The 69,195-nt window shown below is 51.8% G+C and overlaps 5 protein-coding genes across 5 annotated transcripts in view; 4 read left to right on the top strand and 1 right to left on the bottom strand.

The window, feature by feature from the left end:
* Positions 1-12,240, top strand: part of pitpnb (phosphatidylinositol transfer protein, beta) — a 26,349-nt gene extending 14,109 nt beyond the window's left edge. The window contains exons 6-12 of the mRNA XM_080521963.1: positions 1,139-1,213; positions 1,504-1,587; positions 5,220-5,297; positions 5,379-5,483; positions 9,577-9,699; positions 9,775-9,861; positions 11,747-12,240. Of these exons, the coding sequence (XP_080378089.1) occupies positions 1,139-1,213; positions 1,504-1,587; positions 5,220-5,297; positions 5,379-5,483; positions 9,577-9,699; positions 9,775-9,822 (513 nt within the window). The 3' untranslated portion in view covers positions 9,823-9,861; positions 11,747-12,240. The remainder of the gene's footprint in view (positions 1-1,138; positions 1,214-1,503; positions 1,588-5,219; positions 5,298-5,378; positions 5,484-9,576; positions 9,700-9,774; positions 9,862-11,746) is intronic.
* A 4,157-nt stretch (positions 12,241-16,397) lies between these two features.
* On the top strand, positions 16,398-38,062 carry naa25 (N-alpha-acetyltransferase 25, NatB auxiliary subunit). Its single transcript, XM_080521961.1, is given in 27 exon segments — positions 16,398-16,501; positions 19,301-19,386; positions 20,527-20,556; positions 20,558-20,666; positions 21,570-21,688; positions 21,799-21,873; positions 21,940-22,047; positions 22,704-22,782; positions 23,275-23,386; positions 24,639-24,728; positions 25,079-25,251; positions 25,333-25,445; positions 25,543-25,750; positions 26,675-26,764; positions 27,011-27,191; positions 27,810-27,909; positions 28,657-28,776; positions 28,778-28,809; positions 28,917-29,042; positions 32,123-32,354; positions 33,903-34,026; positions 34,129-34,194; positions 34,272-34,369; positions 34,453-34,563; positions 36,860-37,000; positions 37,233-37,331; positions 37,333-38,062. Coding segments are annotated over 27 exon segments (2,904 nt in total). The 5' UTR covers positions 16,398-16,443; the 3' UTR covers positions 37,357-38,062.
* A 1,817-nt stretch (positions 38,063-39,879) lies between these two features.
* Positions 39,880-48,082, top strand: brap (BRCA1 associated protein). Its single transcript, XM_080521962.1, is given in 14 exon segments — positions 39,880-40,255; positions 41,047-41,208; positions 41,345-41,552; positions 41,866-42,055; positions 42,740-42,853; positions 42,935-43,083; positions 43,595-43,670; positions 43,789-43,927; positions 44,143-44,252; positions 44,807-44,896; positions 46,331-46,434; positions 47,367-47,506; positions 47,709-47,877; positions 47,879-48,082. Coding segments are annotated over 14 exon segments (1,779 nt in total). The 5' UTR covers positions 39,880-40,176; the 3' UTR covers positions 47,928-48,082.
* A 589-nt stretch (positions 48,083-48,671) lies between these two features.
* Positions 48,672-58,815, top strand: LOC308148499 (non-selective voltage-gated ion channel VDAC2). Its single transcript, XM_080521964.1, is given in 10 exon segments — positions 48,672-48,831; positions 49,741-49,808; positions 50,110-50,159; positions 51,490-51,642; positions 51,745-51,797; positions 56,374-56,595; positions 56,676-56,799; positions 56,801-56,827; positions 56,916-56,973; positions 57,198-58,815. Coding segments are annotated over 9 exon segments (846 nt in total). The 5' UTR covers positions 48,672-48,831; position 49,741; the 3' UTR covers positions 57,290-58,815.
* A 705-nt stretch (positions 58,816-59,520) lies between these two features.
* tor4aa (torsin family 4, member Aa) lies at positions 59,521-66,833 on the bottom strand. Its single transcript, XM_080521957.1, is given in 4 exon segments — positions 59,521-60,892; positions 60,895-60,988; positions 62,973-63,416; positions 66,708-66,833. Coding segments are annotated over 3 exon segments (1,290 nt in total). The 5' UTR covers positions 66,708-66,833; the 3' UTR covers positions 59,521-60,140.
* Positions 66,834-69,195: the final 2,362 nt, after the last annotated feature.

The following is a 69,195-nucleotide window of genomic DNA, read 5'->3' as shown; positions in this document are numbered from 1 at the left end:
GCACCGCTGCCACGGCCCCGCTCTCCACTGAGCACCGCTGCCACGGCCCCGCTCTCCACTGAGCACCGCTGCCACGGCCCCGCTCTCCACTGAGCACCGCTGCCACGGCCCCGCTCTCCACTGAGCACCGCTGCCACGGCCCCGCTCTCCACTGAGCACCGCTGCCACGGCCCCGCTCTCCACTGAGCACCGCTGCCACGGCCCCGCTCTCCACTGAGCACCGCTGCCACGGCCCCGCTCTCCACTGAGCACCGCTGCCACGGCCCCGCTCTCCACTGAGCACCGCTGCCACGGCCCCGCTCTCCACTGAGCACCGCTGCCACGGCCCCGCTCTCCACTGAGCACCGCTGCCACGGCCCCGCTCTCCACTGAGCACCGCTGCCACGGCCCCGCTCTCCACTGAGCACCGCTGCCACGGCCCCTCTCTCCACTGAGCACCGCTGCCACGGCCCCTCTCTCTACTGAGCACCGCTGCCACGGCCCCTCTCTCTACTGAGCACCGCTGCCACGGCCCCGCTCTCCACTGAGCACCGCTGCCACGGCCCCGCTCTCCACTGAGCACCGCTGCCACGGCCCCGCTCTCCACTGAGCACCGCTGCCACGGCCCCGCTCTCCACTGAGCACCGCTGCCACGGCCCCGCTCTCCACTGAGCACCGCTGCCACGGCCCCTCTCTCCACTGAGCACCGCTGCCACGGCCCCTCTCTCTACTGAGCACCGCTGCCACGGCCCCTCTCTCTACTGAGCACCGCTGCCACGGCCCCGCTCTCCACTGAGCACCGCTGCCACGGCCCCGCTCTCCACTGAGCACCGCTGCCACGGCCCCGCTCTCCACTGAGCACCGCTGCCACGGCCCCGCTCTCCACTGAGCACCGCTGCCACGGCCCCGCTCTCCACTGAGCACCGCCTCCACCACTACCTGGCGGCCAGCGACGGTCCGCAGGGTTAAAAATAGACGTGAGCCGAGCGCCATGTTTTACCTGGAGGTCTGATTGTTTAATTGGATTTAGCTGCAGGCTTGGAGCTCGTCGCTCACAACTCACTCATTCATGGTGTGTGTGTGTGTGTTCTCTCTCTCTCTCTCTCTCTCTCTCTCCCCCTCTCTCTCTCTGTCTCTGTCTCTGTCTCTCTCTCTGCAGAACGAGTACATGAAGGATGACTTTGTAATAAAGATCGAGACGTGGCACAAACCTGACATGGGAACAGTAGAAAACGTGAGTCTGCCTCCTGGAACACGACGTTACCCATCATGCACCACGACGTCACCCATCATGCACCACGACGTTACCCATCATGCACCACGACGTTACCCATCATGCAACACTACGTCACCCATCATGCACCACGACGTCACCCATCATGCACCACGACGTTACCCATCATGCAACACTACGTCACCCATCATGCAACACGACGTTACCCATCATGCACCACGACATCACCCATCATGGAACGTGTGTGTGTGTGTGTGTGTGTGTGTGTGTGTGTGTGTGTGTGTGTGCAGGTCCACGACCTGGACGAGCAGACGTGGAGGACGGTGGAGGTCGTCCCCATCGACATCTCCAGCAGAGACGAAGTGGCCCAAGGAGTGAGTTTCCTTCTGTGTTCGGGGACTCTCTAGGCCCCGTTGTCATGGCAACCAGGGCCGTTGTGGGTCTCCAGGGACACGTGGCTGCTCAGAGCGCGTCCTTTAGAGGACCACGGGTCCAGGTTCGTCCCCTCAGAGAGGACAGGGGACGCCGCTGCAGCCTGCCGGCCCCTACGTGGGCCAGGTCGGCATTAAGTCAGTGGAGCGGCAGCGGCGAGGTGGAGATCAGGTCTGGGACCCACAGCGACACGTCTCCAGCCCGAGGACGAGCTGGGGACGCTTGGTCGCTATGGAGACTGTTGGTTGTCCACCTCCGTCTTTTCTGAGACCAAGAGTCGGTCTTCTTCTTCTTCTCATCCAGAGTCCCACTGAAGGTGGACTTCCACCCTGCTGCACCAGCTTTCTCTTCTCTGTCTCCACTGCAGCCGCTCCGCTCTGCTCTGTCCTGGTGTCCCAGTCCTTGGTTTATATCACAGCTTCTGTCTCGGTCTCTGTCCCCACTGCCACCTCTCAGCTCTGTTCTCAGATGTTTCCACTGCCACCTCTCTGCTCTGTCGTCATCAGATGTTTCCACTGCCACCTCTCTGCTCTGTCGTCATCAGATGTTTCCACTGCCACCTCTCCGCTCTGTTGTTATCAGATGTTTCCACTGCAACCGCTCCGCTCTGTCGTCATCAGCTGTTTCCACTGCCACCTCTCAGCTCTGTTGTCATCAGATGTTTCCACTGCCACCTCTCCGCTCTGTTATCAGATGTTTCCACTGCAACCTCTCCGCTCTGTCGTCATCAGCTGTTTCCACTGCCACCTCTCAGCTCTGTTCTCAGATGTTTCCACTGCCACCTCTCTGTTCTGTCGTCATCAGATGTTTCCACTGCCACCTCTCTGCTCTGTCGTCATCAGATGTTTCCACTGCCACCTCTCTGCTCTGTCGTCATCAGATGTTTCCACTGCCACCTCTCCGCTCTGTTGTTATCAGATGTTTCCACTGCAACCTCTCTGCTCTGTTGTCATCAGCTGTTTCCACTGCCACCTCTCAGCTCTGTTGTCATCAGCTGTTTCCACTGCCACCTCTCTGCTCTGTCGTCATCAGATGTTTCCACTGCCACCTCTCAGCTCTGTTCTCAGATGTTTCCACTGCCACCTCTCTGCTCTGTCGTCATCAGATGTTTCCACTGCCACCTCTCTGCTCTGTCGTCATCAGATGTTTCCACTGCCACCTCTCCGCTCTGTTGTTATCAGATGTTTCCACTGCAACCGCTCCGCTCTGTCGTCATCAGCTGTTTCCACTGCCACCTCTCAGCTCTGTTGTCATCAGATGTTTCCACTGCCACCTCTCCGCTCTGTTATCAGATGTTTCCACTGCAACCTCTCCGCTCTGTCGTCATCAGCTGTTTCCACTGCCACCTCTCAGCTCTGTTCTCAGATGTTTCCACTGCCACCTCTCTGTTCTGTCGTCATCAGATGTTTCCACTGCCACCTCTCTGCTCTGTCGTCATCAGATGTTTCCACTGCCACCTCTCTGCTCTGTCGTCATCAGATGTTTCCACTGCCACCTCTCCGCTCTGTTGTTATCAGATGTTTCCACTGCAACCTCTCTGCTCTGTTGTCATCAGCTGTTTCCACTGCCACCTCTCAGCTCTGTTGTCATCAGCTGTTTCCACTGCCACCTCTCTGCTCTGTCGTCATCAGATGTTTCCACTGCCACCTCTCAGCTCTGTTCTCAGATGTTTCCACTGCCACCTCTCTGCTCTGTCGTCATCAGATGTTTCCACTGCCACCTCTCTGCTCTGTCGTCATCAGATGTTTCCACTGCCACCTCTCCGCTCTGTTGTTATCAGATGTTTCCACTGCAACCGCTCCGCTCTGTCGTCATCAGCTGTTTCCACTGCCACCTCTCAGCTCTGTTGTCATCAGATGTTTCCACTGCCACCTCTCCGCTCTGTTATCAGATGTTTCCACTGCAACCTCTCCGCTCTGTCGTCATCAGCTGTTTCCACTGCCACCTCTCAGCTCTGTTCTCAGATGTTTCCACTGCCACCTCTCTGTTCTGTCGTCATCAGATGTTTCCACTGCCACCTCTCTGCTCTGTCGTCATCAGATGTTTCCACTGCCACCTCTCTGCTCTGTCGTCATCAGATGTTTCCACTGCCACCTCTCTGCTCTGTCGTCATCAGATGTTTCCACTGCCACCTCTCCGCTCTGTTGTTATCAGATGTTTCCACTGCAACCTCTCTGCTCTGTTGTCATCAGCTGTTTCCACTGCCACCTCTCAGCTCTGTTGTCATCAGCTGTTTCCACTGCCACCTCTCTGCTCTGTCGTCATCAGATGTTTCCACTGCCACCTCTCCGCTCTGTCGTCATCAGATGTTTCCACTGCAACCTCTCCGCTCTGTCGTCATCCAACATTTTTTCCCACTGCTACCTCTCTGCTCTGTCATCCTACGTTTCCACTGCGACCTCTCTGCTCTCTCCAGATGTTCAAACTGCTCCCTGTTGGTGTCGTGGCATCACCCCAGCACGCTGCAACGTGTCAGCTCTGTGAGACCCAGACCTCACGCCTCCACAGCCACCTTTCTGCTCTGCTTCAAGATGCAGTGATCGTCTCAGTGTCCCAGTAAAGGACCTCCACCTCCTCCACAACCTCCGCTCTGGAAGATGCAGACGTTGCATCTCCACTGCAGCCTCTCGGCTCTCCAGCGAGGCTCCTTTGCCTCTTATTGACCTGGAGTCTCCACTGCGGCCTCTGCTGGGCCGCACACTGACCTGGAGTCTCCACTGCGGCAGCTCTGCTCTGCTTCCAGCTGAAAGGAGAGAAGAGCCTCAGGCTGTGACGTTTCTCAGGAGCCGTGACATGAAGTGGCGGCGTGAGAGCGGCAGCGGCTGATTGGTCGCCTGCGTCGCTCACCGAGCTAATCCACCATGTTGCTTTACAAGCTAACAGGAGGCCTTAAGCCTGCAGGAGGGACACCGTCCTCCCGGGAGGGACACCGTCCTCCCGGGAGGGACACCGTCCTCCAGGGCCTCCGCCCAACAATAAGGACTTAAGTGGATCAGCGTTGAGGCCCCGACTTAATCTGAGTGTCCATCTGCTGCAGGCCTGAGGCACGCTGGATTAAAACCAGCTCAGCTCGGCCCGGCCCGGCTTGGCCCGGCTCAGCTCGGCTCGGCCCGGCCCGGCTCAGCTCGGCTCGGCCCGGCTCGGCCCGGCCTGTGTAGTAGAACTACCATGTGACCACTCGTGTCCCCTCCGGTGACGGAGCAGCGAGGTGCTCATCCTTAAGTCCCCGTTCTGACTCCCTCCAAACATCAAGCGTCCGTTTCCATGACAACGGTTCCCAGTGAAGCAGCAACAGCTGTTTGTTGCCCAAAGACACTGAAAACAACCTTTTGGGAATGTTCAGGCTCCGTTTCCGTGGAAACGTGGGGGGGACACTTTGTGAGTGTCTCCTGGTGGACGGAGGGACGCCGGGGTCTGCTGCTTCTGCACATGCTCAGTAGAGACCTTCACAATAAATCTTCCTCTGCGGGGTCATGACCCCCAGTCTTTCTCCTGGACTAGGTGCTTTTATTTTGACAGGGCTCATTGTCTCGCGGTGGGTCTGCTTGTCTCATTGTCTCATGTCCACTTCCAGGACTACAAACCAGAAGAAGACCCGGCTCTGTTCCAGTCTGCGAAGACCGGCAGAGGACCCCTGGGCCCCGAGTGGAAGGTAGAGCACTCCTGTCCCTCGTCCTCCTCCTGTCCTCCTCTACCTCCTCACGTCTCCTCTCTGTCCCCTCACCGTCCACAGAACGAGCTGAAGACAGACTGTCCCTACATGTGTGCATATAAACTGGTCACGGTCCGGTTCCGGTGGTGGGGTCTGCAGACCAAGGTGGAGAACTTCATCCACCGGGTGAGGGACGGCTCAACCTGTCTGTCTCAGTGTCTCTGCCTCAGTGTCTCAGTCTCAGTGTCTCTGTCTCAGTGTCTCTGTCTCAGTCTCAATGTGTCTCTGTCTCAGTGTCTCTGTCTCAGTGTCTCAGTCTCAGTGTCTCTGTCTCAGTCTCAATGCGTCTCTGTCTCAGTGCGTCTCTGTCTCAGTGTCTCTGTCTCAGTGTCTCAGTCTCAGTGTCTCTCAGTCTCAGTGTCTCAGCGTGTCTCAGTAAAAGGACTTTTATTTTGTAGTTCTTTCTGCGTCCCAGCTCTTTATTCATTGGGTGTAATTCCAGTTCTGCCCAGCAGGGGGAGGCAGGTTCTTTTAACTGAACCTAAAATCCTGCAGTTTGGAGACGAAAGTGTGAAAAGCAGTTTCCTAAATGCAGTAAAACTTTAACAGGTTGAAAAGTTGAATACTTTAACTTCCTGCTCAGCTGTTTGGTGGAAAAACTCCAAGATTCAAGTTAAAAAACTTCAAACAGAAACAGTAAATAGTTTTTTGAACATGTATTTTCTTAAAGTTTTGATTTAAACTGAAAATAGTCTCAATTTTATTGCTTTTTATGTCTTATTGCAAATATCAAAATATTTAGTTGCATGAAAAATCCCAAAGGATCGTTTTATATGTGAAATATTGTTTTATTAAATAAAACGCAAAAAGACATGAAGTCTTTTAAATGAAAAGTACATTGATTGATGAAAAAAGCTTGATTATCCGTCTGAAGAATGTAAGTTTACATGATGTGGGACAGTTTTCTTTCTCTTTTCTAACCTCACTTCAGCTTTTCTTTCTCTTTTCTAACCTCACTTCAGCTTTTCTTTCTCTTTTCTAACCTCACTTCAGCTTTTCTTTCTCTTTTCTAACCTCACTTCAGCTTTTCTTTCTCTTTTCTAACCTCACTTCAGCTTTCCTTCCTCTTTTGTCACCTCACTTCAGCTTTTCTCTTTCTTTTCTAACCTCACTTCAGCTCTTCTTTCTCTTTTCTAACCTCACTTCAGCTTTTCTTTCTCTTTTCTAACCTCACTTCAGCTCTTCTTTCTCTTTTCTAACCTCACTTCAGCTCTTCTTTCTCTTTTCTAACCTCACTTCAGCTCTTCTTTCTCTTTTCTAACCTCACTTCAGCTCTTCCTTCTCTTTTCTAACCTCACTTCAGCTCTTCTTTTTGATTTTCTAACCTCACTTCAGCGTTTCTTTCTCTTTTCTAACCTCACTTCAGCTTTTCTTTCTCTTTTCTAACCTCACTTCAGCTTTTCTTTCTCTTTTCTAACCTCACTTCAGCTTTTCTTTCTCTTTTCTAACCTCACTTCAGCGTTTCTTTCTCTTTTCTAACCTCACTTCAGCTTTTCTTTCTCTTTTCTAACCTCACTTCAGCTTTTCTTTCTCTTTTCTAACCTCACTTCAGCTTTTCTTTCTCTTTTCTAACCTCACTTCAGCTTTCCTTCCTCTTTTCTCACCTCACTTCAGCTTTTCTCTTTCTTTTCTAACCTCACTTCAGCTCTTCTTTCTCTTTTCTAACCTCACTTCAGCTTTTCTTTCTCTTTTCTAACCTCACTTCAGCTCTTCTTTCTCTTTTCTAACCTCACTTCAGCTCTTCCTTCTCTTTTCTAACCTCACTTCAGCTCTTCTTTTTGATTTTCTAACCTCACTTCAGCGTTTCTTTCTCTTTTCTCACCTCACTTCAACTTTTCTTCCTCTTTTCTAACCTCACTTCAGCTTTTCTTTCTCTTTTCTAACCTCACTTCAGCTCTTCTTTCTCTTTTCTCACCTCACTTCAGCTTTTCTTCCTCTTTTCTAACCTCACTTCAGCTTTTCTCTTTCTTTTCTAACCTCACTTCAGCTTTTCTTTCTCTTTTCTCACCTCACTTCAGCTTTTCTTCCTCTTTTCTAACCTCACTTCAGCTTTTCTTCCTCTTTTCTCACCTCACTTCAACTTTTCTTCCTCTTTTCTAACCTCACTTCAACTTTTCTTCCTCTTTTCTAACCTCACTTCAGCTCTTCTTTCTCTTTTCTAACCTCACTTCAGCTTTTCTTTCTCTTTTCTAACCTCACTTCAGCTTTTCTTCCTCTTTTCTCACCTCACTTCAGCTTTTCTTTCTCTTTTCTAACCTCACTTCAGCTTTTCTTTCTCTTTTCTCACCTCACTTCAGCTTTTCTTCCTCTTTTCTAACCTCACTTCAGCTTTTCTTTCTCTTTTCTAACCTCACTTCAACTTTTCTTTCTCTTTTCTAACCTCACTTCAACTTTTCTTTCTCTTTTCTCACCTCACTTCAGCTCTTCTTTCTCTTTTCTAACCTCACTTCAGCTCTTCTTTCTCTTTTCTAACCTCACTTCAGCTCTTCTTTCTCTTTTCTCACCTCACTTCAACTTTTCTTTCTCTTTTCTCACCTCACTTCAGCTTTTCTTTCTCTTTTCTCACCTCACTTCAGCTCCTCTTTCTCTTTTCTAACCTCACTTCAGCTCTTCTTTCTCTTTTCTAACCTCACTTCAGCTCTTCTTTCTCTTTTCTAACCTCACTTCAGCTCTTCTTTTTGCTTTTCTAACCTCACTTCAGCTCTTCTTTTTGCTTTTCTAACCTCACTTCAGCATTTCTTTCTCTTTTCTAACCTCACTTCAGCTTTTCTTTCTCTTTTCTAACCTCACTTCAGCTTTTCTTTCTCTTTTCTCACCTCACTTCAGCTCTTCTTTCTCTTTTCTAACCTCACTTCAGCTCTTCTTTCTCTTTTCTAACCTCACTTCAGCTCTTCTTTCTCTTTTCTAACCTCACTTCAGCTCTTCTTTTTGCTTTTCTAACCTCACTTCAGCTCTTCTTTTTGCTTTTCTAACCTCACTTCAGCATTTCTTTCTCTTTTCTAACCTCACTTCAGCTTTTCTTTCTCTTTTCTCACCTCACTTCAGCTTTTCTTTCTCTTTTCTCACCTCACTTCAGCTCTTCTTTATCTTTTCTCACCTCACTTCAGCTCTTCTTTTTGCTTTTCTCACCTCACTTCAGCGTTTCTTTCTCTTTTCTAACCTCACTTCAGCTTTTCTTTCTCTTTTCTAACCTCACTTCAGCTCTTCTTTCTCTTTTCTAACCTCAATTCAGCTTTTCTTTCTCTTTTCTAACCTCACTTCAGCTCTTCTTTTTGCTTTTCTAACCTCACTTCAGCTCTTCTTTTTGCTTTTCTAACCTCACTTCAGCATTTCTTTCTCTTTTCTAACCTCACTTCAGCTTTTCTTTCTCTTTTCTAACCTCACTTCAGCTTTTCTTTCTCTTTTCTCACCTCACTTCAGCTCTTCTTTCTCTTTTCTAACCTCACTTCAGCTCTTCTTTCTCTTTTCTAACCTCACTTCAGCTCTTCTTTCTCTTTTCTAACCTCACTTCAGCTCTTCTTTTTGCTTTTCTAACCTCACTTCAGCTCTTCTTTTTGCTTTTCTAACCTCACTTCAGCATTTCTTTCTCTTTTCTAACCTCACTTCAGCTTTTCTTTCTCTTTTCTCACCTCACTTCAGCTTTTCTTTCTCTTTTCTCACCTCACTTCAGCTCTTCTTTATCTTTTCTCACCTCACTTCAGCTCTTCTTTTTGCTTTTCTCACCTCACTTCAGCGTTTCTTTCTCTTTTCTAACCTCACTTCAGCTTTTCTTTCTCTTTTCTAACCTCACTTCAGCTCTTCTTTCTCTTTTCTAACCTCAATTCAGCTTTTCTTTCTCTTTTCTAACCTCACTTCAGCTCTTCTTTCTCTTTTCTAACCTCACTTCAGCGTTTCTTTTTCTTTTCTAACCTCACTTCAGCTTTTCTTTCTCTTTTCTCACCTCACTTCAGCGTTTCTTTCTCTTTTCTAACCTCACTTCAGCTTTTCTTTCTCTTTTCTAACCTCACTTCAGCGTTTCTTTCTCTTTTCTAACCTCACTTCAGCTTTTCTTTCTCTTTTCTAACCTCACTTCAGCTTTTCTTTCTCTTTTCTAACCTCACTTCAGCTTTTCTTTCTCTTTTCTAACCTCACTTCAGCTTTTCTTTCTCTTTTCTAACCTCACTTCAACTTTTCTTTCTCTTTTCTAACCTCACTTCAACTTTTCTTTCTCTTTTTGCAGCAAGAAAAGCGAATTTTCACCAACTTCCACCGCCAGCTGTTCTGCTGGATCGATAAGTGGGTGGGTTTGACCATGGAGGACATCAGGCGGATGGAGGAGGAGACGCAGAAGGAGCTGGAGGAGGTAACTGACCCCGGGGGGGTGGAGCTGGGGGGGGGGGGGGGTCCTCGGCTCTCTAACCTTGTCTCTTCACATCAGATGCGTCAGAAAGGAGACGTTCGAGGAACCTCGGCGATAGACGAGTAGAAGCCCGTCGCTGTAGTTCAGACTCTAGAGGCAGGAGGAGTAAGTTTCCCTTCAGGAGGAGGAGCAGGAGGAGGAGGAGGAGGAGGAGCAGGAGGAGCTACTGCATCTCACCTTTTAACCCTCTAACATCCAAACTTTCCGTTTCCTGCACGAGTCGTGGTCTCCAGTGTGTCTCGTCCTGGTTCTGCTCGTCCACATGGCGTCTGGACGCTTCACTCTTTAGCTCCATTATATTAGATTATCTTTATATGAAATCCCTGTTCATTATTCATTATTTAATTTAATTCAGCTTTTATTTTGTTTATATATATTTATTTATTTATAATTATATATTATTTATTTATAATTATATATAATTATTTTTATTTATAATTATATATAATTATTTTTATTTATAATTATATATAATTATTTTTATTTATAATTATATATCATTTTATTTTTCATTATTAAATAAATTTACTCTATAATTATTTTATTATGTTTATTTTATATATTAGTTTTGTTCTTTTTTATATATATATATTTTTAAAATCCTGGAGGTTCTTGTTCTTTTAGTCATTATATTTATTCATTATTGAATTTAATTCAACTTTTATTTTGTTTATATATTTATTTATTTATAATTATATAGAATTTTATTTATTTATAATTATATATAATTTTATTTTTCATTATTAAAATTTTTTACTCTATAATTATTTTTTATTTTTATTTGATATATTTATTATTTTTAAAATATATATGTTTCATATATTGTACAGTTCTATTTTTGTTATATACATTTGTTGTAATTGAATAATGTTTTCAGCCAAACAGGAGATTTAGTCTCTTCACACACATTAAACAACAACAATAATAATAATAATTGGTCCAACGTCCCACCAGGATGCAGATTGATTCAATTAAGGAGCAACACAAAGGAAAAGATCAAAGGGGGTTCCTATGATCCATGTGTGACGACCAGGATTCATCGTTTGTTTGTTTTTAATTTCTCCTCATTCACTCACATTTCCAGCTTTTCTTCCAGCCGCTGCATGTTCCCTCTCTTTTCTCCGTCACCTCGTCCACCTGGACGTCTGCAGGTCACCACTTAACCTCCTACTGATAAACTCTACGTCTGAACCTCCTACTGATAGACTCTACGTCTGAACCTCCTACTGATAAACTCTACGTCTGAACCTTCTATTGATAAACTCTACGTCCTGAACCTTCTACTGATAAACTCTACGTCTGAACCTCCTACTGATAAACTCTACGTCTGAACCTCCTACTGATAGACTCTACGTCTGAACCTTCTACTGATAAACTCTACGTCTGAACCTCCTACTGATAAACTCTACGTCTGAACCTTCTACTGATAAACTCTACGTCTGAACCTTCTACTGATAAACTCTACGTCTGAACCTTCTACTGATAAACTCTACGTCTGAACCTCCTACTGATAAACTCTACGTCTGAACCTCCTACTGATAAACTCTACATCTGAACCTTCTACTGATAAACTCTATGTCTGAACCTCCTACTGATAAACTCTACGTCTGAACCTTCTACTGATAAACTCTACGTCTGAACCTCCTACTGATAAACTCTACGTCTGAACCTTCTACTGATAAACTCTACGTCCTGAACCTTCTACTGATAAACTCTACGTCTGAACCTCCTACTGATAAACTCTACGTCTGAACCTTCTACTGATAAACTCTACGTCTGAACCTCCTACTGATAAACTCTACGTCTGAACCTTCTACTGATAAACTCTACGTCTGAACCTTCTACTGATAAACTCTACGTCGCCCGTCAGTCGACTCACTAAGGGTTAAAAAGAGGTGAACCTGCAGACGTCCAGACGCTTTGATCATGTCTAATGTCTCTCTCTCTCTCTCTCACCCCCCCCCCCCCCCCCTCCCCCCCCCCCCTGCAGCTACGTCAGACCGGTCCTCTCCGAGGCACCAGTGCTGCCCATGAGCAATGAGGCAAACCAACCAAACCCCCATGATGATGTCATCCCGGACTCCACCTCCGCCCCTCCTCCACCCTCACATGGCTCCTGGTGGGGGGGTGGGGGGGGGGGTCAATGACCTCCTGGTACTGTACAGCTCCTCCCCAGTCACTCGCCTCCTGTTCACCACAACAACAACAACAACAACAACAACAACAAACGCTTAAAAAACAAAAACAAACAAAGCTGGTTTTGCATTTGTATAAAAGAGAAACAAGAAAAGGTCTTTGCACACGACTTGCCTGACGTGTCACTGTTAGTTTGGTCCCCCCCCCCCCCCCACCGCCCCTCCTGCCCCCCCCCCCGATGCATGCTGGGTAACTGATGATGCTCCAGCTGCAGCTGGGAGCTCTTCTGTCCTGTGACCAGTGAAACAACAACCTGGACCCAGAGAAACACTTGAGACCTGCAGACCAGGTGTCAGTCTGCAGACTGACACCTGGTCTGTAGACTGACACCTGGTCTTGGTCTGTAGACTGACACCTGGTCTTGGTCTGCAGACTGACACCTGGTCTGTAGACTGACACCTGGTCTTGGTCTGCAGACTGACACCCGGTCTGTAGACTGACACCTGGTCTTGGTCTGTAGACTGACACCTGGTCTTGGTCTGTAGACTGACACCTGGTCTTGGTCTGCAGACTGACACCCGGTCTGTAGACTGACACCTGGTCTTGGTCTGTAGACTGACACCTGGTCTTGGTCTGCAGACTGACACCCGGTCTGTAGACTGACACCTGGTCTTGGTCTGCAGACTGACACCCGGTCTGCAGACTGACACCCGGTCTGTAGACTGACACCTGGTCTTGGTCTGCAGACTGACACCTGGTCTTGGTCTGCAGACTGACACCCGGCCTGCTGCACCCAGAACGACGATTCAGTTCATGTTTGCACTGAGTTTTTGACCCAAAAAAGGTCAAAAGACAGGATTTAAAAAGTTGCACTGCGATTCTATATTGAAATGTTCCGCTTTGCAAAACCGCCGCCGGCGTTTGAGTTCAATGGAGAAAAACTGCATTTCTGCTCAATCTGACGGGGAAATCCTGGAAATGTTCACGTTCCTGCAACACGCAGGTTCATTACCGTCTTGACAGAGAGGTGGCGGGAGGGAAGCTCCGCCTCCAGGGGAGGGGTCATGGTTATAACACGTGTTATAACTATGAAGCTCCGCCTCCAGGGGAGGGGTCATGGTTATAACACGTGTTATAACTATGAAGCTCCGCCTCCAGGGGAGGGGTCATGGTTATAACACGTGTTATAACTATGAAGCTCCGCCTCCAGGGGAGGGGTCATGGTTATAACACGTGTTATAACTATGAAGCTCCGCCTCCAGGCGAGGGGTCATGGTTATAACACGTGTTATAACACAATCATGTTTGTTTTAGCCTGAAACCCACTTTTTACACATTTTAGAAAACTTCTGCACGAAAGCGTTTTTATTTCAGTGCGAAGGAAGAAAAGACGAACGTCTCAGCCGAAGACGAGGCAGGACGAGTCTCAGAAGACGAGTCTCAGAAGACGAGTCTCAGAAGACGAAACATGAAGAAACCAGACGATCAAGTTTGATTACAAAATAGATTTTCGTGAGAAAAGCTCAGATTGGGAATCTTCAGCTTCAACTGGAGCTCCAGAGAAGACTGATGACCCTCGTCCCCCTTGTCCTCTTTGTCCCCCTCGTCCTCTTTGTCCCCCTCGTCCTCTTTGTCCCCCTCACTAGACCGGGACGAGTCCAGTCGTCTCCACTTTGGACTCTGAAGCAGCTTCACCACCTGCTTCCTCCGTCTTCCTGTTAAAAGTCCTGCACCGTCGTGTTTCCTGCTCTGTCCCGTCACAATAAAGTGCGACGCTCCGCTCAGAACCGTGTCGAAGCGTCTGGTCGTAAAACGCCGGTCGCCACTTCCTGTTTGTCCAACGACTCGTCACTCGGGGTCGTTTTTAGGTCCTTGATCTGTTTCACCGTCTCGCTTTGTCCACTTCCTGTCGGTCCTGGAACAAACTGTCCTCCAGTGATCCTCTGGTCCTGGTCCCGGTCCTGGTCCTGGTCCTGGTCCTGGTCCCGGTCCTGGTCCTGAGGTGATCGGTTGAATCCAACTGGGTTCTGGAAAGACGTCGAGACGTTCCAGGCCCAGACGTTCCAGGTCTAGACGTTCCAGGCCCAGACGTTCCAGGCCCAGACGTTCCAGGTCTAGACGTTCCAGGTCTAGACGTTCCAGGCCCAGACGTTCCAGGTCTAGACGTTCCAGGCCCAGACGTTCCAGGCCCAGACGTTCCAGGTCTAGACGTTCCAGGTCTAGACGTTCCAGGCCCAGACGTTCCAGGTCTAGACGTTCCAGGCCCAGACGTTCCAGGCCCAGACGTTCCAGGCCCAGACGTTCCAGGCCCAGACGTTCCAGGTCTAGACGTTCCAGGTCTAGACGTTCCAGGTCTAGACGTTCCAGGTCAAACTGATCAAGTGTTTCTTAGTAATGTTGTTGTTTCACTGATCTAAAAAGACGTTTACAAAACCATCAGATCACTAAAACGACGAAGCAGAACAACTTGTGCTGCAACGCTGCGTTCAGGAGGAAGTGGGAACTGGGAACTGGGACCTGCCAACTGGGAACTTCCCATGAGGAAAGTGAGAGTTTGTGGGATTTCCCACAAAGTGAATGTGACACAACTGGACAGACGTTCCAGCTCATATCTGCCTTCCTCTGTGGTGGGAACTTCCCAGTGGGAACTGGTGTTTGTAGGAATTCCCAGACGGTAAACGTGGCGTCACTCAGCCTGGACGTTTGACCCGCCGAGGAAAACGTCCGGAGTTTTACTGTAACGAACCTCAATCTTCAACTCATTTGCTTTTTGTGGGAAGAATTGAATTTGAGTTCTTTGTTGTTGTCATGTTGCTGCAAACTGGGAACTGGGATTTCCCAGCTGGTAACTCCCGAGTTCCCAGCTACTTGAATGCACCGTCAGAGCGTTGGGGGGGGGGGGGGGGTGACGACGCCGGTTAGAGCGTCACGTGACCCGATGTTCTCGCCACGCCACCAAAAACTAAACACAAAAACCCCCGACTCCTCCCACTTCCCACCTCCCACTTCCCACTTCCCACCTCCCAGACGTCGGCGTGTGGCAGCAGAACGGCGGCGGTGGAACAAGTGTTTTTATTTCTTTCTTGTAATCATGGCTCCTGCAAAGTCTACTGTTTCTTTGATCTTCTTCTATGGTTTCTGTTGTTTTTTTCATTTGTTTTTTGGAAGATTCGCAGTGTATTCTCTTTTCTCTTTTCTGATCAATTCAGGGGAATTAGTAGTGAATGTAATACGATTAGTTCTTTTTTTTTTTTTTTTTTTTCTTTTTCACGGCTTTCACGCTGTGGAAGAAGAACTAGACAATGGAACATAACAGAATATCTAATAAATTTGATCAAATAAGACAAAAACGGTTCCAAAGACGCGTTTTTCCCTTTGTCCACTGGTCAGCACGTCTTTTAAATACGTTACGGTAAATGAAGGGTTTCTGACGGGCGACAAAATGCAGCGACACAATCACAAGCAGACGGAAAATAACCAAACACTTCTGAGGAAGGAGAAAAAGATCCACATTAAGAGGATTTTTCATGAAGTAACGATCATGTAAAGATTCACAACAGCCTCAATAATGAAAAACCATTAAAAAGGTGATCGATTATTAAAGCGGCTAAAAAAGCCAGGAAGAGATGGAAAAACATCCCGAGAGAACGACCAGGGAAAGGTTAAAAAATAGATTATTAACAAGCAAATCATGAGCATGGGGATGTTTGAAATAATGGCAAACCAATCAAATGACTCTGAAAAAGATAGTTGATCATCAAAAAACATGAAATTATCAAATAACAGAGAGAGAGAGAGAGAGAGAGTGGGAAATGTCCAAAAAGGCAGGTTGTGAAATGTTTAGAATTTAACTAAAATGACCTCAAAAGAGAACATGACTTTAAAAAGACACACTAAAAGGACTAAAAACTCAAATCAATGACTAAATATGGATTTCACCAAGTTTAGAACAACCTAATAAAAGTGGGAAATTACCACATAGACCCAAAAACTGCCATGGAAAGTGGGAAAATTGCTAAAAAGAGATTAAAATGACCCGAGGGAGGAAAGACGGCGGTCGGGGAAAGATAAAGGCTAAAATAATCCAGGAAGATGTGAAACAACCAAATGTGGATCACAGACTTTAAAACAAGTAAATGAAAGATAGAAATTACCTCAAAGAAACTTCAAAGTACCAAAACACGCAAGAAAACAGACATAAAGTGACAAAGATGATATAAAAGAGTTGGTTAACAAATAATTCCCAAAAAGAGTCGGAACTTCCATAAAGCAGGAATAAGATGATTAAAGAGCAAGTGAAGTGATGAAAATGATCATAATGACACAAAAAAATGCTTAAAGAGGTTAATACTTGAATAATAATCCCAAAGCAATAGAAAAGGCAAAATGTGTGAAATGATCTTGACGATTAAACGTGAACGTGAGGTTTCAAATAAAGTCGTATGACACACTTCTGGCCGCTGCCGGCCTCCGTCCCTCCGAAAGCTTTTAATCCCTGCAGGCGGCCGCAGTGCGCATGCGCAGACGTTCCCTCAGCAGGTAAACTCCACCATGGCGGCGCGAGGCCATGTGCAGGACCCCAACGACCGCAGACTCAGACCCATCTACGGTAAGCCCTCAATGGGAAGCGGTGTGTCCGGGCGCCGCGGAGCCCCCCGCGGCCGCCGCGGCGCCCCGCGCCCGGGCGCCGGAGGCCGGCCGGCCGGCAGCGGCGCCTCTCTTCCTTCCCCCCCCTCCTCCTCCTCTCCCGGCGTCCCCGGCCCCTCCGGCTCCAGCCCGGGACTCGGCTGCCCGCAGCGCCCGATGACAGTGCACCTTCCCCGGGTGTGCCGGGCGGCGGGTGGAGGGCGTCTGCGGGCGGAGGCGTGTTTCGCGGGCTCCCCCCGGCACGCGCTCCCGCCGGAGTTTGATCCGCGAGTGTCGCCTGGTTGTTGTCCGTTTCGTCCTGGAAGCCGAAGCTTCGAGCTCGCGGTCGCTGTTTGACAGCTAGCTTAGCCCGCTAGCCGGGGAGCCGCTCCGCAGCGGCCGGTTCGACGCTGAACGCGGCGGCTCCAGGCGGGCTGGCAGCCCCCCCCTCCCTCACCCCGCCGAGAGGGACGCCCACCCCGGAGCGGCGGCTGCCGGGGACCCGGTGAGGTCGCTGCAGGTGGAGGACAATGCTGCGGGGCTAAGGTAGCGGCTAGCCGGGAGCCGAGCGGCGCGGAGCCGTCCGCCAGGAGCGCTGCGGCTCTCCGGGGGCTGCGGCTCTCCGGGGGCTGCGGCTCTCCGGGGGCTGCGGCTCTCCGGGGGCTGCGGCTCTCCGGGGGCTGCGGCTCTCCGGGGGCTGCGGCCGGCGCTTCTGAAAGTTTCTCCTCTGCAGCTTTTATCAAATCACGTGCTGAGCGTCAGAAGGCGCCTCTCTGCTCTGCTACCTGCTAACGTTAGCATCCGAGCCTTGCATATGCTGGCTGTAATACCAGCTTCTACCACGTGGGGGTGTCACGAGTCGGTCGGCCCGTTGTCTGAGCCTCGAGCCAAAACATTCTTCTTCAACGGTTTGCTGGGACTCACAGCAGGGTGTAGTTCCCCTCCAGGCCTGCAGGAGGGGGACTCACAGCAGGGTGTAGTTCCCCTCCAGGCCTGCAGGAGGGGGACTCACAGCAGGGTGTAGTTCCCCTCCAGGCCTGCAGGAGGCGCCGTGACTCAGGAACCCAGAAGAGACGGAGCAGGAAAGAAGGTAGAACAGGACAAATCCAGCTTGTGTCCTTATTAAAGCATCAGCAGCTCCTGGAGCAGGTAGTCCACCATGCTGCTGCTGGTCGTGACGTCACGGGGAGGGGGCGGGGCTAGGTGTGGAGAGGCGGGGCTAGGGGTGGAGTGGCGGGGTCGTGACATCGTTTCCGTGTGCGTCTTCTCCGTCCACACGTCAAAGCCGAGGCGGCGTTTTCTAATTCCTCCACTCTGGAACACGTTTTTAATAAACAAACAGACTTTCTAAGCGTGGTGAGGCGGATCAGACGGTAACCATGGTTACGTGAATCGGCGGCCAACGACAGAAGTGGATTGTGACCCGGATTTGAGGATGTTTTAAGTCAAACCGCCGACTCGCTGGCGGGACGGAGGGCCGGTGACGTAGACGATGACATCACTGGCCGGAGCGACGATCTGCCACCAGGCGAGCTTCTGATTGGACGATCTGCTCGGTGACACGCCGCCGCAGGGCGGAGCCTGTCTGGCCCTCGCGGGTTCTCAGTACTTCACTATGAACTTGTTGTCGGTCGTACGGCGTCCGGGACGTTCCTGCAAATAGACTTTATTATTATTACTACTGGGGTTAGTACCAGGTACTGCTGGTACTTCAAAGAGCTGTGCAACAATAAATGATGGGTCTTGATAGAAACTTGTAGTTTTTTCTTCTTGCTACCAGATTAGCCGTCGTTACCTTACAAGACTTTACTCTCACCTCCTTCCAGTCTGGAGCGTTTCACATCTACATTCCAGTCATTTCCTTCCATCCTGCATCAGCGAACAATGTCGTATTATTACGTCTTACATTAATAGTCAAATTAATTTAACTGCAAAAGCAGATTTTTCTTTTCCTTTTTAAAATACGTGATAAATCCCGAGTTGGTAGTTCAACTCCCGATGTGTCCTGACGCTGCGGCGCATCTCAAACCAACGAGTCGGTTTTATTACGTAGAAAAACTTTACGGCTCGAGACGTTAAGAAAATAATTACTGTGGATGTTTCTGCTCGTTTTTTACTGTAATGTGAGTAAAATCAGCTTTTGGTTCTAAATAACTTTGTATGTTTGTAGGATTTAATAATGAGGAGTTAAATGATGGTTTTCCTCTCGTCGTCCCAGAATCATAGACGTGACGGCAGAGCGCCGTCTGGCCGGGTTAAATATGGCGCCCAGCTGTCGCGTGTGTGTGTGTGTGTGTGTGTGTGGGTGTGTGTGTGTGTGTGTGTGTGTGTGTGTGGGTGTGTGCGGCATGAGTTTGAACCCACAACCTTCTTGCTGTGAGGCGACGGCGCTAGCCGCTGCGCCGTCATGACATCATCAAGCTCATCATCGCCGTGGTAACGGCAGTCGGGTCACCCTGGGCGTCTCTGACGTGAAGCACAGAGGAAGTCTTGTTCTGTCGGGTTCATCCTGCGTTCCTATTGGTCGGTCTCAGGCGGCAGCGTCTTTGGTCGCCATGACAACGGCCTCAGTGCGACTGGGACCAGAGATGTTTTGCCGCAGTTGTTGTTTCTCGTGAAGGAGGTGGAGCTGAGGGTGGAGGTGAGGGTGGAGGTGAGGGTGGAGGTGAGGTGGAGCTGAGGGTGGAGCTGAGGGTGGAGCTGAGGGTGGAGCTGAGGTGGTGCTGAGGGTGGAGCTGAGGGTGGAGGGAGAAAGTGTATTAAATGAGCTCTTTGTGTTCAGATTATCTGGATAACGGAAACAACAAGATGGCCGTCCAGCAGGCGGACAAACTGCTGAAGAAGCACAAAGACCTGCACTGTGCCAAGGTGAGGTGGGGGGAGGAGGGGGGGAGAGGGGGGGGGGGGGGGGAGGGGGGGAGGTGAGGAGGGGGAGGAGAGGGGGGGAGAGGGGGAGGGGAGGAGGAGGAGGGGGGGGAGTTGAAGGTGTCAGAGTGAATCTGGTACCACAGAGAAAAACTTCCTACAATGAATGTCCAGACTTTGTTCCTTGATACCTTCTTTTATTCTCTTTACTTTCCTGTTTCAACTTTTTTTATCTTTTTTCTACTTTTTTTTACTTTTTTCTACTTTTTTTCTTTTTTCTACCTTTTTTCTCATTTTTGTCTTTTTTCTACCTTTTCTCTCTTTTTTTTTTCTACCTTTTTTCTCTTTTTTTTTCTTTTTTCTACCTTTTTTCTCTTTTTTTTCTTTTTTCTACCTTTTTTCTCTTGTTTTTTCTTTTTTCTACCTTTTTTCTCTTGTTTTTTTCTTTTTTCTACCTTTTTTCTCTTGTTTTTTTCTACCTTTTTTCTCTTTTTTTTTTTTCTACCTTTTTTCTCTTTTTTTTTTTTTTTTCTACCTTTTTTCTCTTTTTTTTTTTTCTACCTTTTTTCTCTTGTTTTTTTCTTTTTTCTACCTTTTTTCTCTTGTTTTTTTCTTTTTTCTACCTTTTTTCTCTTGTTTTTTTCTTTTTTCTTCTTTTTTCTAACCTTTTTTCTACCTTTTTTCTCTTGTTTTTTTCTTTTTTCTACCTTTTTTCTTCTTTTTTCTACCTTTTTTCTCTTGTTTTTTTCTTTTTTCTACCTTTTTTCTCTTGTTTTTTTCTTTTTTCTACCTTTTTTCTCTTGTTTTTTTCTTTTTTCTACCTTTTTTCTCTTGTTTTTTTCTTTTTTCTACCTTTTTTCTCTTGTTTTTTTCTTTTTTCTACCTTTTTTCTCTTGTTTTTTTCTTTTTTCTTCTTTTTTCTACCTTTTTTCTACCTTTTTTCTCTTGTTTTTTTCTTTTTTCTACCTTTTTTCTTCTTTTTTCTACCTTTTTTCTCTTGTTTTTTTCTTTTTTCTACCTTTTTTCTCTTGTTTTTTTCTTTTTTCTACCTTTTTTCTCTTGTTTTTTTCTTTTTTCTACCTTTTTTCTCATGTCTCCTCCTCCTCCCTCCTCCTCCTCCTCCTCCTCCTCCTCCTCCGTCAGGTGCTGAAGGCCATCGGCCTCCAGCGGACGGGGGAAGCAGGACGAGGCCTTCACTCTGGCGCAGGAAGTTTCCACTCTGGAGCCGACGGACGACAATTCACTGCAGGCGCTCACCATCCTGTACCGGGAGATGCACCGCCGTGAGACACTCACACACACACACACACATTACACACTCACTACACGCACATTACACACACATTACACACACACACATTACACGCACATTATGCACACACGCACGTACACATATTGCACGCACGTTACACACGCATGTACACGCGTTACACGCACGTTACACACACACACTATACAAATGTTACACACGCACGTACACGCGTTACACGCACGTTACACACACACACACTATACAAATGTTACACACGCACGTTACACACACACGTTACACACACACACACTATACAAATGTTACACACGCACGTTACACACACACACACTATACAAATGTTACACACGCACGTTACACACACACGTTACACACACACACACTATACAAATGTTACACACGCACGTTACACACACACATTACACGCACACACTATACAAATGTTACACACGCACGTTACACACACACGTTACACGCACACACTATACAAATGTTACACACGCACGTTACACACGCACGTTACACACACACATTATACAAATGTTACACACGCACGTTACACACACACATTATACAAATGTTACACACGCACGTTACACACACGTTGTACACACACACACACTATACAAATGTTACACACGCACGTTACACACACACACACACGTTACACACACACATTATACAAATGTTACACACGCACGTTACACACACGTTATACACACACACACACGTTACACACACACGGACACACATTACATGCACGTTACACACATACACACACACGTTACACACGCACACACACATTACACGCACGTTACACACGTGCACACACACACACACGTTACACACACACGTACACACATTACACGCACGTTACACACTTACACGCATGCTAACCGTGACCTGTGGCGGCCAGCGGAGTTGGTGACGCGGCTGTACGAGGCGGCGGTGAAGAAGGTTCCGCTGAGCGAGGAGTACCACTCCCACCTCTTCATGGCCTACGCCCGCGTGGGCGAGTACAAGAAGATGCAGCAGGTGAGCGAGCGTGGCGCCGGGATGCTCGGCCGGCCGCCGCCGCCGCCGCCGCCATGCTCTCCAGTAACCTCCGGTGTGTCCCCCCCTCCCCCTCCCCCCCCCCCCCGCAGGCGGGCATGGCCCTGTACAAGATCGTCCCCAAGAACCCCTACTACTTCTGGTCCGTCATGAGCCTGGTGATGCAGGTACGCCCCCGTGGCCCCGCCCCTCCCCCGTGGCCCCGCCCCCTCTGACCCCTGTGTGTGCTGCAGGCCATCTCGGCCCAGGACGAGAGGCTGGCTCAGACCATGTTCCTGCCGCTGGCCGAGCGAATGGTGGAGAAGATGGTGAAGGAGGAGAAGATGGAGGCGGAGGCAGAGGTGAGGACTTCCTGAGTTCACACACACACACACACACACACACACACACACACACACACACACACACACACACACACACACACACACACACACACACACACACACACACACACACACTCTGGTGGACAGACCACCGATTTGGACTGTACAGACATGACACCACACAGGTGTGACGGTCTCTACTGAGCATGTGCAGAGGAACTCGTTGGTAGCGCCGCAGTAACCAGGAGCAGCGCTTTCTAAAAGGTGTTTTCTAAAAGGCGTTTTCTAAAAGGCGTTTTCTAAAAGGCGTTTTCTAAAAGGTGTTTTCTAAAAGGCGTTTTCTAAAAGGCGTTTTCTAAAAGGCGTTTTCTAAAAGGCGTTTTCTAAAAGGCGTTTTCTAAAAGGCGTTTTCTAAAAGGCGCTTTCTAAAAGGCGTTTTCTAAAAGGCGTTTTCTAAAAGGCGTTTTCTAAAAGGCACTTTCTAAAAGGCGTTTTCTAAAAGGCGTTTTCTAAAAGGCGCTTTCTAAAAGGCGTTTTCTAAAAGGCGTTTTCTAAAAGGCGCTTTCTAAAAGGCGTTTTCTAAAAGGCGCTTTCTAGAAGGCGCTTTCTAAAAGGTGCAGCAGCTGTTTCGTACTCACAGGAGTTTGTTGTTTGTGATGTTGGTGTGACTGCAGGTGCAGCTGTACTTCATGATCCTGGAGCGTTTGGGAAAGTGTGTGGAGGCGCTGGACGTCATCAGGGGGCCTCTGGGAGGTAACCACGCCCCCACTGCCCATAACCACGCCCCCACTGCCCATAACCACGCCCCCAACTGGTCATAACCACACCCCTACGATAATAACCACGCCCCCGTTGATCATAACCACGCCCCCACTGGTCATAACCACACCCCCTCTGATTATAACCTCACTAACCCCCCCCCCCTCTCTCTTTTTATTAAGGTTTATTAATTGTGTGATTTGTTGTTTTTCTGAGTGCCGTTGTGTCCCGGAGTCCATGTTTACACTTGTTTAGGGTGTTTTTCCCATTTTGTGACTTTTTAGCCATTTCTTGTTCCTTCAGACGTTTTTCTGTCACTTTAGTGGTTCAGGGTTTCTTCCTCTTCTCCTCTTCTCCTCCTCTCCTCCTCTCCTCACCTTCTACTGAGTGTCCAGCTCTGGTCCTGGTCCAGCTCTGGACCTGGTCCAGCAGCAGGACCTGGTCCAGCAGCAGGACCTGGACCTTAAAGCTTGTTGTTGTTGACAGAGAAACTGACCAGCGAGCTGCAGAGCAGAGAAACCAAGTGCATGATGCTGTACCGGCGTCTGCAGCGCTGGCCGGAGTGCAACGCCCTGGCTCAACGGCTGCTGCTGCACAAGTGAGTGACGCCTTCAGACAGCGCCCCCTGCTGGTGACCCTGTTACTGCTGGTGACCCTGTTACTGCTGGTGACCCCCTGTTACTGCTGGTGACCCTGTTACTGCTGGCGACGCCCCTGTTACTGCCGGTGACGCCCCTGTTACTGACGCCCCTGTTACTGACGCCCCTGTTACCGCCGGTGACGCCCCTGTTACCGCCGGTGACGCCCCTGTTACCGCCGGTGACGCCCCTGTTACTGCCGGTGACGCCCCTGTTACTGCCGGTGACGCCCCTGTTACTGCCGGTGACGCCCCTGTTACTGCCGGTGACGCCCCTGTTACTGCCGGTGACGCCCCTGTTACTGCCGGTGACGCCCCTGTTACTGCCGGTGACGCCCCTGTTACTGACGCCCCTGTTACTGCCGGTGACGCCCCTGTTACTGCCGGTGACGCCCCTGTTACTGACGCCCCTGTTACTGCCGGTGACGCCCCTGTTACTGCCGGTGACGCCCCTGTTACTGCCGGTGACGACCCTGTTACTGCCGGTGACGACCCTGTTACTGCCGGTGACGCCCCTGTTACTGACGCCCCTGTTACTGACGCCCCTGTTACTGCCGGTGACGCCCCTGTTACCGCCGGTGACGCCCCTGTTACCGCCGGTGACGCCCCTGTTACCGCCGGTGACGCCCCTGTTACCGCCGGTGACGCCCCTGTTACCGCCGGTGACGCCCCTGTTACTGACGCCCCTGTTACTGACGCCCCTGTTACCGCCGGTGACGCCCCTGTTACCGCCGGTGACGCCCCTGTTACCGCCGGTGACGCCCCTGTTACCGCCGGTGACGCCCCTGTTACCGCCGGTGACGCCCCTGTTACTGCCGGTGACGCCCCTGTTACTGACGCCCCTGTTACTGACGCCCCTGTTACTGCCGGTGACGCCCCTGTTACCGCCGGTGACGCCCCTGTTACCGCCGGTGACGCCCCTGTTACTGCCGGTGACGCCCCTGTTACCGCCGGTGACGCCCCTGTTACCGCCGGTGACGCCCCTGTTACTGCCGGTGACGCCCCTGTTACTGACGCCCCTGTTACTGACGCCCCTGTTACCGCCGGTGACGCCCCTGTTACCGCCGGTGACGCCCCTGTTACCGCCGGTGACGCCCCTGTTACCGCCGGTGACGCTGTTCCTGCCGGTGACCCTGTTCCTGCCGGTGACCCTGTTCCTGCCGGTGACCCTGTTCCTGCCGGTGACCCTGTTCCTGCTCTTCCTGGTTTGCAGCCCTGACGACTGGCAGTTCTACCCGGCCTACTTGGACTCGCTGTTCCAGGTCCTGGACCAGGCCTGGAGTCCTCCGGGGGACGGCGAGCAGTGAGTGGAACCGCTCAGAGTTCACGTGGGATGTTGACGACGTTTCCATGACGACGTGCGCCGCGTCCCCTTTTCCCGCCGCGCGGCGCTCCGCTCCCCGTTGGCGTGTCCACGTCCCGTATCCATGACGACGCGCGCCGACCCCGTCGCTCTGTGGCACGACCTTTTCTCTGACGGCGTCGCCTTGCGTCCAGCGTCACGTTGCCGTGACGACCTGCAGCGGCGCGGAGGCGCCGCTGCAGGTCGTCACGGCAACGTGACGCTGGACCAGCTGTTGAGTCGTTGTTTCCTTCTACATCATAGACGTTGTGTGTGTGTGTGTGTGTGTGTGTGTGTGTGTGTGTGTGCAGCTGTCCGGAGGGCCCGGTCCACCACACCGTTGCCGAGGCGATCAGGTTTGTGGAGGACAGGATCCAGGGGGAGGAGGGTAAGGAGTCCCGGCTGCTCCGGGGGCCCTACCTGGCCCGTCTGGACCTGATGCACCGGCTGAGGGCCCGGGGCCGTCCTGAGGAGGCCCAGCTGGGTACGGACCCCCACCCCCCGACCCCCCCCCCCCCTGTCTGTAGTGTCTGTGGTGTGTGACGTTGTGCCCCCCCCCCCCCAGGAGACCCCCTGGAGCTCATGGTCCAGTTCTTCAGCCTGTTCGGGGACAAGCCCTGCTGCATCACCGACCTGAAGCTGCACCTGCACCTGCTGCCCCCCGAGCAGCACGTCCAGGTGAGTCTGACCCCCCCCCCCCCCCTCCTCCTCCTCCTCCTCCTCCTCCTCCTCCCCCTGACCTGACCCCCCCCCTCCTCCCTCCTCCTCCCTGCAGTTCATCCAGCGTGTGGGCGAGGGCGTCCCCCTGGGCGAGCCGGGCGCCGGCGGGCTGCGTTTCCCCGGCGACACCAAGGCGCTGCAGAGGCACCTGTGTGTGTGTCAGCTGCGCCGCGCGCTGGGCCTGCAGCACGCCCTGCCGCCCGACGCCAAGCTGCGCCTCGTCGCCGAGCTCAAGGCGCACTACCGCCACGGCCTGCGCTTCGGTGAGTTGCGCCACCTGCCGCGCTGCGGCGACCCCTGCAGGCGACACGGAGGCGTCACGCTTTTTTTTTTTTTTTTTTTTTATTTTGCGGTTGTTTTTTTCAAATGTATATATAATTTTATTTTTCAAATATATATATATTTATTTATTTATTTATTTCAAATATATATATTAAAATTTTTTCAAATGTATATATATATTTTTTTTTTCCAAATATATGTATTTATTTATTTATTTTCAAATATATATATCTTTTTTCAAATATATATATTTTTTCTCATATATATATATATTTATTTATTTATTTCAAATATATATATTAAATTTTTTCCAAATGTATATATATTTTTTTTTTCCAAATATATGTATTTATTTATTTATTTTCAAATATATATATATATCTTTTTTCAAATATATATCTTTTTTCTCAAATATATATATATATATATATATTTATTTATTTATTTCAAATATATATATAAAAAAAAATTCAAATGTATATATATATTTTTTTCCCCAAATATATGTATTTATTTATTTATTTCAAATATATATATATCTTTTTTCAAATATATATATATATATATTTATTTATTTATTTATTCAAATATATATATATTTTTTCCTCAAATATATATACATATTTATTTATTTTTATTGAAAGAAAGACATTTTAACTACATTCCAGTCGTTCCAATGTTCTTTTCTAGAGAAAAGAGAAAAGCCCAACATCCTCATGAGAAGCAGGTTTATTTGTGACTGTGGAAAGAGAAACTTGGTAGAAACCAGTCGGAGGTGGAGCCATTTTTTTAATAATAAACATGAACTCAACTCAACTTTATTGATCAAGCTTTAAGCCGTAGCTGCGACGACGCGCTGTGCATGCAGGCGGTGTTCAGTCACATGACTGCAGCTTGTCCCCCAGGTCAGGACGCCCTGAAGACGGAGCTGCAGTTCTCTGACATGTACTGTCTGATGGCGGCTCACGTCTACATCGACCTGTGGGACCAAACCGGTGAGTCTCGGGGGGGGCTGAGGGACACCTGGTCCAGGTCTCCAGGACACCTGGTCCAGGTCTCCAGGACACCTGGTCCAGGTCTCCAGGACAGCAGTCTACTTGTCCTGCTGCGTTACAAGACGTTTCTATATTTAGTGTTTTTGTCAAACGTGTTTCAATCACCGCTCCACATCCAAACACCCGACGGTGTAAATGATCCTGACGGAGCAGCCCAGGTTGACGTGTCCTGTCCCGTGTCCCCAGGGGACGAGGACATGGCCTGGCGGAGCCTGGGCGTCCTGCAGGAGGGTCTGTCCCACAGTCCCTCCAACGCCCAGTTCAAGCTGCTGCTGCTGCTGCTGTACTGCCGGCTGGGGGCCTTCCAGCCCGTGGTGGACCTGTACTCCAGCCTGGACGCCAAGCATGTGCAGCACGACACCATCGGGTGGGTCCTCGCCGTCCTCACCTTCACCTTCCTCACCTTCCTCATCATCACCTCCTCTCCTGTGGAGAGGACCAGCGTCTCTTACACTCTCTCTCTGCTGCTGAAGTTACAAACGTGAAATTAAACTTCGGCTTCTTTCAAATCTGAATTAAAATCTGGTCTCAGGACCCTCGAATCATTATTTGACCTTGTAAAGGACAGAATCATTATTTGACCTTGTAAAGGACAGACTCATTATTTGACCTTGTAAAGGACAGAATCGTTATTTGACCTTGGAAAGGACAGAATCATTATTTGACCTTGTAAAGGACAGAATCATTATTTGACCTTGTAAAGGACAGAATCATTATTTGACCTTGGAAAGGACAGAATCGTTATTTGACCTTGGAAAGGACAGAATCATTATTTGACCTTGTAAAGGACAGAATCATTATTTGACCTTGGAAAGGACAGAATCATTATTTGACCTTGTAAAGGACAGAATCATTATTTGACCTTGTAAAGGACAGAATCATTATTTGACCTTGTAAAGGATAGAGACCCTCAGCCCCCCCCAGTGAGCCTAGCGGTGAGACAGGTGGTCTGGGGGTCAAAGGTCACGGTTGTGTTGCTGTGCAGGTTCCTGCTGACCCGCTACGCCGAGTCCCTGGGCCAGTTCTCTGCCGCCTCGCAGTCCTGCAACTTCTCCCTCAGGTTTTTCCACTCCAACCAGAAAGATGTGAGTAACTGGTCAGAGGGCTGGGCTGACCCCCCCTGATCCCCTATGATCCCCCCTGACCTCCCTCTGATCCCCCCTGACCTCCCTATGATCCCCCCTGACCCCCCTATGATCCCCCCTGACCTCCTCTGATCCCCCCCTGACCTCCCTATGATCCCCCCTGACCTCCTCTGATCCCCTATGATCCCCTATGATCCCCCCTGACCTCCTATGATCCCCCCTGACCTCCTCTGATCCCCCCTGACCTCCCTATGATCCCCTATGATCCCCCCTGACCTCCTATGATCCCCCCTGACCTCCTCTGATCCCCCCTGACCTCCCTATGATCCCCTATGATCCCCCCTGACCTCCTATGATCCCCCCTGACCTCCTCTGATCCCCCCTGACCTCCTCTGATCCCCCCTGACCTCCTCTGATCCCCCCCTGACCTCCTATGATCCCCCCTGACCTCCTATGATCCCCCCTGACCTCCCTATGATCCCCCCTGACCTCCTCTGATCCCCCCCTGACCTCCCTATGATCCCCCCTGACCTCCTCTGATCCCCCCTGACCTCCCTATGATCCCCCCTGACCTCCTCTGATCCCCCCTGACCTCCCTATGATCCCCCCTGACCTCCTCTGATCCCCCCCTGACCTCCCTATGATCCCCCCTGACCTCCCTATGATCCCCCCTGACCTCCTATGATCCCCTATGATGACCTCTGATCCCCTCTGACCCCCTCTCACCCCTCTGCCCCCCCCCCCCAGACCTCAGAATACATCATCCAGGCCTACAAGTACGGCGCCTTTGAGAAAATCCCCGAGTTCATCGCTCTGAGGAACCGATTGAATCAGTCGCTGCACTTCGCTCAAGTCCGGACGGAGAGGGATGCTGCTGGACCTGTTCCTGGAGGGAGACATGTGAGACACGTCCTCCACCCCCCCCCCCCCTCCTCCACCCTCCTCCACCCCCCCACCCCCCCCCCCCCCCCCTCCTGACTGCTTCTGTCTGCTCTGGTGTGTTTCAGCGTCTTGAGTCTGGAGGAGAGTGTGAAGGCCATGTCTCTGTCTGCAGAGGAGGACGACATCCCCTGGGACACCATGAGGGACAACAGAGACCTGACGGTGTTCACCAGCTGGGACCCCAAGGACAGGTGACCACAGTCCCCAATATGGGGCTTCTGATAGACTCCTGTATGACGGAGGAGCAGCTCTTACCCTGATGGTGTCACTTCTAGTCTGAGGAATACGGTAATTCCAGGCTCCCAATGCAACCAGCTCCTCTGTTACCGTAATCTATGGACTATTAGTGCCTCCTTTATTTTTTTTAAACCAGGGGGGGCAAAGTGATTTCAGTTGAGGGGCCACATCACCCTGACCTCTGACCTCTGGAGGCCGACAAGTCAAACATCACATTAAACTGCAGATCTGGACAAACATCAAAGTCTTTCCTTCCTTTGAACCTTTTGTAACTGCAAGCATTTGCCAGTCTATTCTGAAATAGACATATTAAAGTTAATCAGATATTATATTTGCAAAAACAACAATTCCCCGGCCAGCTGTATCTGAATACCCTAGTTTTATTCAGGATTAAAACATTTTGTCATCATCTGGAAATTGTTTTGAGTTTATGTGTCTAAAGTATCACTTCACATAAATTGGACTCGTCATTTTATTGTGAAAGGTGTTGCGTCATGTGACCTCCACAGATTACATTAATTAATTCTAACCAAGGAGGTTTTAAATGTCAATTTTACCGATCTGGTGTTTTTAGATCCGCCTCTGTCAGTTTTCATATTTATACTTTAAAATAAAATCCCATGGCGACCGGTTAGATGGTCTGGTGGGCCGGTTCTGGTCCCCGGGGCCCGGTTCTGGTCCCCCGGGGCGGTTCTGGTCCCCCGGGCCGGTTCTGGTCCCCGGGGCCGGTTCTGGTCCCCGGGGCCGGTTCTGGGTCTAAGTGATGATTCAGACGTAGAACGTTCAGGGTTCCTGATAGCAGCTGGTCGTTCACATGGACTGAGAAAGAAGTGTTGAGAGTCTGGATGGAGGAGGTGGAGACGTCTAGTGAAACCTGCTGCTGGTGTTGAGAGAGGAGAGAGTGGGAGGGTCTGGATGGAGGAGGTGGAGACGTCTAGTGAAACCTGCTGGTGGTGTTGAGAGAGGAGAGAGTGGGAGGGTCTGGATGGAGGAGGTGGAGACGTCTAGTGAAACCTGCTGGTGGTGTTGAGAGAGGAGAGAGTGGGAGGGTCTGGATGGAGGAGGTGGAGACGTCTAGTGAAACCTGCTGCTGGTGTTGAGAGAGGAGAGAGTGGGAGGGTCTGGATGGAGGAGGTGGAGACGTCTAGTGAAACCTGCTGGTGGTGTTGAGAGAGGAGAGAGTGGGAGGGTCTGGATGGAGGAGGTGGAGACGTCTAGTGAAACCTGCTGGTGGTGTTGAGAGAGGAGAGAGTGGGAGGGTCTGGATGGAGGAGGTGGAGACGTCTAGTGAAACCTGCTGGTGGTGTTGAGAGAGGAGAGAGTGGGAGGGTCTGGATGGAGGAGGTGGAGACGTCTAGTGAAACCTGCTGCTGGTGTTGAGAGAGGAGAGAGTGGGAGGGTCTGGATGGAGGAGGTGGAGACGTCTAGTGAAACCTGCTGCTGGTGTTGAGAGAGGAGAGAGTGGGAGGGTCTGGATGGAGGAGGTGGAGACGTCTAGTGAAACCTGCTGCTGGTGTTGAGAGAGGAGAGAGTGGGAGGGTCTGGATGGAGGAGGTGGAGACGTCTAGTGAAACCTGCTGCTGGTGTTGAGAGAGGAGAGAGTGGGAGGGTCTGGATGGAGGAGGTGGAGACGTCTAGTGAAACCTGCTGCTGGTGTTGAGAGAGGAGAGAGTGGGAGGGTCTGGATGGAGGAGGTGGAGACGTCTAGTGAAACCTGCTGGTGGTGTTGAGAGAGGAGAGAGTGGGAGGGTCTGGATGGAGGAGGTGGAGACGTCTAGTGAAACCTGCTGGTGGTGTTGAGAGAGGAGAGAGTGGGAGGGTCTGGATGGAGGAGGTGGAGACGTCTAGTGAAACCTGCTGCTGGTGTTGAGAGAGGAGAGAGTGGGAGGGTCTGGATGGAGGAGGTGGAGACGTCTAGTGAAACCTGCTGGTGGTGTTGAGAGAGGAGAGAGTGGGAGGGTCTGGATGGAGGAGGTGGAGACGTCTAGTGAAACCTGCTGCTGATGTTGAGAGAGGAGAGAGTGGGAGGGTCTGGATGGAGGAGGTGGAGACGTCTAGTGAAACCTGCTGGTGGTGTTGAGAGAGGAGAGAGTGGGAGGGTCTGGATGGAGGAGGTGGAGACGTCTAGTGAAACCTGCTGGTGGTGTTGAGAGAGGAGAGAGTGGGAGGGTCTGGATGGAGGAGGTGGAGACGTCTAGTGAAACCTGCTGGTGTTGAGAGAGGAGAGAGTGGGAGGGTCTGGATGGAGGAGGTGGAGATGTCTAGTGAAACCTGCTGGTGGTGTTGAGAGAGGAGAGAGTGGGAGGGTCTGGATGGAGGAGGTGGAGACGTCTAGTGAAACCTGCTGGTGGTGTTGAGAGAGGAGAGAGTGGGAGGGTCTGGATGGAGGAGGTGGAGACGTCTAGTGAAACCTGCTGGTGGTGTTGAGAGAGGAGAGAGTGGGAGGGTCTGGATGGAGGAGGTGGAGACGTCTAGTGAAACCTGCTGCTGATGTTGAGAGAGGAGAGAGTGGGAGGGTCTGGATGGAGGAGGTGGAGACGTCTAGTGAAACCTGCTGGTGGTGTTGAGAGAGTGGGATGGTCTGGATGGAGGAGGTGGAGACGTCTAGTGAAACCTGCTGGTGGTGTTGAGAGAGGAGAGAGTGGGAGGGTCTGGATGGAGGAGGTGGAGACGTCTAGTGAAACCTGCTGGTGGTGTTGAGAGAGGAGAGAGTGGGAGGGTCTGGATGGAGGAGGTGGAGACGTCTAGTGAAACCTGCTGGTGGTGTTGAGAGAGTGGGATGGTCTGGATGGAGGAGGTGGAGACGTCTAGTGAAACCTGCTGGTGGTGTTGAGAGAGTGGGATGGTCTGGATGGAGGAGGTGGAGACGTCTAGTGAAACCTGCTGGTGGTGTTGAGAGAGGAGAGAGTGGGAGGGTCTGGATGGAGGAGGTGGAGACGTCTAGTGAAGCCTGCTGGTGGTGTTGAGAGAGTGGGATGGTCTGGATGGAGGAGGTGGAGACGTCTAGTGAAACCTGCTGGTGGTGTTGCTGCAGACAGCTGACGGAGGAGCAGCGCCGCCAGTCCCTGGAGGAGGAGGTGCTGTGGCTCCGGATCCGCTCCCTCACCCTGCGCCTCCTGGCCTGTCTCGCTGCTCTGGGCCCGTCGCAGCACAACGCCGACCTCAGCAACCACAACGGCGTGGCGGACAAGAGCTCGCTGCTCTGCAGCCTGCTGGCCCTGCTGGGCGCCGCCCTGCAGGAGGCCCAGGGCACTGCACGCACTCAGGTAGGAGGCAGGGAGACAGGTAGGAGGCAGGAAGACAGGTAGGAGGCAGAGAGACAGGTAGGAGGCAGAGAGGGAGACAGGTAGGAGGCAGAGAGGGAGACAGGTAGGAGGCAGGCAGAGAGACAGGTAGGAGGCAGACAGAGAGAGAGACAGGTAGGAGGCAGACAGACAGACAGGTAGGAGGCAGAGAGGGAGACAGGTAGGAGGCAGAGAGACAGGTAGGAGGCAGGCAGAGAGGGAGACAGGTAGGAGGCAGGCAGAGAGGGAGACAGGTAGGAGGCAGAGAGACAGGTAGGAGGCAGGCAGAGAGAGAGACAGGTAGGAGGCAGACAGACAGACAGGTAGGAGGCAGAGAGAGAGACAGGTAGGAGGTAGGGAGACAGGTAGGAGGCAGGCAGACAGGTAGGAGGCAGAGAGACAGGTAGGAGGTAGAGGTGAGAGACAGACAGGCAGGAGGCAGAGAGACAGGGAGGTAGGAGGCAGAGAGACAGACAGGTAGGAGGCAGAGAGACAGAGAGGTAGGAGGCAGAGAGACAGGCAGGAGGCAGAGAGACAGGTAGGAGGCAGGGAGGCAGACAGGTAGGAGGCAGAGAGGGAGACAGGTAGGAGGCAGAGAGACAGGCAGGTAGGAGGCAGGGAGGGAGACAGGTAGGAGGCAGAGAGACAGGTAGGAGGCAGGGAGGGAGACAGGTAGGAGGCAGAGAGACAGGTAGGAGGCAGAGAGACAGGTAGGAGGCAGGGAGACAGGGAGGTAGGAGGCAGAGAGACAGACAGGTAGGAGGCAGAGAGACAGACAGGTAGGAGGCAGAGAGACAGGTAGGAGGCAGGGAGACAGGTAGGAGGCAGGGAGACAGGGAGGTAGGAGGCAGGGAGACAGGGAGGTAGGAGGCAGAGAGACAGGGAGGTAGGAGGCAGAGAGACAGAGAGGTAGGAGGCAGAGAGACAGACAGGAGGCAGGCAGAGAGACAGGTAGGAGGCAGGCAGAGAGAGAGACAGGTAGGAGGTAGGGAGACAGGTAGGAGGCAGACAGGGAGACAGGTAGGAGGCAGAGAGACAGACGGGTAGGAGGCAGAGAGACAGACGGGTAGGAGGCAGAGAGACAGACGGGTAGGAGGCAGAGAGACAGACGGGTAGGAGGCAGAGAGAGAGACAGGTAGGAGGCAGGCAGACAGACAGGTAGGAGGCAGATACACAGACAGGTAGGAGGCAGACAGACAGACAGGTATCAGCAGACAGACGGGTAGGAGGCAAATACACAGACAGGTAGGAGGTAGAGGTGAGAGGGAGACAGGTAGGAGGCAGACAGAGAGACAGGTAGGAGGCAGACAGACAGACAGGTAGGAGGCAGAGAGAGAGACAGACAGGCAGGAGGCAGAGAGACAGACAGGTATCAGCAGACAGACAGGTAGGAGGCAGAGAGACAGACAGGTAGGAGGCAGAGAGACAGACAGGTAGGAGGCAGAGAGACAGACAGGTAGGAGGCAGAGAGACAGACAGGTAGGAGGCAGGCAGACAGGTATCAGTGCTGACCCTGTGCTCTCCCTGCAGTACCCCCTGCTGGGCCCCCCCTCCACCCGTCTGTCTGCAGCTCTGGCCAGCGGCGCCTGTCAGTGCCAGGCGGCGGCGCTGCACCTGTCGCTGCACCTGCAGCAGCTGGAGGCGTCCGGACTGGGTGAGGAACCCGCCAATCAGGAGGCTCCGCCCACAGGAGGCTCCGCCCACAGGAGGCCACGCCTCCAAACCCTCTGTCTCACTCTCTGCTGCTTCTCTCTAGACGAGTCGGCCGAGCTCCAGACCCAGATCTGCAACTCCTTCAAGTCTTTAGTGGTCCAGCTCCAAGGTGAGTCTGGGTCCAGACCTGGTCCTGGTCCTGGTCCAGACCTGGACCTGGTCCTGACCTGGTCCTTGTGCTTCCAGAGATCCTGACTAAGTGTAAAGGTGACTTCCTGGAACTGACGGGTGTGAAGTTGAAACCGCGGCCGTCGCTACTAGAGAACCTGGTCTTCTTCGTGGAGGTAAGACGGAGGCTCCACTTCCTGTTTCCTGCCGGGGCCGCGCTCTGACTGGCTGCCGCCGCGCGGCGTATGGTTCCCCTCAGACGGTCTGCGTCGTGGCCTTCGTGGTTCGCTACTGCGCCAAGGTCCTGAGACCGCTGAAGACCAGCCTGCAGAAGAAGAAGAAGAAGAAGAAGGACGCTAACCTTGCTCTGGTACGTACCCTGTAGGGCCGCAAGGTCTCACCCTGTAGGGCCGCAAGGTCTCACCCTGTAGGGCCGCAAGGTCGCCACCCTGTAGGGCCGCAAGGTCGTCACCCTGTAGGGCCGCAAGGTCGCCACCCTGTAGGGCCGCAAGGTCGTCACCCTGTAGGGCCGCAAGGTCTCACCCTGTAGGGCCGCAAGGTCTCACCCTGTAGGGCCGCAAGGTCTCACCCTGTAGGGCCGCAAGGTCGCCACCCTGTAGGGCCGCAAGGTCGTCACCCTGTAGGGCCGCAAGGTCGTCACCCTGTAGGACCGCAAGGTCGTCACCCTGTAGGGCCGCAAGGTCTCACCCTGTAGGGCCGCAAGGTCTCACCCTGTAGGGCCGCAAGGTCGCCACCCTGTAGGGCCGCAAGGTCTCACCCTGTAGGGCCGCAAGGTCGTCACCCTGTAGGGCCGCAAGGTCGCCACCCTGTAGGGCCGCAAGGTCGCCACCCTGTAGGGCCGCAAGGTCGCCACCCTGTAGGGCCGCAAGGTCGCCACCCTGTAGGGCCGCAAGGTCGTCACCCTGTAGGACCGCAAGGTCGTCACCCTGTAGGACCGCAAGGTCGTCACCCTGTAGGGCCGCAAGGTCGTCACCCTGTAGGACCGCAAGGTCGTCACCCTGTAGGGCCGCAAGGTCGTCATCCTGTAGGGCCGCAAGGTCTCACCCTGTAGGGCCGCAAGGTCTCACCCTGTAGGGCCGCAAGGTCTCACCCTGTAGGGCCGCAAGGTCTCACCCTGTAGGGCCGCAAGGTCTCACCCTGTAGGGCCGCAAGGTCGCCACCCTGTAGGGCCGCAAGGTCGCCACCCTGTAGGGCCGCAAGGTCTCACCCTGTAGGGCCGCAAGGTCGTCACCCTGTAGGGCCGCAAGGTCGTCACCCTGTAGGGCCGCAAGGTCGCCACCCTGTAGGGCCGCAAGGTCGTCACCCTGTAGGGCCGCAAGGTCGTCACCCTGTAGGACCGCAAGGTCTCACCCTGTAGGGCCGCAAGGTCTCACCCTGTAGGGCCGCAAGGTCGCCACCCTGTAGGGCCGCAAGGTCGCCACCCTGTAGGGCCGCAAGGTCGTCACCCTGTAGGGCCGCAAGGTCGCCACCCTGTAGGGCCGCAAGGTCGTCACCCTGTAGGGCCGCAAGGTCGTCACCCTGTAGGACCGCAAGGTCTCACCCTGTAGGGCCGCAAGGTCGTCACCCTGTAGGGCCGCAAGGTCTCACCCTGTAGGGCCGCAAGGTCGTCACCCTGTAGGGCCGCAAGGTCGTCACCCTGTAGGACCGCAAGGTCGTCACCCTGTAGGGCCGCAAGGTCATTAACATCACCCTGTAGGGCCGTAAGGTCTCACCCTGTAGGGCCGCAAGGTCATTAACATCACCCTGTAGGGCCGCAAGGTCTCATCCTGTAGGGCCGCAAGGTCTCACCCTGTAGGGCCGCAAGGTCATTAACATCACCCTGTAGGGCCGTAAGGTCTCACCCTGTAGGGCCGCAAGGTCGTCACCCTGTAGGACCGCAAGGTCTCACCCTGTAGGGCCGCAAGGTCTCACCCTGTAGGGCCGCAAGGTCGTCACCCTGTAGGGCCGCAAGGTCTCACCCTGTAGGGCCGCAAGGTCTCATCCTGTAGGGCCGCAAGGTCTCACCCTGTAGGGCCGCAAGGTCTCATCCTGTAGGGCCGCAAGGTCTCATCCTGTAGGGCCGCAAGGTCATTAACATCACCCTGTAGGACCGCAAGGTCGTCACCCTGTAGGACCGCAAGGTCTCACCCTGTAGGGCCGCAAGGTCATTAACATCACCCTGTAGGACCGCAAGGTCGTCACCCTGTAGGGCCGTAAGGTCTCACCCTGTAGGGCCGCAAGGTCGTCACCCTGTAGGACCGCAAGGTCTCACCCTGTAGGGCCGCAAGGTCTCACCCTGTAGGGCCGCAAGGTCGTCACCCTGTAGGGCCGCAAGGTCTCACCCTGTAGGGCCGCAAGGTCTCACCCTGTAGGGCCGCAAGGTCTCATCCTGTAGGGCCGCAAGGTCTCACCCTGTAGGGCCGCAAGGTCTCACCCTGTAGGGCCGCAAGGTCTCATCCTGTAGGGCCGCAAGGTCTCATCCTGTAGGGCCGCAAGGTCATTAACATCACCCTGTAGGGCCGCAAGGTCTCACCCTGTAGGGCCGCAAGGTCATTAACATCACCCTGTAGGGCCGCAAGGTCTCACCCTGTAGGGCCGCAAGGTCATTAACATGTCCCATGATTCCCCTGACCATGCCCCCCCCCCCCCCCCCCCCCCCCCCCCAGCCTCTGGTGGTGTGTGGTTTCCAGGAGTTGACGGTAGGGCTGCAGGCTCTGCTGACGGAGGCGTTGGACTTCATCAGGCTGCAGGAGACGGAGGTGACGGCGCTCAAGATGGCGGCTCTGAGTCTGGAGGGTCACACTGAGGTGGGTGAGGAGGTGCTGCTCCTCCTGCTGCTCCTCTTCCTCCTCTTCCTCCTCCTCTTCCTCCACTCCTGCTCCTCCCCCTCTTCCTCCTCTTCCTCCTCTTCCTCCTCTTCCTCCTCCTCCTCCTCCTCTTCCTCCTCCTGCTGCTCTTCCTGCTGCTCTTCCTCCTCCTCTTCCTTCACTCCTGCTCCTCTTCCTCCCCTCCTCTAACCTCCTCCCTGGTGTGTTCCAGGAGGAGGTATGGTTCCAGCGCGGCGCCATGGACAAGGTTCAGAGCAGTTTCCTCCGCTCGCTGCAGGAAGTCGCCGACCTTCTGAAGAAACGAGCGGAAAACTTTAAAAACCCTCAAAATCTGACCCCCCCTCCCCCCCCCCCCTCCCCCCCCCATTAAGATGACTAATAACCCCCCCCCTCCTCCATACACAGCAGCCCCCTCCCCCTCTCTCACAACACATGTCCCAGGCAGGCCACGCCCCCCTCGCGGCAGAAGGCCACGCCCCCTGGTGGCAGAAGCCTGTGGTGACTCGGCGGTTTTCCACCAGCTGATGTTAATAAAGTGTAAATAGCCGGAGCAGCTTCCCGCCGCTTGACCACGACGTGCTGCTTCCCCGTTTGTTCCTCTGGAGGACGTCTGGCGGCCGGCCAGGGAAACCGTCTGGCCCCGCCCCCTCGCCGCCTCACTGCTTTCTCCTCACTTTGTTTTTCTTTTCTGGTTTTTTTTTCCCCCCTTTGGTTTCGTGTGTCGTGTGATGAAGTGGAACAAACGGCGTCGGAGGAAAGCGGAGAACATTTTTAAGGACAGATTTCGTATCAAACCGAGGCGGCGAGTGACAAACGAGCCGCCGCCATGATTGTGACGCCGTGTAAAATCTGATTGACCCTCAGCGGGTGACGTGAGGCCACATAAAAGCTGTCAACACAACCGCAGCCTCGTTCTTCACGCCTCCGAGCCGCTAGCTAGCTAGCGCCACCCGGGACGGCGCCCCCTGGTGGCGCATAGTGAGCTACGCTAGTAGTAAGTCACACGTTTCCAGTGAAAACGCGTCGTTTTTTTCCTTCGGAAAACTTTCGTGTTCACAAAGCAGCGTTGTGGAAACGATGTCCGTTTCCGTGGCGACGGCAGAATCGCTGGCGGTGTAGTTCTCCTGCTGTGCCACTAGGGGGGGGGGGGGCAGTTGGTCGTTTCTGTAACGGAGCCAGCGAGTCACACTTGAAAGGTTCGGGCTGTTTTGTTCCCACGACGACGGAGCCACTGAGAACGCAACTTTTTCAAAACGGCCCAATGAGGTGCAACTTTTCAAAAACACTCCAACGCCATGGAAACGGGAGGAACCCCTTTCAAAAACGCTTTGCCTCCATGGAAACGACTTGTGGACAAGGACCGTCTCCGTTTCAGGAAAAACACTGCGACACTTTCAAAAGAAAATTCATTTTGTTTTTTTTCACAAAAACACGTCAACATTCAGAAAAGTGAGTGCAGTTAGCATGCCGGGCCACTAGGGGGCACTGTGGTTCGTTTTATACTCCAACCACACAGCAGAGATCAGGAAAAGTTCTTATGGTGACTGTCAAAATAAAACCAAGTTAGAGTATTACAGTGACTGTCAAAATAAAATACAAAGTTCGGTTATTCCTATTTAAACGACAACGCTGCTCGGAGTCACTGAAGAAGAATCGTCTCCATGGAAACGGGAGACCAGGTGACGGCAGAGAAGCGCGGCTTCTTCTGCACATGCTCAGTTGGCGGCCTGGCGTGGCGACGCGGCGTTTTCAGTGGCTCTGCAGCTTCCATGTGAACGCACAAGTTTTCTGAACCAAAAACGATGCGTTTTTCCTTGAAATGTTTCAGTGTGAGGAATGTAGAAGCACCAGGTCCACTGGACAGGTGAGACACACACACACACACACACACACACACACTCTCACCGGCACGGGGATCGAACCGCGGTCCACACGGCTCCAGACACTTCAACTCATTTGCAAGGAATTAAAAGACATTTTTAGGTTCATACTGTTTTTTTCTTCTTAAACTGTTGAAAACTTTTCTATTTTGAAGCAGTTTTTTTTTACGTCCTGAAGCTTTTTTTTTCTTACATTTTACATCAGTATTTATTTAAACATTTAACACTTTGTTCTGCTTTTTTGCAACAACAAAGAAAGTCATAAATCTTATTGTTTTCTTGAATTTTCGACCTTTTTAAGCAGTTTATAATTCCACTCTGACGTGTCAAAGGGTTTCAGTCTCTTGGTTCTAGAGAAAAGCTGATGCAGCACATTTTTATTTAATTTTTTTTGTAAATCACATTTTTGTTCTCAAGGCAGCAGAAGAATATGTGTGTTTTTGCCGCTCCTGCATTGCTCCCCCTAGTGGACAGACCTGGCTCCTCCTCTCCTCCTCTCCTCCTCTCCTCCCCCCTGCTCCTCCTCCTCCTTGTTTCAGATTAACGGAAGATAATCTGCAGTCTGATCTGAATCTTTTTGTTAGGAAATGAAAAACAAACACTGGATTATCAAAGCTTGTTTTTAAATAAAAGGTAAACACTATTTTTTTTTCTATTATTCATTCGTGCATTTTGGAAAAACGACCCCAAACAATAAAAAATAGGAAATCATAAAAGAAAACAACAATTAAGCAATAACCATGAATACATTTAAAAATAATTACAGCACAAATCTTTAGGAAGATTATTTAAGTGTTGTTTCAGAACAATTGAAGAATATTTGCTTCTAAAACGCACTTAGTTTCCTTCATGCGATATTTTCTATATTTCTCTGACGTGCGGGTTTGAGCTCAGCCGAAGCGCGTCGCCCTGCAGTTCACCTTCTGTCCTGACGGCGGCGGCGGGGCGCTCGTTCCCGTCGCCAGAAGAAGAAGAAGAAGAAGCAGCATGACGACACGGCTCGCCTCTGGCGCTGGCTGCTCTGAAAACAAGAAGAAACGCTAATATGTGGATATTTGTGTCCAGTGATTGTACACAGAAGTCCGCGGTGTCCCGCGGCCCGTGTCCCGCTGCCGGTGTCCCGCGGCCCGTGTCCCGCTGCCGGTGTCCCGCTGCCCGTGTCCCGCTGCCCGTGTCTGTTAGCCCGGCGTGCTAGTTAGCCGCGGTAGCTCAGTTAGCTGTCAGCTGATTTAGTTTTTTTCTCTCTTTAAAAAGTGTAATTTAGTTTAAAAACACATGAGTGTGTCTCTGGTCGTGATCCGCCTGGAACTAGCCGCCCAGTCTGCGTCTCCTCGGGGTTTTCAATACTCCGCCGGTGAGTTTGTTCTTCATGTTTTCATCATCGCAAAGTCAGAAGTTAGCCCGGCGGCTAACTGCTAACTAGTAAACAAACTCCCTTTGTTTTATAAGTAATCTGATGATAATCTACAATCTGACGGATTAACAGTGAAAGAGTTGAGTTGATTAGTATGAGCTGAGATTAAACAGTCTGTCTCAAGGTTTTCATGATATTATTATTAATGACGTCACAACCCAAACAAGTTGATATAAACGATTGTCATTTAATTTTTAAAATGTTAAGATGTGATTAAAAGATGTCAGTTTTATATGTTTGAAGTCAGAAATCTGAGGAAAAAGTCAAAATCCTGAATTCTGAGCAGCAGAAGTCAAAATTCATACTTAAAATTCAGGATTTTAAGAATTCTTTATTGGAAAAATCCAAAATATGAGAAAGCAAATAAAACTTGAGTGTTGAGTCGGAATTCTATGAAGAAGTCAAACTTTTACAAATTAAAAATCAAATTCTGCTGAAAGAATTCTGATATTAACTAAAAAAAAATTACATTTTGTTAATTAAAACACGAAAAACAAGAAATATCAAATTAGTAAGTAATAAAACAACTTATTCATTTGTGCATCAGTTTTAAGGTTTGCTTGAATTTTATGTCAATTTTGTTAGTTTGTGTATTTATATAGAAATATAACGACTACAAATGAATATATGTATTTAATAATAACAACAACCCACATGGTAAATACAAACACGTGTGTGTGTGTGTGTGTGTGTGTGTGTGTGTGTGTGTGTGTGTGTGTGTGTGTGTGCAGTGGAGGGCCTGTCGGAGGAGGAGCTGCAGGACCGGGCCCTGGGTCTGGCCCGCCACGCCCTGGGGGGGCGGGGGGCCGAGGAGCGGGCGGCGGTGCTGCACCAGCACATGGGCAGCAGAGCCATGGGGGACATGGTGATCGAGACCTTCGAGCCCGGCCCGGGTAAGAGGCTCCGCGGGGGGCGGGGGGGGGGACGGGGGTGGGTGGGGGGGCGGACGGGGGGGCAGGGGGCACGGGGCGGGGGGTGCCACTCAGTCTGGCTCCGGTCCAGCTTCAAGCCTCCGACTCTCTCCTGCAGATAAAGGTGGAGGCGAGGAGCTCCGGCAGACGGGAGCCGAGGCTCCGCCCCCTCAGGAGGCGGTGGCTCCGCCCCCTCAGGACGGAGGAGACGCTCCGGGCGCCGCCCCCGAGTCTCCGTCCAAACAGCTGCCCGACCAGATCTCCTTCTTCAGCGGGAACCCGTCTGTGGAGATCGTCCACGGGATCATGCACCTCTACAAGACCAAGTGAGGGGGGGGGGAGGGGGGGACGGGGGGGGGGGGGGGGGTCTTCTTCACCTTCATCGTCTCCTCTGGTCCACCAGGCTCATCACGTCGTTTCCAGACTTCCTGTCGTTTCCATAGAAACGGATATTGTTTTGTGAAATGTGTTGGTGTAAAAGTCAAACTGGTCCAGGAGCCGAGACGCTGTCCCCTGTGAGACGTTGTCCCCTGTGAGACGTTGTCCCCTGTGAGACGCTGTCCCCTGTGAGACGCTGTCCCCCGTGAGACGTTGTCCCCCAGAGACGGCGTCCTGACGGAGACCCGCCTGTCTCCGCAGCAAAATGACGTCCCTGAAGGAGGACGCGCGGCGCAGCGCCATGGTGTGCATCCTCACCGTCCCCGCCACCATGACCAGCCACGACCTGATGAAGCTGCTGGCGCCGTTCAACGAGGTGATGGAGCACATGAAGATCATCCGGGACTCCACCCCCAACCAGTACATGGTCCTCATCCAGTTCTGCTCCCAGGTCCGTCTGCTGCAGGACGCTGTCTCTCTGTCTCTGTCTGTCTCTCTGTCTCCGTATGTCTATCTGTCTCCGTCTGTCTCTCTGTCTGTCTCTCTGTCTCCGTCTGTCTCTCTGTCTGTCTCCATCTGTCTCCATCTGTCTCCGTCTCTCTCTGTCTGTCTCTCTGTCTCCGTCTGTCTCTCTGTCTGTCTCCATCTGTCTCCATCTGTCTCCGTCTCTCTCTGTCTGTCTCTCTGTCTCCGTCTGTCTCTCTGTCTCCCTCTCTGTCTCTGTCTGTCTCTCTGTCTCCGTCTGTCTCTCTGTCTGTCTCCATCTGTCTCCGTCTCTCTCTGTCTGTCTCTCTGTCTGTCTCCATCTGTCTCCGTCTCTCTCTGTCTGTCTCTCTGTCTCCGCCTGTCTTTATCTCCACCTGTCTCCGTCTGTCTCTTTTTACTTTATTTAAAACAAATGATCGAATTTTAACCAGAAAAACATTTTGTAGAGTTGAGCTGGTTACTGGTTACTGGTTACTGGTTACTGGTCACTGGTTGCCAGTCCCTGGTTACTGGCTACTGGTTACTGGTTACTGGTTACTGGTTACTGGTTACTGGTTACCAGTCCCTGGTGTCTATCTCCTGGTCACTGGTTGCCAGTCCCTGGTTACTGGTTACTGGTTAGCACGTGGTGACTAGGCGTTGGTTCCAGGCGGCGGCCGACAGTTTCTACTCGACGTGTAACGGCCGTCAGTTCAACTCCATCGAGGAGGCGGTCTGCCAGCTGGTCTACGTGGAGCGGGCCGAGGTCATCAGGTCCGAGGAGGTGAGGGGGGGGGAGGGGCGGGGGGGGGTTAGGGGCGGGGCCTCCCCGCCGCCTGCTGACATCACTTCCTGTGGCCCGCAGGGCGCCAGCCTGCCGGTGATGGAGCTGACGGAGCTTCCTAAGTGCACCGTGTGTCTGGAGCGCATGGACGAGTCGGTGAACGGGATCCTGACCACCCTGTGTAACCACAGCTTCCACAGCCAGTGTCTGCAGCGCTGGGAGGACGCCTCGTGAGTCTTATTACCACCTTATTACCACCTTATTACCACCTTATTACCACCTTATTACCACCTTATTACCACCTTATTACCACCTTAGTACCATGTTAGTACTGTTAAACCAGTCTGCAGCGCTGGGAGGACGCCTCGTGAGTCTTATTACCACCTTATTACCACCTTATTACCACCTTATTACCACCTTATTACCACCTTATTACCACCTTATTACCACCTTAGTACCACCTTAGTACCACGTTAGTACCATGTTAGTACCATGTTAGTACTGTTAAACCAGTCTGCAGCGCTGGGAGGACGCCTCGTGAGTCTTATTACCACCTTATTACCACCTTATTACCACCTTATTACCACCTTATTACCATGTTAGTACTGTTAAAGCAGTCTGCAGCGCTGGGAGGACGCCTCGTGAGTCTTATTACCACGTTATTACCAGCTGGTATTACTACCTGTTATTAAATGTTCCATGGAGGAGAAGTGAAGTGACTAAATCCAGATGTTCTTCCAGCTGCCCCGTCTGTCGCTACTGTCAAACCCCCGAACCAGTGGAGGAGAACAAGTGCTTCGAGTGTGGCGTGCAGGAGGTAACTGCTCCTCCTGCTCCTCCTCCTCCTCCTCCTGCTCCTCCTCCTCCTCCTCCTGCTGCTCCTCCTCCCCCTCCTCCTCCTCCACCTCCTCCATCAGGTGTGTGTCCCCCTACAGAACCTGTGGATCTGTCTGATCTGTGGTCACATTGGGTGTGGTCGCTACGTCAGCCGTCACGCCTACAAGCACTTTGAGGAGACGCAGCACACCTACGCCATGCAGCTCACCAACCACCGGGTCTGGGACTACGCCGGAGGTAAGGTGGCGCCGCGCCGGGGGGTTGGGTCGTCGGGGTGACGGGGGTCTAATGACGACCAGTGACTTCATGAGAAGTTCAGTCTGAAGAAGAAGAAGTAGACCTATGGCAGTAGAAGTGATTCAGGGAGGACGGGGCGTTGTGATTGGACGAGAGGTTGTCTGGTTTAACCTGAGAGGGTTTCAAGGTTGCCGGTTCCCATCCTGTCCCGGCAGACAACTACGTCCACCGCCTGGTGGCCAGCAAGACGGACGGCAAGATGGTCCAGTACGAGTGTGAAGGAGACACCTGCCACGCCGAGAAGATCGACTCTCTGCAGCTGGAGGTGTGGTGGGGGTGTGGTGGTGGGGGTGGTGGAGGTGGTGGTGGTGGTGGTGGTGGGGGTGGTGGTGGGGGTGGTGGTGGTGGTGGGGGTGGTGGTGTGGTGGGGGTGTGGTGGTGTGGTGGTGTTGTGGAGGTGGTGGTGGTGGAGGTGGTGTGGTGGTGTGGTGGTGGAGGTGGTGTGGTGGTGGTGGAGGTGGTGGTGGTGGTGGGGGTGGTGGTGGAGGTGGTGTGGTGGGGGTGTGGTGGGGGTGTGGTGGGGGTGGTGGTGTGGTGGAGGTGTGGTGGAGGTGGTGTGGTGGTGGTGGTGGGGGTGGTGGAGGTGTGGTGGAGGTGGTGTGGTGTGGTGTGATGGTGGTGTGGTGGTGGTTGTTGTTGTGGTTGTTGTTGTTGTGGTGGCGGTTGTATTTGTGGCAGTTGTTGTGGCGGTTGTTGTGGTGGTTGTTGTTGTGGTGGTGGTGGTGGTTGTTGTTGTGGCGGTTGTTGTTGTAGTGTTGTTGTGGTGGTGGTGGTTGTTGTTGTTGTTGTGGTGGTGACGGTGAGTCTCGGTGTGTCCAGTACTCGTACCTGTTGACCAGCCAGCTGGAGTCTCAGAGGATCTACTGGGAGAACAAGATCGTTCATCTGGAGAAGGAGACGGCTGAGGAGGTCTGTCTGTCCCTCTCTGTCTGTCTCTCTCTCTCTCTGTCTCTCTCTCTCTCTGTCTGTCCCTCTGTCTGTCCCTCTGTCTGTCTGTCCCTCTCTGTCTGTCTGTCCCTCTCTCTCTCTCTCTCTCTCTCTCTCTCTGTCTGTCCCTCTGTCTGTCTGTCCCTCTGTCTGTCTCTCTGTCTGTCCCTCTGTCTGTCCCTCTGTCTGCCTGTCCCTCTGTCTGTCTGTCCCTCTGTCTGTCTGTCTGTCCCTCTGTCTGTCCCTCTGTCTGTCTGTCCCTCTGTCTGTCCCTCTGTCTGTCTGTCCCTCTCTCTCTCTGTCCCTCTGTCTGTCTGTCCCTCTCTCTGTCTGTCCCTCTCTGTCCCTCTGTCTCTCTCTGTCTGTCCCTCTGTCTGTCTGTCTGTCCCTCTCTGTCTCTCTCTCTCTGTCTCTCTGTCTGTCCCTCTGTCTGTCCCTCTGTCTGCCTGTCCCTCTGTCTGTCTGTCCCTCTGTCTGTCTGTCTGTCCCTCTGTCTGTCCCTCTGTCTGTCTGTCCCTCTGTCTGTCCCTCTGTCTGTCTGTCCCTCTGTCTGTCTGTCCCTCTGTCTGTCTGTCTCTCTCTCTCTCTGTCCCTCTGTCTGTCTGTCCCTCTCTGTCTGTCTGTCCCTCTCTCTGTCTGTCCCTCTCTGTCCCTCTGTCTCTCTCTGTCTGTCCCTCTGTCTGTCCCTCTGTCTGTCTGTCTGTCCCTCTGTCTGTCTGTCCCTCTGTCTGTCCCTCTGTCTGTCTGTCCCTCTGTCTGTCTGTCTGTCCCTCTGTCTGTCCCTCTGTCTGTCTGTCCCTCTGTCTGTCCCTCTGTCTGTCTGTCCCTCTGTCTGTCTGTCCCTCTCTCTCTCTGTCCCTCTGTCTGTCTGTCCCTCTCTCTGTCTGTCCCTCTCTGTCCCTCTGTCTCTCTCTGTCTGTCCCTCTGTCTGTCTGTCTGTCCCTCTCTGTCTCTCTCTCTCTGTCTCTCTGTCTGTCCCTCTGTCTGTCCCTCTGTCTGCCTGTCCCTCTGTCTGTCTGTCCCTCTGTCTGTCTGTCTGTCCCTCTGTCTGTCCCTCTGTCTGTCCCTCTGTCTGTCTGTCCCTCTGTCTGTCTGTCCCTCTGTCTGTCTGTCTCTCTCTCTCTCTGTCCCTCTGTCTGTCTGTCCCTCTCTGTCTGTCTGTCCCTCTCTCTGTCTGTCCCTCTCTGTCCCTCTGTCTCTCTCTGTCTGTCCCTCTGTCTGTCTGTCTGTCCCTCTCTGTCTCTCTCTCTCTGTCCCTCTGTCTGTCCCTCTGTCTCTCTGTCCCTCTGTCTGTCTGTCCCTCTGTCTGTCCCTCTGTCTGTCTGTCTGTCTGTCTGTCCCTCCCTCTGTCTGTCCATCCGTCTGTCTCTCTGTCTGTCTCTCTCTGTCTCTGAGACTCTTGTCTTCATGTTTCAGATCAACAACATGAAGACAAAGTTCAAGGAGACACTGGAACGCTGTGACAACCTGGAGCGTCACCTGGGGGACGTCAGCAAGGACAAGCAGAGTGTGGAGAGGAAGTAGGTCCTCCCTGTCCTGGACGTCCTGCTGTCTGTCCCCACAGTCCACTGTCTTTCCCCACAGTCCACTGCCTGTCCCCACAGTCCACTGTCTTTCCCCACAGTCCACTGCCTGTCCCCACAGTCCACTGTCTTTCCCCACAGTCCACTGCCTGTCCCCACAGTCCACTGCCTGTCCCCACAAAGAACCTGCAACCATAGAAATCTGAAAATAGATACGAGTCCCAGCTGATAGACCTACAACCTATAGACCTACAACCTATAGACCTACAACCTATAGACCTACAACCTATAGACCTATCACCTATAGACCTACAACATATAGACCTATAGACCTACAACCTATAGACCTACAACCTATAGACCTACAACCTATAGACCTACAACTTATACACCTACAACCTATAGACCTATCACCTATAGACCTACAACCTATAGACCTATAGACCTACAACCTATAGACCTACAACCTATAGACCTACAACATATAGACCTACAACTTATACACCTACAACCTATAGACCTATAGACCTATAGACCTACAACCTATAGACCTACAACCTATAGACCTACAACCTATAGACCTACAACCTATAGACCTATAGACCTACAACCTATAGACCTACAACCTATAGACCTACAACTTATAGACCTACAGTGGTAGAACTGAGAGGTGGAGCTGCAGAAGTGTAACTGGTGTGTGTGTGTGTGTGTGTGTGTGTGTGTGTGTGTGTGTGTGTGTGTGTGTGTGTGTGTGTGTGTGTGTGTGTGTGTGTGTGTGTGTGTGTGTGTGTGTGTGTGTGTGTGTGTGTGTGTGTGTGTGTGTGTGTGTGTGTGTGTGTGTGTGTGTGTGTGTGTGTGTGTGTGTGTGTGTGTGTGTGTGTGTGTGTGTGTGTGTGTGTGTGTGTGTGTGTGTGTGTGTGGCGGTGCAGGTGCAGCCAGCTGGGCTCCAGGGTTCTCCGGCTCAGCCAGGAGCTCCAGGAGGAACAGGAGATGAACCGGAGCCTCAGAACCAACCAGAACCAGCTGCAGGCCCAGCTGAGCCACGAGCAGCACCGGCGCCAGGAGACTGGTGAGGGGGGGGGGGGCAGGGGGGGGGCGGGGGGGGGGGGGGGACGGGGTTGAGACAGTGGTGACGGTAGAACGTTCCTCCAGGTTGAGACAGTAGAACGTTCCAGGAAGTACAGTGAGAGTACAGTGAGCGGTGAAGCTGTTTGGTTTCCATGACGACGGCGCTCAGCGCCTGACGCCTGCGACTGTCTGTGCCGCTGCAGCGGAGCTGAAGGACTCCACCATCGCCGAGCTGCAGGAGCAGCTGCGGGACGTGATGTTCTACCTGGAGACGCAGCAGCAGATCCAGGACCTGCCCCCCGAGGCCCGCAGCGAGATCCAGGAGGGCCACATCAACATCCCCGCCGCCCCCCCCGAGGGGGCCCCGGGGGGGGGCGGCCGCCGCCAGGGGCCGGAGGGGCCGCGGCAGGAAGAGGAAGTAGAGGAGAGGAGGCGGGGTTTGATAAAGACTGAGGGACAGACTCCTCCTCCTCCTGCACAGCCCCCCCCCCCTCACCCCCCCCCCCCCCCCCCCACCCCCCCACAGACTCTGTTTCTGCTCTATTATATTTATTTCAACAGGAAATTTCCTCCAATCAGAGACGAGACGACGTCCAACACCTCATTTCACTTTCTTCTCCTCTTTGTTTTTCTTTTGTCTCATGTTGAGAGGAAAAAACGTCAAATGTCAATAAAATACCAAAAGAAAAGTCCAGATTCGGACGACAGAACTTCTAATTCTTGGAATAAAGTGTTTTGGGGTTTTTGTTTTAATTTAAAAAATATTTTGTACTCATTTAAAAAGTTTCACGTCGTTCAGTAAAATTCACAAAACTCTTTGTAGCTTTTCTGTTTAAGATCTTATAGAATTAAAATATTTGTTTTCTCTCTATTTGGTCCAGAGAGTTTTAGAGTCGCCATAACAAACCTGATCTCTTCTGCTTTAAATAGCTCTATGATAGAAAACCTCAGTAGAATCAGACCATGTTTATCATAAAACTGGTATAAATATGTCAATTTATTAAATATAACTTCATGATGCAGTTAATATATTATGTTATATCGTCGTTTCCGTGACGACGAGTCAAGAAACACAACTTTTTGAAAACGCCTCGACTCCGTGGGGGAGGGGAGGGGAGGGGGGGGTCCATCTTGCTCTGACCGACTCTTTGTTCGCCGCCCGGCCGCCACCGCGCATGCGCCGTGGCAGGTCTCCTTCATCGTGTCCCCGTCGCTAAGCTAGCGCTCCGCCGGTCCTCCTCCTCCGCAGCGCCGCTTCAGGGACTCTCCTCCTCGGCCTCCGGCTCCGCTCGTCCCCCTCCAGACACCAGCTCCACCGCTGCGCAGGTAAGGAGCCTCGCCCCCCCCCGGGACGGACCGCCCGACCCCCCCCGCGGTTCTCATCCCCGCAGCCGCTCCAAGGTTAGCTGCGTCCGGCTAGCGGCTTATGTAACGATGCTCAGCCGGGCGGTGGGTCCTCTGTCCCCGCTGGGGGGCTCCGGGGGGGGGGGGGGGGGGGCATTTCACACTTGCATGTATTTTGACTTCAGCCCCCTTCTTTTGCCCCACCTTGTTAATTGCCCCTCCTTGTTAACTGCCCCACCTTGTTAACTGCCCCTCCTTGTTAACTGCCCCTCCTTGTTAACTGCCCCACCTTGTTAATTGCCCCTCCTTGTTAACTGCCCCACCTTGTTAACTGCCCCACCTTGTTAACTGCCCCTCCTTGTTAACTGCCCCTCCTTGTTAACTGCCCCACCTTGTTAATTGCCCCTCCTTGTTAACTGCCCCTCCTTGTTAATTGCCCCACCTTGTTAATTGCAACACCTTGTTAACTGCCCCGCCGTGTTAATTGCCCCACCTTGTTAACTGCCCCTCCTTGTTAATTGCCCCTCCTTGTTAACTGCCCCACCGTGTTAATTGCCCCTCCTTGTTAATTGCCCCACCGTGTTAACTGCCCCACCTTGTTAATTGCCCCTCCTTGTTAACTGCCCCACCTTGTTAACTGCCCCTCCTTGTTAATTGCCCCACCGTATTAACTGCCCCACCTTGTTAATTGCCCCTCCTTGTTAACTGCCCCACCTTGTTAACTGCCCCTCCTTGTTAATTGCCCCACCGTATTAACTGCCCCACCGTGTTAACTGCCCCACCTTGTTAATTGCCCCACCGTGTTAACTGCCCCACCTTGTTAACTGCCCCGCCTTGTTAGTTTAGCGTCAGTTGTTGTGATCAAAGCGACGGAGACGTTTGTCCCTACAGGATGGCCGTCCCTCCGTCGTACGCCGACCTGGGCAAGTCCGCCAAGGACATCTTCAGTAAAGGCTACGGTGAGTTGTTGTTACCCCCCGGGGGGGCAAACGACCCCCCCGGGTTCACTGGAATCAAGTTTGTACGTGAAAAACATGTTTATCTGAACGTCTATTTTCAACATTTGTATTACCGTAATGTCTGGAATATAAGCCCCTACTTTGTACACACGCTTTCATCCCGACGGATAATTGATGGATTTTTACGGGTTCACGAGCCTCGTTTGTCATTTTTCTGTTTGTCGTAGCCTCGATTGTAAAAACTGTCATGAATTCTATAATAGAACTTAGACGAACGTTTCTACTGCTTCGTGTCCGACAGGCTTCGGCGTCGTGAAGCTGGACCTGAAAACCAAATCACAGAGCGGCGTGGTGAGCTTTCATCTCCTTTCATTTACCGTATTCTCTGGACTAGAAGGAACAGAGTGACTGGAGGTTGTGGAGCAGCGGTTTCTGCACCTTTTTTGAGTTTTTCTTGCTGCTTGTGCATCTTTTATCAAGAAGCCAATCACATACCAGAAGTACCATGTAGGACCAGTAGAGGTCGCTGTGCGACCTCAGAAAAACTTCAGCAAAAAAAAAAAAAAAAAAAAAGAGTTGCATTGTTGTCTGTGTAATACGGTAGCTGGTCCTCCTGGTCCGTCTCCTCCCACTTTGCGTTTTCCTCCCGAACTTCCTGCTCGGACTTTTAGAAACTTGTTTTGGCTTCAACCCAACTTCCTGCAGAACTTCGTCAGCTGTTTCTCAGCCTCTCTCTCTCTCTCTCTCTATCTCTCTCTCCCTCCCTCTCATCCCCCTCTCCTCCTCCCTCCTAACCCCGCCTCCCGCCGCCTCGGACGCTCGCTTGCGCGCTAACGTAGATGGTAAGAGCGGCGCCGGCCCGTCACTCGTCTCTCCATCCCGCCTTTCTGTCTTTTGTCCTTCACTGCGTCTTCAACTTCCTTTACTCCATCACCCTTTCATCTTTTTGTCTTTTCGTGATCACTTGTTCATTCGTCACTTATTTTCCCGATGTGTGTATTTATGTTGTTTATGCTGAGCTCAGCGCCTCCACACACTGCCTCGTCTTTTATGTTCACTTTCTTTCTGGATGTTTAGAGACGTTTCACTTTCATGACTCACGAGTTTCATCCTTTGATCTTCATCAACTCTTTAGTTCTTATTGTCCCTTTGTCTCGTTTGGACAGTTTGTGGTTCAGTGTCGTTCAGTTTTGGACGTAGCCAGAGGGACAGTTTCTCTCTCCTGCTTTGTGGGATGAGCAGGACCGTTGGAGAGCAGGGTTCCTCCCCCAGTCCACAGGTTGATGGTTCAACTCCTCAGCGTGGCTCTGGGGGAACCAGCCAACCCGTCAGACGCCATGTTCTGCTTTTAGAAAATATAGTCCAGATCACCGGGGCTCAGTGTCTTGCTCAAGGACACGGTGGCAGGTGGACAGTTGGAGCTGGGAGTTGAACCTGCAACCTTCCGATTGGGAGACGGCGGCTCTGCCAGCCGAGCCTCCAGCAGCAGAACCAGGAAAACTTTGAAGATTCGACGAGTCGACAAAAGGAAAACGGTTGATGAAAGTCGGTGTAGAAAATGTCGGAGAAGAAAAGAAACAAGATAGAAACTCGTGTGGCGGTCATGATGTAGTGGAGGATGTCTGACCGTCTCCGTCCCTCTGTTTCCGTCCCCCATCTCCGTCTCCGTCTCCGTCTCCAGGAGTTCAACACGTCCGGCTCCAGCAACACGGACTCAGGCAAGGCGTCGGGCAGCCTGGAGACCAAGTACCGTCTGAAGGACCTCGGCCTGAGCGTCGCCCAGAAGTGGAACACGGACAACACGCTGGCTACCGAGGTCACAGTGGAGGACCAGGTAAGCCCCGCCCCCCCCCCTCCCCCGCCCCCCCCCCGCCCCCGACCCCCCCGCCCCCTGCTGGCCTCGCTCTGGACTAACACTCCGTCTGTCTCCCTGCAGCTCGCCCAGGGACTGAAGCTGGCCGTGGACACGTCCTTCGTCCCCAACACGGGGTGAGACGTCCTGCCTGTCCAAAGCTAGAGCTACACTGGTAGATCAACTAGAGCTACACTGGGTAGATAAACTAGAGCTACACTGGTAGATCAACTAGAGCTACACTGGGTAGATACACTAGAGCTACACTGGGTAGATACACTAGAGCTACACTGGTAGATCACTAGAGCTACACTGGTAGATAAACTAGAGCTACACTGGGTAGATACACTAGAGCTACACTGGTAGATAAACTAGAGCTACACTGGGTAGATACACTAGAGCTACACTGGGTAGATAAACTAGAGCTACACTGGTAGATAAACTAGAGCTACACTGGGTAGATAAACTAGAGCTACACTGGTAGATACACTAGAGCTACACTGGTAGATCACTAGAGCTACACTGGTAGATAAACTAGAGCTACACTGGGTAGATACACTAGAGCTACACTGGTAGATAAACTAGAGCTACACTGGGTAGATACACTAGAGCTACACTGGGTAGATAAACTAGAGCTACACTGGTAGATAAACTAGAGCTACACTGGGTAGATAAACTAGAGCTACACTGGTAGATAAACTAGAGCTACACTGGGTAGATAAACTAGAGCTACACTGGTAGATAAACTAGAGCTACACTGGTAGATAAACTAGAGCTACACTGGGTAGATAAACTAGAGCTACACTGGTAGATAAACTAGAGCTACACTGGGTAGATAAACTAGAGCTACACTGGTAGATAAACTAGAGCTACACTGGTAGATAAACTAGAGCTACACTGGGTAGATACACTAGAGCTACACTGGGTAGATAAACTAGAGCTACACTGGGTAGATACACTAGAGCTACACTGGTAGATCACTAGAGCTACACTGGTAGATAAACTAGAGCTACACTGGGTAAATAAACTAGAGCTACACTGGTAGATAAACTAGAGCTACACTGGGTAGATAAACTAGAGCTACACTGGGTAGATAAACTAGAGCTACACTGGGTAGATAAACTAGAGCTACACTGGGTAGATAAACTAGAGCTACACTGGTATGGTAGATAAACTAGAGCTACACTGGTAGATAAACTAGAGCTACACTGGGTAGATAAACTAGAGCTACACTGGTAGATAAACTAGAGCTACACTGGGTAGATAAACTAGAGCTACACTGGTAGATAAACTAGAGCTACACTGGGTAGATACACTAGAGCTACACTGGTAGATCACTAGAGCTACACTGGTAGATAAACTAGAGCTACACTGGTAGATAAACTAGAGCTACACTGGTAGATAAACTAGAGCTACACTGGGTAGATACACTAGAGCTACACTGGGTAGATAAACTAGAGCTACACTGGTAGATAAACTAGAGCTACACTGGGTAGATAAACTAGAGCTACACTGGTAGATAAACTAGAGCTACACTGGGTAGATAAACTAGAGCTACACTGGTAGATAAACTAGAGCTACACTGGGTAGATAAACTAGAGCTACACTGGTAGATAAACTAGAGCTACACTGGTAGATAAACTAGAGCTACACTGGTAGATCACTAGAGCTACACTGGTAGATAAACTAGAGCTACACTGGGTAGATACACTAGAGCTACACTGGGTAGATAAACTAGAGCTACACTGGTAGATAAACTAGAGCTACACTGGGTAGATAAACTAGAGCTACACTGGTAGATAAACTAGAGCTACACTGGGTAGATAAACTAGAGCTACACTGGTAGATAAACTAGAGCTACACTGGTAGATAAACTAGAGCTACACTGTAGATAAACTAGAGCTACACTGGTAGATCACTAGAGCTACACTGGGTAGATAAACTAGAGCTACACTGGTAGATCACTAGAGCTACACTGTAGATAAACTAGAGCTACACTGGTAGATCACTAGAGCTACACTGGTAGATAAACTAGAGCTACACTGGTAGATAAACTAGAGCTACACTGGTAGATAAACTAGAGCTACACTGGTAGATAAACTAGAGCTACACTGGTAGATCACTAGAGCTACACTGGTAGATAAACTAGAGCTACACTGGTAGATCACTAGAGCTACACTGGGTAGATAAACTAGAGCTACACTGGTAGATCACTAGAGCTACACTGGGTAGATAAACTAGAGCTACACTGGTAGATCACTAGAGCTACACTGTAGATAAACTAGAGCTACACTGGTAGATAAACTAGAGCTACACTGGTAGATCACTAGAGCTACACTGGGTAGATAAACTAGAGCTACACTGGGTAGATAAACTAGAGCTACACTGGTAGATAAACTAGAGCTACACTGGTAGATACACTAGAGCTACACTGGTAGATAAACTAGAGCTACACTGGTAGATAAACTAGAGCTACACTGGGTAGATAAACTAGAGCTACACTGGGTAGATAAACTAGAGCTACACTGGTAGATAAACTAGAGCTACACTGGTAGATAAACTAGAGCTACACTGGTAGATAAACTAGAGCTACACTGGTAGATCACTAGAGCTACACTGGTAGATAAACTAGAGCTACACTGGTAGATAAACTAGAGCTACACTGGGTAGATAAACTAGAGCTACACTGGGTAGATCAACTAGAGCTACACTGGTAGATCAACTAGAGCTACACTGGTAGATCAACTAGAGCTACACTGGTAGATCAACTAGAGCTACACTGGTAGATAAACTAGAGCTACACTGGTAGATAAACTAGAGCTACACTGGGTAGATCAACTAGAGCTACACTGGTAGATCAACTAGAGCTACACTGGTAGATCAACTAGAGCTACACTGGTAGATCAACTAGAGCTACACTGGTAGATCAACTAGAGCTACACTGGTAGATAAACTAGAGCTACACTGGTAGATAAACTAGAGCTACACTGGTAGATAAACTAGAGCTACACTGGGTAGATAAACTAGAGCTACACTGGGTAGATAAACTAGAGCTACACTGGGTAGATAAACTAGAGCTACACTGGGTAGATAAACTAGAGCTACACTGGGTAGATAAACTAGAGCTACACTGGGTAGATAAACTAGAGCTACACTGGTAGATAAACTAGAGCTACACTGGTAGATAAACTAGAGCTACACTGGTAGATAAACTAGAGCTACACTGGTAGATAAACTAGAGCTACACTGGTAGATACACTAGAGCTACACTGGTAGATAAACTAGAGCTACACTGGGTAGATAAACTAGAGCTACACTGGTAGATAAACTAGAGCTACACTGGGTAGATAAACTAGAGCTACACTGGTAGATAAACTAGAGCTACACTGGTAGATAAACTAGAGCTACACTGGTAGATAAACTAGAGCTACACTGGGTAGATACACTAGAACTACACTGGTAGATACACTAGAACTACACTGGTAGATACACTAGAGCTACACTGGGTAGATAAACTAGAGCTACACTGGTAGATAAACTAGAGCTACACTGGTAGATAAACTAGAGCTACACTGGGTAGATAAACTAGAGCTACACTGGTAGATAAACTAGAACTACACTGGTAGATACACTAGAGCTACACTGGGTAGATAAACTAGAGCTACACTGGTAGATAAACTAGAGCTACACTGGGTAGATAAACTAGAGCTACACTGGGTAGATAAACTAGAGCTACACTGGGTAGATAAACTAGAGCTACACTGTAGATAAACTAGAGCTACACTGGTAGATCAACTAGAGCTACACTGGTAGATCAACTAGAGCTACACTGGGTAGATCAACTAGAGCTACACTGGGTAGATCAACTAGAGCTACACTGGTAGATCAACTAGAGCTACACTGGTAGATCAACTAGAGCTACACTGGTAGATCAACTAGAGCTACACAGGTAGATCAACTAGAGCTACACAGGTAGATAAACTAGAGCTACACTGGGTAGATAAACTAGAGCTACACTGGGTAGATAAACTAGAGCTACACTGGTAGATACACTAGAGCTACACTGGTAGATAAACTAGAGCTACACTGGTAGATCAACTAGAGCTACACTGGGTAGATAAACTAGAGCTACACTGGTAGATAAACTAGAGCTACACTGGTAGATAAACTAGAGCTACACTGTAGATACACTAGAATTGGTACCGTTAGTGAAACTGAGCGTCTCCATGGCAACAGGCTGATCTCCTTTCTCCCCCTGATCCAGTTTGTCGACGGTTTTTCACACCTTGTAAGATTTATTCAGAAACAGTTTTGTCGTCGACGTCTCAGATTCTAGCGATGATGATGAGTCGTCCTGAAGACGTCTTGCAGGACATCCTGAAGACGTCCTGCAGGACGGGGTTTTTGCAGGACGGGGGACAGTTTTTGCGAAAAGTTGGTCAAATACATTTAAACCAATAAACAAATAGGTGCAAAGGAAAACAACTCAGTTGGTGGTCGAAGGTGAAAATACCACAGACGTCCTCACGTCTGTCCCCACATGGACAGACGTCCTCATGTCTGTCCATGTGGGGACAGACGTCCTCACGTCTGTCCATGTGGGGACAGACGTCTGGAGGCCAGTGAGTCTCTCCAGACCCGATGCCTTGAAGGAGGACAAGTTTTAAAGCGTGTTGGACGTTAGCCGTGATGCTAGCTGGTCCCTGTGGTCAGGAAGAAGAGCGGGAAGCTGAAGACGGGCTACAAGCGGGACTTCGTGAACCTGGGCTGCGACGTGGACCTGGAGGGTCCCGTGGTCCACGCCGCCGCCGTGCTGGGCTACGAGGGCTGGCTGGCCGGCTACCAGATGGCCTTCGACTCGGCCAAGTCCAAACTCACCCAGAACAACTTCGCCCTGGGATACAAGGCGGGCGACTTCCAGCTGCACACCAACGTGTGAGTGTGTCCAGCATGGCGTCCAGGGGGGGAGGGGAGGGGGGGGGCGACGGAGGAAGTGACATCACGTCTTCTCTCAGGAACGACGGCACCGAGTTCGGCGGCTCGATCTACCAGAAGGTGAACGAGGATCTGGAGACGGCGGTGACCCTGGCCTGGACCGCCGGCAGCAACAACACCCGCTTCGGCATCGCCGCCAAGTACCCGGCTGGACAAGGACGTCTCTCTGTCTGTGAGTCCCCCCCCCCCCCCCCACTGGGCCCCGCCCCCACCCCACTTGGCCCCGCCCCCATCAGACACTTCTTGTTTCTGTCCTTCAGGCCAAAGTGAACAACGCCAGTCTGATCGGAGTCGGATACACCCAGAGTCTGCGGCCAGGTACACACAACACACACACACACACACACACACACACACACACACACTACTAGAATCAGGTCATCAACTCTGGTTCACCTGAAGGGGCGGAGCTTGCAGCATTTGACCAATCACACAGGGAGGAACCCTGCAGAGCCGCGAGTCCAGACCTCTGGTCTGTTGTTGTTGTTGTTGTTGTTGTTGTTGTTGTTGTTGTTGTTGTTGACGTGGGTCTGGTCCTGCAGGCATCAAGGTCACTCTGTCCGCCCTCATCGACGGGAAGAACTTCAACGCCGGCGGACACAAAGTGGGGATGGGCTTCGAGCTGGAGGCGTGAAGAGGCCCCTCCCCCACCGTGTAGCCCCTCCCCCTCCTCACAAGCCCCGCCCCTGCAGTCACACAAGCATTCCTGTGGGTGAAACCTGGAGGAGCCTTGAACCTTGAATCCCTCGTTTTTAAATAGTGGCTCTTATTTATTCCGTCGTGGTCGTAGAGCGCCGCCGCCTCGCAGGAGACACTGAGGACGAGGACGCAGAGCTCGAGGCGTCCATCAGCCAGAGCATTAGGACCAGCAAGTTCCTCGCGTTCGTCCAGGTGGACGTTTGTGTCCATCTTCAGAGTCGCGTTCAAACTTGTCTGGGACGTCCTGTGTGAGACGTCCTGTCTGGGACGTCCTGTCTCAGACCAGTTGTCTCACGTTTCAGACCGTCAGGTTTTTCACATCAAACTGGGTTTAGTTTGTTCCAGATTCCAGAAAACGAATCTCTAACTTTGGGTTTGAAATATTTTCTGAACTTAACTTTAGATCCGTCTCTGGTTTCGTCCTTTGGGGGACGTTGGACATCAGCCACAGTGGAAACGTCTCAAGGACGTTTAGAGGAAAACAAGCTGGTGTTTGTCTTGATTCCTCGTTGGTCTTAATGTTCTGGCTGGTCGGTCGGAAGAGGTGCCGTTTGTTTTGTGTCGTTTTCGTCTCGTTTCAACACTTTGTGTTGGACTGAAGACATGAAGGATTCCTCGTCCCACTTTTCACAGGAAAAGCTCCCTGTCCTCATCCTCGTCCCCGTCCCGTCCTGCCCCGTCCCCGTCCTCGTCCCGTCCTCGTCCCGTCCTCGTCCCCGTCCTCGTCCTCGTCCCCGTCCTCGTCCCGGTCATGTCCTCGTCCCGTCCTCGTCCTGTCCCGTCCTCGTCCTCGTCCCGTCCCGTCCCCGTCCCCGCCCTCGTCCCGTCCCGTCCCGTCCGTCCCGTCCCGTCCCAGTCCCCGTCCCGTCCTCGTCCCCGTCCCCGTCCCGTCCCCGTCCTCGTCCCGTCCCCGTCCCGTCCTCGTCCCGTCCCGTCCCGTCCCCGTCCTCGTCCTCGTCCCGTCCCCGTCCCGTCCCCGTCCTCGTCCCGTCCCCGTCCCGTCCTCGTCCCGTCCCGTCCCGTCCCCGTCCTCGTCCTCGTCCCGTCCCCGTCCCGTCCTCGTCCCCGTCCCCGTCCTCGTCCCGTCCCCGTCCCGTCCTCGTCCCGTCCTCGTCCCGTCCCCGTCCTCGTCCTCGTCCCGTCCCCGTCCCGTCCTCGTCCCCGTCCTCGTCCCCGTCTCGTCCCGGCAGGTGAGACCCACGCAGCGGAATCCTCCGGTCGCTCGCGTAGTTAGTTTGCATTTTCTACCACGTGGTTTCCATCTGCCCGCCGTCACCATGGAAACCAGGACGTTGCTCTGTCTCCTCACCTCCGGACGTCAGCGTGTGAGACGCTGTCCATCGTCTGTCTCTGTCTCTTCGCCGGTACTTTTACTTTCCTCTCAGTTGACTTGTTTTTGTTCTCGTCCTCATCGTGTAAACGTCAACATGGAGTTCTAGTAATAAACAACACAAAGCAAAAGAGTTTGTTTGTTTTCTTTTCAAATTGGGATCAAATATGTTTGGAAATGTGAAGTTACATAATTTGGAGGAGGAAGATGCTCTATAATCTGATGTTAGAGGAGGAAGATGCTCTATAATCTGATGTTAGAGGAGGAAGATGCTCTATAATCTGATGTTAGAGGAGGAAGATGCTCTATAATGTGGTGTTAGAGGAGGAAGATGCTCTATAATCTGATGTTAGAGGAGGACGATGCTCTATGATCTGGTGTTAGAGGAGGAAGATGCTCTATAATCTGATGTTAGAGGAGGAAGATGCTCTATAATGTGGTGTTGGAGGAGGAATATGCTCTATAATGTGGTGTTGGAGGAGGAAGATGCTCTATAATCTGATGTTGGAGGAGGAAGATGCTCTATAATGTGGTTATAATGTGGTGTTGGAGGAGGAAGATGCTCTATAATGTGGTGTTGGAGGAGGAAGATGCTCTATAATGTGGTGTTGGAGGAGGAAGATGCTCTACAATCTGAGACTTTATTCTGATATGAACAGTGAAGCTTCATATTTCGATTTCTATCTTGAAGACTCATAACGTCCATTTTTAAAACTTAATTTCTGGATTTTATTTCACGTTGAGACGAAGAATACGTGAACTAGAAACTGAACACAGGAAGTTGGCGGGTTCAGTGATTTTATTCTGGAATCAATGAAATCTCCAGAACAGGAAGTGAGTCGCGGCAGTAAACGTGACGTAGCAGAAACACTTTGTCTCACGTCTTCTTCTGTCCGGCGCCGGCGTCCTTCACACTGTTTTCCGCGTTAGCGTTCACTTTACCGTCCCGCTTACATCACAAAGAGCTACAGAAAAGATGAAAGCCTTGTCGTTTCCACTCCGGCCACCAGCTGGCGCTGTGGTTCGTAATGCAGGACGTGAAGCTGTCAGTTCCTCTTCCTGCCTCATGGCGGCGCTCCACCCACTCTGTTGTCCCGGTGTGCTCAGGGAGCTAACCACGCTATTGCTAGAGGGGCTAAATTAGCATGTTAGCATTAGCAGTACGGAAGCCGCGATCCAGGTTCAGGGACCTTGTTGGCTTTTGTACTTTGTGTTTACATGATGTACTTTTCTATGACACTTGGCTTGAATCTCCGTCTGGGGGGAGGGGGAGGGGGAGGGGGAGGGGCAGGTTTAAACTTCGGTGGTTCGACGTGCAAAAAGCGAAGCTCCGCCCCCCCCAGCTTTGAGCTGAGCCTTTAAGGACTCGGCTCCTCACAGGTGTCAGGTTTCCTCCCCGGCGGGGGTCAGTGAACGCACCACGCCGGCTCCGGGCTCGTCAGGCCGTTTCCTCGCCTCACAGCAGGTTGACCTTCGCCACCACCTGCTTGCAGCCCGTGCGGGAGAACCGGCGGCCCCCCGCCGCGGGGTAGTACTCGATCTCCGCCGCCAGGCGCTGGATGTGGGCGTGGTCGGGGTAGAAGCCCTCCCGGGTCATCTCGTCCAGGAAGCACTCCATCACGTGACCTTTGTCCAGGAGGCCCAGGGGCAAGATGGCCGCCTCCCTCCACAGCGGGTGCAGCTCCTCCAGCGTGTGGCGCAGCAGCGGCGCCAGCTCCTTCGCCAGGCCGCCGTGGCGTCCGGACGCCGCCGCCGCGCTGGAGGAGTTGTGCAGCATGTGCTTGGTGATGTGGGCGTGGCCCAGGCTGCTGAGGAACAGGTAGACGGCGTTCAGGTGCTCGTTGGCGCGGCGCGACACCACCAGCCGCCGCAGCGCGTCCAGGAGCTCCGCCTGCATGTGCTCCACCTCGTCGAAGACGAAGAGCGGGATCTTCTCCTCCTCCTCGGCCCGCGCCGCCATCGCCGAGACCAGGGCGGAGAGGTCGCGGGCGCAGCGCGGGGCGTCGGCCTCCAGGGGGCAGCGGTGCAGGGCGTAGTACTGCAGCACCAGCGGGTCGCCCACCACCGAGCGGAAGTGCGCGGCCAGCAGGCGGCCCAGGTGGCTCTTCCCCACGCCGCCGGCGCCGTGCAGCGACACCACCAGCGGCTTGTTGTGGACGTAGGTGGACAGGTAGTCCCTCAGCTGGGACAGCAGCACCTCCACCGCCCCTGCTGGCCGAACACCTCCCGCTGCAGCGTGCGCTCCAGCCCCTCCAGGTCGTAGCGCAGAACGTGGTCGTCCAGGTTCTCGATGGCGTTGTAGACCTGAGGAACGCCACGGCAGAGATCAAATAGAAACTTTAAATAGATGAATCGTCCAAACCAGGAGTTTTTCTCAGGGACGTCGCCGACGGCAGGTCCCTTTTGTAGAGATTGTTTACTAAGCTGAAGGTTCACCAGGATGAAGGTTCACCAGGGTGAAGGTTTACCAGGGGGAAGGTTTACTAAGCTGAAGGTTCACCAGGCTGAAGGTCCACCAGGATGAAGGTTCACCAGGATGAAGGTTCACCAGGATGAAGGTTCACCAGGGTGAAGGTTTACTAAGCTGAAGGTTCACCAGGATGAAGGTTCACCAGGGTGAAGGTTTACTAAGCTGAAGGTTCACCAGGCTGAAGGTTCACCAGGATGAAGGTTCACCAGGATGAAGGTTCACCAGGGTGAAGGTTTACTAAGCTGAAGGTTCACCAGGATGAAGGTTCACCAGGGTGAAGGTTCACCAGGGTGAAGGTTTACTAAGCTGAAGGTTCACCAGGATGAAGGTTCACCAGGGTGAAGGTTTACTAAGCTGAAGGTTCACCAGGCTGAAGGTCCACCAGGCTGAACGTTCACCAGGATGAAGGTTTACTAAGCTGAAGGTTCACCAGGCTGAACGTTCACCAGGATGAAGGTTCACCAGGCTGAAGGTTCACCAGGATGAAGGTCCACCAGGCTGAAGGTTTACTAAGCTGAAGGTTCACCAGGCTGAACGTTCACCAGGATGAAGGTTTACTAAGCTGAAGGTTCACCAGGATGAAGGTCCACCAGGCTGAAGGTTCACCAGGATGAAGGTTCACCAGGGGGAAGGTTCACCAGGGGGAAGGTTTACTAACTGAAGGTTCACCAGGATGAAGGTTCACCAGGGTGAAGGTTTACTAAGCTGAAGGTTCACCAGGATGAAGGTTCACCAGGGTGAAGGTTTACTAACTGAAGGTTCACCAGGATGAAGGTTCACCAGGGTGAAGGTTTACTAACTGAAGGTTCACCAGGATGAAGGTTCACCAGGATGAAGGTTTACTAAGCTGAAGGTTCACCAGGATGAAGGTTCACCAGGGTGAAGGTTCACCAGGGTGAAGGTTTACTAACTGAAGGTTCACCAGGATGAAGGTTCACCAGGGTGAAGGTTTACTAAGCTGAAGGTTCACCAGGATGAAGGTTCACCAGGATGAAGGTTCACCAGGATGAAGGTCCACCAGGATGAAGGTTCACTAGGATGAAGGTTCACCAGGATGAAGGTTCACTAGGATGAAGGTCCACCAGGATGAAGGTTCACTAGGATGAAGGTTCACCAGGATGAAGGTTTACTAAGCTGAAGGTTCACCAGGCTGAACGTTCACCAGGATGAAGGTCCACCAGGCTGAAGGTCCACCAGGATGAAGGTTTACTAAGCTGAAGGTTCACCAGGCTGAACGTTCACCAGGATGAAGGTTCACCAGGATGAAGGTCCACCAGGCTGAACGTTCACCAGGATGAAGGTTCACTAGGATGAAGGTCCACCAGGCTGAAGGTCCACCAGGCTGAACGTTCACCAGGATGAAGGTTCACTAGGATGAAGGTTCACCAGGCTGAACGTTCACCAGGATGAAGGTTCACCAGGATGAAGGTTCACCAGGCTGAAGGTTCACCAGGATGAAGGTTCACCAGGATGAAGGTCCACCAGGCTGAACGTTCACCAGGCTGAACGTTCACCAGGATGAAGGTTCACCAGGATGAAGGTCCACCAGGATGAAGGTCCACCAGGCTGAAGGTTCACCAGGCTGAACGTTCACCAGGATGAAGGTCCGCCAGGCTGAAGGTCCACCAGGCTGAAGGTTTACTAAGCTGAAGGTTCACCAGGATGAAGGTTCACCAGGATGAAGGTTCACCAGGATGAAGGTCCACCAGGATGAACGTTCACCAGGATGAAGGTTCACCAGGATGAAGGTTCACTAGGATGAAGGTTCACCAGGCTGAAGGTCCACCAGGCTGAAGGTCCACCAGGCTGAAGGTTTACCTGGAGGAAGACGATGGCGAGCAGCAGGTAGAGGCAGGACTGCGCCCGGCTGCCCTCCGGCCTCGGCGGCCTCCTGCAGCGCCCCCTGTTGGGGAACAGCACCCTCTTCCTCCTCTTCCTCTTCCTCCTCGGGGGGGCGGAGGGGGCCGGGTCGCCGTCGAAGGTGAAGATCTTGGGGCTGCTGCGGATTGGGGCCCCCGCCTGGGAGCCCGCCCCCCCCAGCACCGAGGCCAGCTCCTGGCGCCGCCGCTTCAGGGCCTGGTACTTCTGCTTGATGCGGATGACGGCGCGCAGCGAGGTGGAGAAGCTGGAGAGGCTGAGGGGGGGGTGGAGGGGGGCGCCCTGACTCCACCCTGGCCCCTCCGCCTCCACCTGGCCCTCCGCCTCCTCGTCCAGCTCGCCCTCCGTCTGCGAGGAGGCGCTGCTACTGTCCCGGTCGCTCATCTGCAAACATCTGGACACCTTAGAACCTCGGAGACGGGTGGAGCAGCGGGTGGAGCAGTGGATAGAAAGCAGTGGGTGGGTGGAGCAGGGGGTGTAGCAGTGGATAGACAGCAGGGGTGGAGCAGTAGATAGAAAGCAGCGGGTGGAGCAGTAGGTAGACAGCAGTGGGTGGAGCAGGGGGTGTAGCAGTGGATAGACAGCAGGGGTGGAGCAGTAGATAGAAAGCAGCGGGTGGAGCAGTGGGTGGAGCAGTAGATAGAAAGCAGCGGGTGCAGCAGTAGGTAGACAGCAGTGGGTGGGGCAGGGGGTGTAGCAGTGGATAGACAGCAGGGGTGGAGCAGTAGATAGAAAGCAGCGGGTGGAGCAGTGGGTGGAGCAGTAGATAGAAAGCAGTGGGTGGAGCAGCAGGGGTGGGGTTCCTGCACTGCTCCACCCTGGTATTTTAGAAATGGTTGGTGTTCCAGGAAGCTCCACCCACCGTGAGACTTTTTGGGAAAAGGTGGAGGAGAAATATCAGTTTTGAGCTCCTGGTTTTCATCTGAATTTCTGGTCATTTGTTATCTTTTCATGAAGCTCTTGTTTGTTTTCACGTTAATGTTCAGACGTTTTGTTTGTCTTTCATGTTTTTTTGTCTCTTTTCCGTCATTTCATGTTTTTATTCGAGTGTTTTGGCCGTTCAGGGTCGATGTTTACACTCACAGCTGTAACATCTGCTCAAGCCTGAAGTTTCCGCCTGTGGAATGTGTGTGTGTGTGTGTGTGTGTGTGTGTGTGTGTGTGTGTGTGTGTGTGTGTGTGTGTGTGTGTGTGTGTGTGTGTGTGTGTGTGTGTGCAGCTGTTCTACTTCCTGCAGAACAGACGAGTCACGTTAACGTCAGATAATCTGGAACTCGTTTATCTGATTGAATATTTGAGGCTGAAACTGTTTTTATTCAGTTTAAAATCAACGTTTCTGTCACTTTGTTGACTGATGATCCACATTTATCTTTTATTGTTTCCTCATTTCTGTTTCAGTCGTTTTGTTCTGGTTTCGTGGGACTTTTCAGTAAATTTGTCTTTTTATCACGTCATCATTTCATTTTCTCTTTTGATTAATTTTTATTCATGATTGTGTTTTTGTGTCGTTTGGCTTTACAACCAATGAACTTCCTCACGGCGGCATGTTGCTTCTTCTCAGAACGGAACTTTGAGGCTTTTCTTGCCACAGAAAACCAGGAAGTGACTGAGTTCCTCCCAGAGGAGGTGAAGAGGAGGGGAAGAGGAGGTGAAGAGGAGGGGAAGAGGAGGTGAAGAGGAGGTGAAGAGGAGGGGAAGAGGAGGTGAAGAAGAGGGGAAGAGGAGGTGAAGAGGAGGTGAAGAGGAGGGGAAGAGGAGGTGAAGAAGAGGGGAAGAGGAGGTGAAGAGGAGGTGAAGAGGAGGTGAAGAGGAGGGGAAGAGGAGGTGAAGAAGAGGGGAAGAGGAGGTGAAGAGGAGGTGAAGAGGAGGGGAAGAGGAGGGGAAGAGGAGGTGAAGAGGAGGTGAAGAGGAGGTGAAGAGTGGAAGAGGAGGTGAAGAAGAGGGGAAGAGGAGGTGAAGAGGAGGGGAAGAGGAGGTGAAGAGGAGGGGAAGAGGAGGTGAAGAGGGGAAGAGGAGGTGAAGAGGAGGTGAAGAGGAGGGGAAGAGGAGGTGAAGAGGGGAAGAGGAGGTGAAGAGGAGGGGAAGAGGAGGTGAAGAGGAGGTGAAGAGGAGGTGAAGAGTGGAAGAGGAGGTGAAGAAGAGGGGAAGAGGAGGTGAAGAGGAGGGGAAGAGGAGGTGAAGAGGAGGGGAAGAGGAGGTGAAGAGGGGAAGAGGAGGTGAAGAGGAGGGGAAGAGGAGGTGAAGAGGGGAAGAGGAGGTGAAGAGGAGGTGAAGAGGAGGGGAAGAGGAGGTGAAGAGGAGGGGAAGAGGAGGTGAAGAGGAGGGGAAGAGGAGGTGAAGAGGGGAAGAGGAGGTGAAGAGGAGGTGAAGAGGAGGGGAAGAGGAGGTGAAGAGGAGGGGAAGAGGAGGTGAAGAGGAGGGGAAGAGGAGGTGAAGAAGAGGGGAAGAGGAGGTGAAGAGGGGAAGAGGAGGTGAAGAGGAGGTGAAGTCCAGAGCGCCAAGTCGACGCTTTAGCTGCTTTCCACTGAAAACCTGAACTCACTGGGTGTCTGCTGTTCTCAGTTCTCCAGTCCGGTCCAGTCCGGTCCAGTCCAGTCCAGTCCAGTCCAGTCCGGTCCAGTCTGGTCCAGTCCAGTCCAGTCCAGTCCAGTCCAGTCCGGTCTGGTCCTGTCAAGTCCGGTCCAGTCCAGTCCGGTCCGGTTAAGTCCAGTCCAGTCCTGTCAAGTCCGGTCCAGTCCGGTCCAGTCCAGTCCAGTCCGGTCCAGTCCTGTCTAGTCCAGTCCAGTCCGGTCCAGTCCAGTCCGGTCCAGTCCAGTCCGGTCCAGTCTGGTCCAGTCCAGTCCGGTCCAGTCCAGTCCAGTCCGGTCTGGTCCTGTCAAGTCCGGTCCAGTCCAGTCCGGTCCGGTTAAGTCCAGTCCAGTCCTGTCAAGTCCGGTCCAGTCCGGTCCAGTCCAGTCCAGTCCGGTCCAGTCCTGTCTAGTCCAGTCCAGTCCGGTCCAGTCCAGTCCAGTCCAGGCCAGTCCTGTCAAGTCCGGTCCGGTCCAGTCCAGTCCTGTCAAGTCCGGTCCAGTCCAGTCCAGTCCAGTCCAGTCCAGTCCAGTCCAGTCCGGTCCAGTCCTGTCTAGTCCAGTCCGGTCGAGTGAAGTCCGGTCCAGTCCAGTCCTGTCTAGTCCAGTCCAGTCCAGTCCAGTCCAGTCTTGTCCGGTCTAGTCCGGTCTAGTCCGGTCCAGTCTGGTCCAGTCAAGTCCGGTCCGGTTCGGTCCGGTCCGAGACACTTAGGTCAGTAAAGGATCCCCAGGAGGTCCGGAGGAGAAACAAAAGGCCTGACAGCCTCTTATCTGCTCTTTCATGTCTTATCGTCTCTTTCATGTCTTCCTACAAGTTCAGACCTGAAAGTCAAAGCTGCATTCCTCACATTCTATTCCTCCTCAGCACTTCTACCTTTCTTTTGTCTTTCAACAAGTTAAACCCTCAGAATGCTGCTCAACCTTCAATCGTCTAAAAACAACAACCGGAAACGTTCCTGCAACAGGCGACTAAAACAACAATGTAAAGACTGAATGGTGCAGGAGAGCGATAGAGCAGGGCTGGAGAGAGAGAGAAAGAGAGAGAGAGAGAGGGAGGGAGACAGAGAGACAGAGAGAGAGGGAGAACAGATGAAAACTAAAGTTCTTACCTTGAAAAGTGCTGAAAGCTTTTAAAAAGCGCTGCAGGTCTCGTCCATAGTTCACTGAGGAAACTCGTCTTCTCTCTCTGTCGACCATCGACTGGCTCCGCCCCCTCTTCCTCTTCTTCTTTCCGGACTGTGGTGTATGGTGTCCCCAGGGGGTGGGTGGAGGGGGGTGGAGGGGGGGCGGGGAGGTGGTGCTACGTTGCACCGCAGCAGATCCAGTCCTGGTTCACCTGCAGGAAGTGACGGAGCTTTTCTCTCATTATTACACAATTCTGACGATCCCATACAAAGTGGATGAAAGGCTCCTGACGGAGGAGATCAAAGGAGATCGGCATCTGTTGCCATGGAGACGTGGCTTTTGCAAAAACCACTGACCTGAAGAGACATTTGTGACCGAAGACGGCTTGTCCTGGTCCGGGGACGGAGCTCTGAGGGACACCTGGGGTCAAAGGTCAAGGTGTTTCATCATCACAGTCGTTTTAAGGACACTGATGTCAAACCGGTTCTAAAGGAAATAACTTGGACAGGAAGTCAGTTTGTCCAACCAGCCGGTCCCTGAAAAGGTCTAGACCAGGGGGGTCAGTCCTGGGGGGTCCTGGGGGCCGACGTCCTGCAGGTTTAGCTCCTCCCAGTTTCAACACACCTGATTGTAATGAGGGGCCGTTATTGGGCGTTTTCACTAACGTTTCCTCAAGCTAACGTTTCCTCAAGCTAATGTTTCTCAAGCTAACGTTCCTCAAGCTAACGTTTCCTCAAGCTAACGTTTCCTCAAGCTAACGTTTCTCAAGCTAACGTTCCTCAAGCTAACGTTTCCTCAAGCTAACGTTTCCTCAAGCTAATGTTTCCTCAAGCTAACGTTTCCTCAAGCTAACGTTTCCTCAAGCTAATGTTTCTCAAGCTAATGTTTCCTCAAGCTAATGTTTCTCAAGCTAACGTTCCTCAAGCTAACGTTTCCTCAAGCTAACGTTTCTCAAGCTAACGTTTCCTCAAGCTAACGTTTCTCAAGCTAACGTTTCCTCAAGCTAATGTTTCTCAAGCTAATGTTTCCTCAAGCTAATGTTTCTCAAGCTAACGTTCCTCAAGCTAACGTTTCCTCAAGCTAACGTTTCCTCAAGCTAACGTTTCTCAAGCTAATGTTTCTCAAGCTAATGTTTCCTCAAGCTAACGTTTCCTCAAGCTAACGTTTCCTCAAGCTAACGTTTCTCAAGCTAACGTTTCCTCAAGCTAACGTTTCCTCAAGCTAACGTTTCCTCAAGCTAACGTTTCTCAAGCTAACGTTTCCTCAAGCTAACGTTCCTCAAGCTAACGTTTCCTCAAGCTAACATTTGGTCGGTGTGAGACGCCGGCAGCAGGAGGACATGTGGACCGGACGTCTCCGCTCTGGTCACACCTTGATTCTCGCGTCGTTTCACCGGCTAATAATAGAAAGAGGACGTTCAGTGGAAGTCGTTAGCATAGCGCCTCATTTGCATATCAAACTTCCTGTTGTGTGAAACATGAAGTCAAATCTCTGAACTCTGATGGTCCTGGTGGTCCTGATGGTCCTGATGGTCCTGATGGTCCCGATGGTCCTGGTGGTCCTGATGGTCATGGTGGTCCCGGTGGTCCTGGTGGTCCTGAAGGATCAGTGACTGTTTCTTCTTCTTCCTCTGCCTGGATGGTTTGTACTGAAACACTGGTTCTGCAGGTTCCTCCTCTGGGTCTGGTTCTGCAGGTTCCTCCTCTGGGTCTGGTTCTGCAGGTTCCTCCTCTCGGTCTGGTTCTGCAGGTCCTCCTCTGGGTCTGGTTCTGCAGGTTCCTCCTCTGGGTCTGGTTCTGCAGGCAGTCCATTGGGTTCTGGGGGTTTCAGCCAATCAGCAGGTAGAAATGATGCGTTCAGGTGAAACTGGGAAAATTCCTTCTTTGCAGGAAGAAAATGAAAGTGTGAATGAGAGTCGTTCATGAGAGTCGTTCATGAGAGTCGTTCTTGAGAGTCGTTCATGAGAGTCGTTCATGAGAGTCGTTCATGAGAGTCGTTCTTGAGAGTCGTTCATGAGAGTCGTTCATGAGAGTCGTTCTTGAGAGTCGTTCTTGAGAGTCGTTCTTGAGAGTCGTTCATGAGAGTCGTTCTTGAGAGTCGTTCATGAGAGTCGTTCTTGAGAGTCGTTCTTGAGAGTCGTTCTTGAGAGTCGTTCATGAGAGTCGTTCATGAGTCGTTCTTGAGAGTCGTTCATGAGAGTCGTTCATGAGAGTCGTTCATGAGAGTCGTTCTTGAGAGTCGTTCATGAGAGTCGTTCATGAGAGTCGTTCATGAGAGTCGTTCATAGAGTCGTTCATGAGAGTCGTTCTTGAGAGTCGTTCATGAGAGTCGTTCATGAGAGTCGTTCTTGAGAGTCGTTCTTGAGAGTCGTTCTTGAGAGTCGTTCATGAGAGTCGTTCTTGAGAGTCGTTCTTGAGAGTCGTTCTTGAGAGTCGTTCATGAGAGTCGTTCATGAGAGTCGTTCTTGAGAGT

Source organism: Blennius ocellaris, assembly GCF_963422515.1.
Source record: "Blennius ocellaris genome assembly, contig: SCAFFOLD_84, whole genome shotgun sequence".
Lineage (NCBI taxonomy): Eukaryota > Metazoa > Chordata > Actinopteri > Blenniiformes > Blenniidae > Blennius > Blennius ocellaris.
This window is presented reverse-complemented; position numbering and strand designations above follow the sequence as displayed.